This window comes from Phymastichus coffea, unplaced genomic scaffold (assembly GCF_024137745.1).
Source record: "Phymastichus coffea isolate CEN01 unplaced genomic scaffold, Cenicafe_Pcof_1.1 PCOF00040, whole genome shotgun sequence".
NCBI lineage: Eukaryota > Metazoa > Arthropoda > Insecta > Hymenoptera > Eulophidae > Phymastichus > Phymastichus coffea.
The window spans coordinates 2,382,830-2,454,918 of NW_026706851.1; the positions used below are offsets into that span (position 1 = coordinate 2,382,830).

General features: G+C 34.9%; 1 protein-coding gene and 1 pseudogene across 1 annotated transcript; both read left to right on the top strand.

Moving 5' to 3' along the window:
* Nucleotides 1-17,644: 17,644 nt before the first annotated feature.
* On the top strand, nucleotides 17,645-19,599 carry LOC131664063 (uncharacterized). The gene is made up of 6 exons (XM_058934920.1): nucleotides 17,645-17,905; nucleotides 17,971-18,089; nucleotides 18,202-18,497; nucleotides 18,585-19,171; nucleotides 19,253-19,385; nucleotides 19,460-19,599. The coding sequence occupies exons 1-6, from the start codon at nucleotides 17,836-17,838 to the stop codon at nucleotides 19,539-19,541; spliced, it is 1,287 nt and encodes a 428-aa protein (XP_058790903.1). The 5' UTR covers nucleotides 17,645-17,835; the 3' UTR covers nucleotides 19,542-19,599.
* Nucleotides 19,600-36,141: 16,542 nt separating this feature from the next.
* Nucleotides 36,142-37,704, top strand: LOC131664100 (dolichyl-diphosphooligosaccharide--protein glycosyltransferase subunit 1-like; annotated as a pseudogene).
* The last annotated feature ends 34,385 nt before the right edge of the window (nucleotides 37,705-72,089 follow it).

Genomic DNA, 72,089 nt, shown 5'->3' on the forward strand with positions numbered 1-72,089 from the left:
TTATTCAATTTCAGCAAGGCGTTCGACACTATATCACCCTCGAGACTTTTGCGCAAGCTCCGTGCTCTTGGTTTTTCTGGTTCTGCTCTCCAATGGCTGAGATCCTACCTCGGTGGTCGTTCGCAAAGGGTTACTGCTGGGGGTGGGAGCTCGGAGTGGCGGGAGACGAATCTGGGGGTTCCACAGGGCTCGGTGCTGGGACCGCTCTTGTTTTGCCTGTATGTCGGCGATCTGAAAGATGTGCTCCGTGGACATGAGGTTTCATACCTCTTCTATGCGGATGACTTGCAGATTTATCTGCATATACATAAAAATGAATTGACGAAGGGCATCCGAATGCTGACGGAGGCTGCGAAATTGGTGGCGAACTGGGCTCGGGATTCGGATCTGCGCCTGAACGCGGGCAAGACCAAAGCTATCATATTTGGAACTAACAAACATGTCAATGACATTTACGCTGAGGTCTTGCCTGGTGTTGAGGTGCAAGAGGGAGTATTGGTTCTCTTTAGTGATGAAGTGACCAGTCTCGGGGTCGTTCTCGATAGCAAGCTGTCGTGGAGATCGCACATTGACCGGGTCGCGGCGAAGGTTTGGAGAGCTCTGTACGGTCTGCTTTTTGTTAGGCCGTGTACTACGGAGCTGCTCCGGCGCAGACTAGTGGAGTCGTTGGTCCTGCCTCACCTGGACTACTGCACCGTGGTGTGTTTGGGGGCCTCGGCGGAGCAGAGGGAGCGGCTGCAGAGACTGAGCAACGCGTGCGTAAGATACATCTATGGTATCCCGCGTGATGTCTCGGTCTCTCCATATAGGTCGCGGTTGGGTTGGCTTCGCGTGGACATGCGCAGGGAATATTTTATGTCCCTGCTAATGTACAAGTGCTTGACCATGCGTGAGCCTGGCTACCTGGCTGAGCTCTTCATAGGGCACAAGTCAAGGTATCCGGGTAGGGCGGGGCAGGCTGAGCTTAGAGTTGCTAAGGTTAGAACGGAGACGGCTCGTAGGTCTTTCCAGGTGATGGGTGCCCATCTCTGGAACACTCTTCCATCTGACCTGCGGCATGCGCCGTCGCTTAGCAGCTTTAAGAGGGGGGCGCGCGGATACTTTGCGTCATTGAATGCGTAGGGTGGTACCACTGGAGTATTTTTATTTCTATTAGTTTACTGTATAAATGTTTGTACAGTTATTTATTTACGTGTTTATAGTGAATTATATTTATTTATTTATTTATTGTGCTGTTTTGTGTCTGTATGACGAAAACTAGTCTAAACTTTTGACTGCATTACTAGTTTTAAGATAAGCAAGCTAGACTGTAGTGATAAGAATTATTGTTTCCTCTGGAATATCGAACTGTGAACTAGTCAAATCCTAGTCTATTTATTTTAACGTAATGACTACCATCATAATTTTATTTATTGACTGAGGAACTACAATTGTAATCGAACTGTGATGAAATGTGATGCCTGTACGGTATAATGTAAACTGACTGAAAGCTGTGACAATTACTGTATATATTTATATATTATTGTATTTTATGTTTTGCCATCACGGTGAATAAATTCTTATCTATCTATCTATCTATCTCTCTCTCTCTCTCTCTCTCTCTCTCTCTCTCTCTCTCTCTCTCTCTCTCTCTCTCTCTCTCTAGCTACAATACTGAAAAAAATAAAGGCAGGCATCAGACACGTAAAATAACGTGTGTCCGATGCCAGCCGTGCGCCTTTGCCTAGGATGGAGAGGGAAGCAAGCACACGGTGCAGGCCATGACCAGCCTACACCGTCACACAGGTTTGAGTATATAATTATTATTTATATTTTACTTTTTAATATTTCGATTGATATATACATTTTTTATATAAAGAATTTAATAATGGGAAAGCCCAGAAAACAATTTTCTAACCTCTCTAAAAAGCAACAAAAACGGAGATTGCTACAACTGCGCGAATCGGATCAGAAAAAAATAATTAATTATTGTCGTCATTCACATTTAAATCGATCTCAAAATATTGCTTTATCTTGAAAACAATTGTAATAGCACTAATGATTTATATGTAGATAATGATCTTGCTAATTACGATACTGCTAGTTGTACAGGTAATAATAGGGATAACTTGAATAACGTTATAAAAAATTGTGATGATCAAATGCATGAAAACGAACAATTTATAGGTGATGATGAATCAATAGCTAGCATTAAAGAATCTGATTACTCTGACATGAGTTATTCTGAAAGTAGCGATGAAAATCTTAGTGAAATGGAATTAGAACAAGCTGAAGATATTCTTTATCATTTCCAAAATTTAGAAGTTTTCCTTGTACATTGGTACAGTAGTTTTAACATAACTCAATCCAGTCTTTCTTTTCTATTAAAGGGTTTGAAAATATTCGGTCATCCAGAATTGCATGTAGATGGAAGGACATTATTGACCAAATATAGTACAGAAAAATGTTTGGTATCAATTGAACCACTTGATAGTGGAACTTATGTTCACTATGGTCTGGAAAAGGCTCTGTTGAATCAATTCAATTGTATCGATAAAAAAAAGCATTCCCAAAGAGATTGTACTCAATATTCACGTCGATGGTTTATCTGTTTCGAAAAGTTCTAACAGTAAAGTCTGGCCTATTTTAGGAAAAGTTTGTAATTCGTTTACTTTATCAGAAACTTTTGTTATTGGAGCATATCATGGGATAGGAAAACCTTCCAATCCAAATACTCTTATGGAAGATTTCATCCATGAGTATATTCATTTACGTGATGAAGGATTTGTTTACAAGGATCAACTTTATACATGTCATATAAATGCTGTGATTGCAGATACCATAGCCAGAAATTTTATCTTAAATTTTCCATCACATAATAGTAGGTGTGCTAAATGTGTACAGGAGGGAAAAACTGTCGAGCAAAGGCGAATTTTTTTAGAAACCCATGCACCCCCTAGAACCGATGGATGAAAATTTTAGAATCAATGTTCCTATAAAATATATGAATTTGATTTCACCTCTTCAAGGTGTAGTTAGTTTAGCTGGTCAAGTTCCTCTGGACCCTATGCACTTGATAGGTGGAGTTACTCTGAGACACATCAAATTGTTTTTAAAAGTAATAGGTAATTTTACCAATGGTACTGTTAAAAGGGATTTGAACATGGACTATTGTAATTTAAAACAATGGATGCCAAATCATTTTGTTAGAACAACTCGAAGCTTTGACGACTTGAAAGACTTTAAATTTACAGAACTGAGAATGTTATGTTTATACACAGGTCCAGTGATTTTTTCCAAATATATAAATGAAAGAGGAATGCTTCATTTCAATTCTTTTCATCTTGCTACTAGAATTTCGAGCGACCCAGATAAATGTATAGTATATAATGAATTTTCAAAAGACTTGTATCTTTTTTATATCAATGAAATGAAAGAATTGCATGGAGAAATAAATCCAATATATAATGTGCACAATTTAGAACACATTTCTGATGATGTTCTTCGTTTTGGAAATTTAGATGAGTTTAGTGCAGTAGAATTTGAAAATTATCTTGGGTTGTTGAAAAAAATGATTAGAAATGGACAAAGTATTTTAGCACAAATAATCAACAGAATAAATGAGCGAACACAGGCTAAATTGCTGAATAAAATATTTTTATCTAAAAAATCAAACAGACTAAGATCTTTTCAATATTCTCTTCATCGTCCAGTCAATTCTGCAAATCTTCCCATAGGATACAACACCTCTCATGCAAATATTATGTTTTCAAATTTTAACATTTCAATCACAAAACCTGATAATTGATGTTACTTTAAAGATGGTAGTGTTTTTGTGATCGAGCATATCTGTAAAAATGGTAACAATGAAACTGTAGTTCTTGTACGTAAATTTATTGACTGCACTTCTGTAGAAAATTACCCAGTTGATGATTCGAGAGATTTTGAAATATATAAAGCACAGACTCTTGGCACTCCTGAAGAACATCCCGTTGAAAAGATTAAAAAAAAGGCATTCCGCATGTTTTTTCAAAATCACTTTTATATTTATCCAATTTTACATACTTAACTCAACTATTAGTACAAAATTTCAAAAATATACTTATAGTTTGAAAACTTTAACGTAAACTGTATCTGCTATATTCATATTATTTTCTATTTTACTAAGTCTGAGATCATCAACAATTACATATAATTAATAAATTTGAGCAAACAACTTTTATATGACATTCTTTTGCAGATACTTTTGAGATTCATCCATCATATCAAGTATGTCTTTAAGTGACGCAGGTTTTCTTTTAAATATGTCAGTACAAAAAGATTTTCATTTATACTTATATTATCTTTTATTGAATTGTCATTTCAGTCATGAAAGCTAGAAAACATCAGCTCAAACTTTACAGTCAGGACAAAATAAAAGTCTTACAGCAATCTAATAAATCAGCTCCAAAAATAATAAGTAATTTATCAGTGAAGCCAGGAATAAACAGTGAAAATGCAGCTCCTAAAAGTCCCAGATCGTTAATCAATACAGATCTATTGAATCGAGTAGGTCAAACAAATTTTAAGATAGCTAAACCGTTGACTTCAGGTTTTTTGTATTTGAATATTTAAAAAATTGTAATGACATGTGGGGTCAGGACAGTCGCGACCGAGCGATGCATTGCGGCAGCACCGGCGGAAGCAACAGCTAGCGCCGCGAATTTGCCCGCGAGAAGACAGAGAAGACTGGTCGGCGCAAGCTCTTGCGTACATCAGTTCGGCTCGCATCGCGTTGCCGTCAATATCGGCTGTTCAATTAATTTAACCTAATAAATATCCAGTAGATTTTATTCCGCTCAGTGTCGACTACCTCATTTTCCCTGAACACGTCCCTAAAGTGGTGACCCAGACGTGATCTGGGAGGATCTCGTAAGCAACACGCGGTCGAACAAGGTATCTCAGAGAACGGCACCGCCCGTTCTCGAGCCTCCACGAGCCTCACGTTTGCCGCTGCCTTGTGTAGCGACAGGTAGTAAGAGCAACCGAACGAGGCCTCTAACTCGCGCGTTGGCAAAACAAAGAGAGGCCAATCCGCCGTCAGACAAAGAGGTTGAAACGGAAGTGACTGATTTCGAGGTTAAGAAGATGGTGCACACTCCTATGAATATCAAGGGAGAGCCGATCAGCGTGCAAGCACTGGCGCAACAATTCCAGCAACTCCAGCTCCAACATCGGCAATTGCTGCTCACTAATCAAACGCATCAATCAAACGACATTAAAATTCCAGAATTCTGGGAATTCTCGCCGGAAGCCTGGTTCGTGCAGCTGGACTCGCTCTTCAGTTGCCACAACGTGCAAGACGACACGAGGCGCTACAACCTCGTCGTAACTTCACTCAAGCCCGCCGTGCTCAAGGAGCTGCTCGACATTACCCGAGAGCCGTCCGCTGAGGGCAAATATGCAAATCTGAGAGCGAAGATCATTGAGCGTTTTGCCAAGTCACCCAGGCAACAGATACGTCAGCTCTTCACCGGCATCATGACAGAAGGTAAGAAGCCCTCGCAGCTTTTACGTGAAATGCGTCACCTTGCAGGTAGCAACATGGCTAATGACGCTCTCAAGGTCAGGTGGTTGGACCTGCTGCCCGGACACACACGAGGCATTCTGAGTGTCCTAGGCAACACCACGTTGGACGAGTTGGCCAAGGCGGCCGACCGTATGGCTGACCTTGCCACAGCGCCCACTACAACGCCAGCTTCAGTAGCCGCACTTCACCCAGTTGGCTCGCGTGGGATTTCACCGCGCCGCCAGGACTCAGGCGTCGCCGAAGGAATCGCCAGCTTAGCGACTTCCATGACGCAGCTGCTTTCAGCAACCAAGCTGATCCTGGAAGCCGTCACTCAACGGCCAAACGGCGAAAATAATCGTGGCGAAAACCGCAGCCGCAGCCGCGCACGTAGCAACAGCCGTAGGTCATCACCAGCCCCTCATAACGGATATTGTTATTACCATCATCGCTTTGGGGCCAGTGCAGAGAGATGCCGACAGCCATGCACCTTCGGCCAAGCAAAAAACTAGCCTCGCTGCCGTCCATCCAGGCGGCCAACGGCAGCGGGCTACCATCAGAGAACCGCCTGCACATCATCGACAGGAACTCGAGCCTATCGTTCCTGATCGATTCTGGCTCTGTGGTCTCGTTATTGCCCCGCTCATCAAAGCGCATGCCCTCAGAACCCCTGATAAGACAAGACCTCTGTCTCACCGCGGCCAATATGTCACCGATTGCTACCTACGGTTGTATCATGCTGAATCTCGACTTTGGATTCTGCCGAATTTTCAGCTGGCCGTTCATAATAGCCGACGTCCAAGCCGCAATCATTGGCGCAGATTTCCTGGCGCACGCCAGACTCCTCGTCGACCTACAGCGCTACCGCCTCGTCGACACAGCCACTGCGTTCAGCGCGCGGGCGCGCGCCTGCACTGCCGTCGAACATTCTGTAGCCATCCTCGAGAGCCTAGCAGACAATCCCGAGACCACAAGGCAGTACGACGCGCTGCTCACTGAGTATGCGCACCTGACTTGGCCCAACAAACAACGAGCTAACATCAACGGTACAACCGTGAGGCATCACATACACACAACGGGACCGTCAGTGTATGAGCGCCCACGTCAGCTGCACGGTGATCGCCTCAAAGGAGCCAAGCTGGCCGTACAGGAGCTCCTGGATCGTGGGATTGTTCGCCCATCATCAAGTCAGTACGCCAGCCCCATGCATCTGTTAAAGAAGGCGGACGGCACCTACCGCGTCACAGGTGATTACCGACGCCTCAACGCGATCACCGAGCCGGACCGCTACCCCCTACCAGTGATCGAGGACATGCTGCACGAGTGCCACGGCGGCACCGTTTTCTCCGTCGTCGATTTGGAGAAAGCGTTTTACCAGGTCCCCATGGCAGTGGAGGACGGCGCCAAGACAGCCATGACAAGCTCTTTCGGATTGGTAGAGTTTCTTATTATGCCGCTCGGCCTGCGTAACTCTGCGCAAACGTTCTAACGGTTTCTCGACGCGTTGTTCCGAGATATGCCGTTTTTCCACTGGTACCTGGACGACATAATAGTATGTTCCGGCTCACATGAAGAACACCAGAAGCACCTGCGCTTGCTGTTCGAACGTCTGCATTCAGCGGGATTGTCCATCAACCTAAGTAAGTGCCAGATCGCAGTCCCAGAAGTCACATTTCTGGGCTACCGAGTGTCTCGAGAGGGATTCCGACTTCCACCGAAGAAGGTTGGTGCCATTGAGCGCATCCCGAGACCGACAACATATCAGGAGCTACGCAGTTTTCTCGATACCATTAACTATTACTGACGCTGTATCCCGAACGCTGTACAACTACAGGTCCCGCTCGACGACATCCTAGTTGGCGCTCCAAGAAGAGCGAAGAGAGCCAAGCTGCCACCATGGACTCCAACGCAGGAAAACGCTTTTCTCGCATGCAAGCGAGCCTTGCACGACGCTGTCACCAACACGTTCCTCGCTCCGAATTCGCCGCTTACCCTTTTTACGGACGCCTCCGATACAGCCATCGGTGCAGTACTGGAGCAAGCAATCGACGGAGCTCAATGACCAGTAGCATTCTTTTCTCGGAAACTAACCGCAACCGAGAAGAATTACAGTGCCTACGACAGAGAGCTGCTTGCCGACAACGCAGCTGTGAAATATTTTCAGCGCTACTTGGAGGGCCGCACCTTCGAGCTTCGAACGGACCACAAACCGCTGATTTTCGCAAGCAGGCAAGCCTCACATAAAGCGTCGCCTTGGCAGCAGAGGCACCTCGATTTTTTGTTACAGTTCAATGTAACCTTCGGTCACGTGAGAGGTGAAGACAATGTTGTAGCCGACAATCTATCACGCGCGTGCATCGTCGCCGCGCCGCCAGCCACTCCAAGGCAAGATAGTGAGCTACCGCCCCACGCCTGTGTCATCGGCATGCCATCTGGCCTTCTAGCAAAAGATATTGCAGCGGCTCAGCAGGAAGACAACGAGCTTCCGCAGCTTCTCGACAACGGCATCCTGGAGCTCTAAATGTTGCAGGTCGACGGCGTCGATTTAGCCTGCAATGTCACCGCCGGCGTAGTCAAGCCATTCCTGCCGTACCCATTGCGTCACGAAGCCTTTAACGTGCTGCACTCACCGGCACACCCGAGTGTTCGAAGTACAGTACGGCTTATCACCGACAAATTCGTTTGGCCAGGCATCCGGAAAGACACCCATCGCTGGGCTCGTGCCTGCATTGCATGTCAGCGCGCCAAAGTCGGACGACACAACCGAGCGAAGCTCGGATCTTTTGCTCTGCCAGACAACCGATTCGAGCACGTGCACTTGGATCTCATCACACAGCCGCAAGTGGGAAACCTCCGCTACTGCCTGACCATCGTCGACCGTTTCAGCCGATGGCCAGTGGCTGTCCCCCTGTCGGACATCTCTGCCGAAACAGTAACGTCAACTTTCGTCAAAGACTGGATTGCCCATTACGGCTGCCCGCTGACTATAACCTCAGATCAGGGTACCCAGTTTAAGTCGGCGCTTTTCACGGCGTTGGCTCAATTGACAGGCTCACAACACATACACACGACATCTTATCACCCGCAGGCAAGCGGCCTCGTCGAGCGATTCCATCGAACGCTCAAGGCCGCGCTTATGTGCGAGTCGCAAACTCCCTGGCCTGCTCGCCTCCCCATCGTCCTAATAGGCCTCCGCAACTGCTATAAGGAGGACCTGGAGGCTGCACCAGCAGAACTTCTTTATGGCACCACGCTTCGTCTGCCAGGAGAAATTTTTGTCTCTGATAGCGTTCCAGGTAACCAGCCGGCTTTCGTCGCAGGACTCAGAGACCTCATGCGGAACCTCCGAGCCATCCCAGCTTCTCGCCACGCGAAATATATAGCCTTCGAACACAAAGACCTGCGCTCATGTACGCACGTTTTTCAACGGATCGATTCTGTGCGCAAGCCTCTACAACCGCCGTATTCCGGCCCACACGAAGTATGCCGGCGCATAGACGATAAGATCTTTGTAATTAGAGTCAACGGTCAAGAGAAGACTGTATCTACCGACGCACTCAAGCTTGCGTTCCTCGACGTCGCTGATGAATCCACTTCTGCAGATGCAGCTACCACACCGCCACTCGTGGTCGAGACCCAGGTCGACGATGCGCCGCATCAGCAGCCCGTCCCGCAGCCGATACCACCCGCCCGCACGCCACAGCAGCAACCTGAACCGCCGCAGTCTGCTCCTCCACATGACCCAACGGAGCCCATGCAGCAAAACTCACCGCACCCGAAATACACACCAGCTATCCTAAAAAAAAGGGTATCGTTCTCTTCGTGCCCTTCGGATGCTACGAAGCTCTCTAAGGGGGGAGTACCTGTGGGTTCGAGTCGCGACCGAGCGATGCATTGCGGCAACACCAGCGGAAGCAACAGCTAGCGCCGCGAATTTGCCCGAGAGAAGACAGAGAAGACTGGTCGGCGCAAGCTCTTGCGTGCATCAGTTCGGCTCGCATCGCGTTGTCGACAATATCGGCTGTTCAATTAATTTAACCTAATAAATATCCAGTAGATTTTATTCCGCTCAGTTTCGCCTACCTCATTTCCCCTGAACACGTCCCTAAAGACATCATACTTACATTGAATGTATTTCAGGTGATCTTAAAAAATTTCAATTATCTCAAGAATCCTAGTTACTACGTCCAAGTGGTGTCTCTCAGCTTGGAAACATGTTTTTAAATAATGCTGGTGAATGCCGTAATATTGGAGTACAACCACTAAATAATAGTACATAAAACTGATATCTGTTTCTCATAGTGGGTTACGTACAATGTATGATAATGTATTGATCTTATAACTTATTCGATACTAATACTGATTTGTTTTTAAAAGCTGTAGGTGGAAGTATTATTGATACTCAGTCATTGGAAATGTTGATGCCCAATATGGAGTCTTCAACAAGCCATAGATCAACTGAGAATGATTCAATGAATAATGAAAGTGGTGACTAATACAACCTAATACTTTATAAGAAAAGTTTAACATATAATCAAAAATATGTAGTCATATTTATTGAATGTATTAGAAAATGCAAATATCTGCTTTATCGATATAAAATAATTATTTATGTGTCTGCTAAAGGGCACTGATAAGTTACGCTTTTGGACTGCGTGTCACTACTATGTCTCGAGCCGCTGATGCGTGCGCCTCGTGCTTTAGCGTTCGTCCTATACACGTGTAAATTAACTCTTTTAATTTTATTGTAACTTCCAACTCTAATAAATCATTCCACGATACGATTGACTATCTTTTATTATAACAACAGGTTATGGGCCCAGTGTATTGTTATTAATTACTATACGGTGCAGTGTAATGTGTTTTTGTAATTTGTTCTCGGTAAGCAGAGCTGCAAGAGAGGTAAAAATGGATAACGATCCTGTTAAAATTACAAAGCTGAAAAACATTGAAAACTGGGGAGTTTGGAAGTTTCAAATGCGTGTGTTATTAATTTCTCACGAAGTTTTTGGAGTAGTGGACGGAACGGAGAATAAGCCAGTTGAACCAAGAGCAGACGCTGAAGCAGCAGTAAAAGCCAAGTATGAAAATGACTTGAAAACTTTCAGGATGGTATTGCACAGAAGTTCATCGTTACGTCAATTGAACAACAACCGATGATGCATATTATGACTTGTGATAGTGCAAAATCCATGTGGGATAAACTTAGTGCAATTTACGAAAATAAAACAGACATTAGTGTGCATATGCTTCAGCAAAAATGGTTTGGTTTTAAAAAGGACTCAAGTGATGTGTAACGGTCCAGTCTGATTTGTCTCCTATTTTCTTCTGCAAAACGGCAACCCGTCACACACGAGACTATTAAAGAAAAGCGGTAATTGAGCGTAGGCGCTTTTCACACGTGTATGCAAATGTGTTAGGGCAACTCTGCGAAAACATTACCATATAAGGAGCGTGACGTCACGACCGTGGGAAAATTTATTGTTTACAACAGAAAATCGTCAATTATGAAGTTTTTAAACGAACAAAAGTATTTCTTAGTTAAATTTGATGCGCTGATCCTGAATTTCGTGTTGTTATAACTCTCAAGTCGATATTTGTTAGTCCAATCTAATCTACAAGTTAATATTGTTAGTTATTTTGCAATAAACAACAATATTGTTATTTCGAGCATGCGATTACAACCTCGACGTATTGAAACAGAAAAGCAAGAATTTGACACTTTGATAACTAATTATTCACCAAGTTATCAATAAATAAACAATTTATAATTTTTTTAAACAATTAAAATAACACTGTTAGATAGCAAATCGATCATACGTATCTGTAAAATTGATGATTATGATTGTCACTAATTTGCTGATTTTTAAACCGCTAAAAAAGAAATTTGCAAATCTGTTTTTTAATTATTATTCAAAATTAGAGAGCAACATTAATCATTTTTTATTTGAATAACATTCTTCTAACCACAACCGATTTTTTCATGTAAAAATTTTCCATAATTTTATTGTAAAAGTGGCGTAATTTGATTATTAAATTGTATAACTTATAACTTTGAAAGGCGATTTTTCCTCGAGATGGAATTTATGTTAAAAAATTCATCATTTCAAATTTAATTTTTTAAATCGTAGAATTGCAATTTCGATCGAGCCATTTTGCGATAAAACATGTACAAAATTTGCGTCAATGACAAAAATAGCGTTGTAGGGGCTATCAAGCGTAGAAAGGAGCCCATTTCGCATGTATAAATTCGCTCGTCGCTGCGGCAAGAGGACTCACTTTCCTACCTTGCTTAGCAGCGCGAGCACTGTTATAAAAATAAAGCCTCAGCTATTTCCTGAGACGAATTTCTTGTTCAGTGGTTAGCCTGTTAAACTCCCATCCTACAGATCTCTAAGCGCTCAACTCATGAGACTATCTCTCTCATGAGAAAAAAGCAGCCTTAGATATCTTCTCACCTGAAATATATTTGCTGTTGAGAGATTAAATTGAGCAGTGATCGCGGCGCTGTCGAGCCTCTCCCCGATAGATGCGATTGCTCTCATTTGCATTTCGAAACAACTCATCGAGTTGATAAGCCTCGTGGTTTGCTACTCGAAAGATTTTCTTTTATTACTTAGATTATGCGCGTGTCAACTTCTTGCTTTTCTCGGAGACGTAATTGCGAATTCAATATAAAGAGTCCGAACTATTGTTTTCATAACGCGAGATAGATTCAAACGTTACAGACGATATAGCAACACATATTTCAAAGGTTAACGATTTGTGTAATTCGTTGAAAGTTCTTCAAGAGAACATTTCAGAGAGCATGCTTATAACAAAAATTTTGATGACTCTCCCACCAAATTACAATCATTTTCGGTCGGCCTGGGACTCAACAGCAGCGGAAAATTTGACTTCTCGCCTCATAATGGAAGAAACTCGAATGACGGATCAAGAAACTAGTGAAAGTAGTGCATTTTTAGCAAAGAATTCGTAAATGCAGAATTCCAAGAGAAACACATATCGAAATTTTCAGTTCGAGAACGTTCCGGGAAGCGATCGTTCGAGGTCAAATTCGGTGAAGAATTTTGACAACAAATCAAAGCAGCTTCTTGCTGGAATTGCGGCAAAACAGGTTACATCAAGCGTGACTGTTGGCATCTTCGGAGAAATAAAGAGGAAGCAAATCCCAGCGAAGAGCAGTCGAGGGGGCAGTCCAACGTTGAGGAATCATAGGGGAGGAAGCATTGCGCGCTAGTAGGAGAACTTCATCCGTTATCAAGGGAAGGAGCTACAACGCTGCTAGAAGAGACGCTCATCGTGCCGCCGATTGAATACGAGAACCGATCGGCTTCGTGGCTTCTCGACTCCGGCGCATCAGGTCACATGTGTGACAAGCGAAAATGGTTTTCTACATATGAACCTATACCACATAAACCTATAAGAATCGGCGATGGTAAGATATTGTATGCGATAGCAGAAGGTAATATTGATGTTTTAGCGTACAACGATATTGAATGGGAAAGTAAATATTTAGAAAAAGTTTTGCATGTACTGGGTTTAAAGTATAATTTATTTTCAATGGGAAAAGTTTTGCAAAAGGGAATGAATTTTGAGTCAAACAATAATAAATGTGTTTTTTATAAAAATGGTAAAATTATGGCAATTGGTAATAAGTATGATGATGAAGCAATTTTTAAAATGAAAATTAAAGTTCAACCTGTAGAAAAAGTATTGATTGGTGAAGAAAATATTGCAAAAGATGAGATACAATTATGGCATGAACGACTAGCACATCAAAATTTTGCTCATGTGAAAAAATATTTGAAGGACCACAATATCAAAAAAAAATGAATGTAAAAATAATTTTTGCGATGGATGTGCTTTAGGTAAATTATATAAAAGTCCATTTCCACTTAGTGAATTCAAAACAAGCAGAGTAGGAGAAATCATACATGCGGATCTTTGCGGTCCGATGGAAGAAAATTCTTTAGGTGGTGCACGGTACTTTTTATTATTGAAAGATGATTTCTCACAATATGTTACTCTTTATTTTTTGAAAAGTAAAACTGAGGTTACTAAATATTTTAAATATTTTATACAAAGATTTGAAAAGGAAACAAAAATGAAAATAAATAAATTTAGAACTGACAATGGCCTTGAATTTGTAAATAAAGAAATAAAAGAAATTTTATTTGCACATGGCATCAAACATGAACGTACTATAGCGTATAGTCCTCAACAGAATGGCAAGGCAGAACGAGAAAATCGTACGTTAGTAGAGACGGCCCGCACAATGTTATGCTCAAAACTTCTCTCTAAGCGCTTATGGGCCGAAGCGGTAAACACGTCCGCGTATGTTTTGAATAGGAGCAGAAAGACTCAATTTGAAAACAAAACTCCATATGAGATTTGGCATAATCGTGCATGTAGTATTACATACTTTAAAGTTTTTGGAACAACAGTTATGCACCCATTGATAAAAGCTGTAGAAAGAAGTGGGATGCAAAGTCAAAATTAGGAATATTTGTCGGATATGATGAATGTGTAAAAGGCTACAAAATTTTAACTTTTTCTAATAGAATAGAGATGCATGGAGATGTTTTATTCAAAAATGAATTTGAAGCTTATGATGTCAATAAGGCAGAATTTGATAATTATTTTTGTGATATACTTCATAAGTCAGAACAAACAAACAAAAATGAAAATGATCAACAAGCTGATGTTAATATAAATATTGATATTGAAAATAACCATGAAAATGAGAATGTAGGTGAAAATGATTTGCAAAGAGAAATAGCTCATGAAAATGTGTTTGAAAATTTAGATTTAAGAGTTGAAAATGTTGAAATGCAAAATGAAGAAGTGCCTGTAAATCAAAATATTAATGATGTAAATGTTGATGCGAATGACATTAATGAAAACAATGCTGTTGTAAACAATGAGCCAAGGTTTAATTTAAGAAATCCTCGAAATTTGCAGCCACCAGATCGTGGTGATATAGTAAACAACTATTTATTTGATTTTGAGAGTGTAGATGAATTATTTTTAGCAAAATTCGATAATCCAAAAGACTTTAAAGAGGCGATGAATAGTGATAATGCCGAAGATTGGAAAATGGCAATGTGTAAAGAAATCGATTCTTTGAATGAAAGAGGCACATGGACTTTAGTAGAAGCTCCGCCGAATACGAAAATATTGTCAAATCGTTGAGTATATGCAACTAAAGATGAGTTGACAGGGACTAGAAAGTTTAGAGCAAGATTAGTTGTTAAAGGATATTTGCAAGTAGAGAATATAGATTACAAGGATATTTTTAGTCCTGTTGCTAGATACAATTCTATAAGAATTTTTCTTGCTATTATTATTTCTGAAAAAATGCATTCTGTAAAATTTGATGTTGCTACAGCATTTGTTTATGGAGATTTAGAAGAAAAAATTTACATGGCACAGCCGCAAGGTTTTAAAGATAAAACAAATAGAGTCTGCTTATTAAAAAAAAGCTTATATGGATTGAAACAATCTGCGAGATGCTGGAACGAAAAATTTGTAAAATGTTTGAGAAAATTTAATTTAAATCCTACTGAAGCAGATCCTTGTATTTTTATAAGCAATGATTTAGAAGATCCATTGATTTTAGTAATTTATGTAGACGATGGTGCTATTGCTTGCAAGAATCAAAATCAAATTAAAACATTTTTGATATATCTGGAAGACAATTTTGAAATTCAAACAGATAAATTAGATATATTTTTAGGTATCGAAATTAATGTGTTGTCTAAAGATTCAGTACTCATAAATCAAAAAATGTATGGAAAAAAAATTGTAAGCAGATTTAATATGTCAAATGCAAAGCCTGTACTATACCAGCTGATCCGAACAGCGTACCAAGCATTTATGAAAAAGCTGCGAAAACAAATGTAATCAATTTTCCATATAAAGAAGCCATCGGGAGCTTGATGTTTTTGGCGTACGGTACGTGTCCGGATATCACTTACGCAGTGGGAGTTTTGAGTCAATTTTGTGAAAACCCCAATCAAATACATGTAAACGGTGTAAAAAGAATTCTAAAATATGTAAAAGCAACGTATGATTATGGATTAGTTTATAAGAAAATTAATAACTGTAGAGAAATTATTGCTTTTAGTGATGCTGACTATGCTGCAGATCAAATAAGCAGAAGGTCTGTATCTGGTTTTGTTGTAAAGTTGGGTAGTAGCGTAGTTTCATGGGGATCAAAGAAGCAAAGTACAGTAGCTTTATCTACCACTGAATCAGAATTTGCACAGCGGTTCAAGAAATTGTTTGGACTGAAAGATTAGTTAAAGCTTAATGCAGTAATACAAAACAAAGACCAATGCTACACGTTGATAATCAGAGTGCAATGCAATTAATCAAAGGAAAACTTGACAAGTAATAAAATAGGTGATGATCACACCGATGAAGACAATAAAAGTCCATATTCGTTTCTTGAAGATGATGAATATTTATTCAATAAAGAAGAAGGAAAAAAGGAAGACGACCAACAGCAGCAACAAGATCAAGAACGACAGCATGAGCAACAACAACAATTGTTATTGCAGCAACAGCAGCAAGTTTTTAATGAGGATCAAGAGCTGGATGATATTTCTCATTCTGAAAATTGCTGTAGTAAGGAAAATTCTTATTTATAATTTTAATATTTATTTTTCAGATAACTATATTTTTGACATTTTCAGCTCAATATGCTGCTAAGTTAGATTTGCTTATGGACAAAGTAAATCGAATTTTGGTGCAATCCGAGAATAAAAAATTTGTTGAAAATAACTTACTGCCTAAATTTCCTCTTACAAGTGTTGAAAATTTGCGTATCTTCAGCGAGCATCTGCATACAGAGAAAATACAATCACAATTTGTAAGTGGAAATTCTCGTATAATATGTATCCTTATTAAATATTATTATATTAACATACTAGTTGCAATTTCTAGGAAACCAAATTTTCGTCCTTAAGTACCCAGCTACCAACTACTATAGGTCAAATTATGTCTCTAATTATGTCGGATGAATTAGCTAATAGTGTGGCATGGTGCCAGTTAAAGGAAACTTCTCGAAAAGAATGTACTATTTATAATTTTCATACACTGAGAAAAAATAATGGTTGGTTCAACGTATCAGCTGTTCATTCAACTAATCCGCTGTTCACTTGACTGGCCCTCTATCGGCTCAATTGCGCGAATGATGATTTTACAGACTCGTCTGTTGAATTGGTAGAATTCATTATGATAAAATAAGCCAACAGCAGAATCTGTTGTTTCGACATCAATTATGTTGTGTTAACGTCACATATGTTAGAATATCAGAACCTTGTTGAATCAACAGAAAACTTGATGTCATGGCTAAAGACCTTAGGTGGTTAAAACGAATGCTTCTCGAAAGTTGAAACAACTGCAAAAGTTTTTGTTTCAATAGCATTGATATTGATTTAACTTAATTTTTATTGAATCAACTAAATATTTTATTTAATCAACTGAAGTTTCAAAAAAATAATAATTGTACCGCTGTCGGCGTCTATCTGTCTGTCTCTCTTGTACTACAAACTTATAATTGCAGATAAATGTTGGAGCACATCATTGTAACAATCAATTATTTACAGCTGTAATTGAACAATTTTTACATGTGTTACAAGAATTAGAGAAGTTTGAAACTTGCCCAATTAAACATAGATTAAAAGAGTATATAAAATCTGTAAAAGACATGGGAGCTGCTCAAAAAATAGATTTGACAAATATTAAAGTGATATTAACATTTTCAAAAATTCAATTTTTATAACATAACTTTTTCCTCTCAATGATATTCATTTTTATTTTTCTAGGAATTAGGAATATGTATTACTGATATCGTTAAAATGCTCCTTCCTTATCAAAGGAATTTAATATCACATCTTCTATCTGAAAGACTAGCATTATATTGCAATCAACTGTATGTATCATTTAGTTTATTAGTCTTAGTGGTGAAAGAACAATATCATATTTGCAAACCTATTCATGTAAGTTTAAAGTGATTTTAAAAATTATAGTCTCCATGCTACTGACGCATAAATAACTAATATATAGCAATCTGTATCCACCTATAGGTATAGTATGTTAGTGTAGGTCAGTGTCATGCAACAGAGCATGCATAGCAGTTCACTTCCCGCCAGAATTTTCATAGCGCCACTTGTATACCTATCTATCAAAGTATCAAACCATTCGTCGGACGCCGGCCGGTTAATTGTCCTTATAAAAGTTGCAAAACTAAATGTACGCAATTAAAATTGTACTCAAATTGCACTTTACATATCAGTACCATGGCAGAAAATGGACTGTATAGTTTGTTGCTTCGTATTGGTTATGAGGAGTACACATCGTTGTTTGAGGGTATCTTTAATTAAATTAAATTTCTTGTTGTAAAACGGTAGTTTGTGCATATAAAAAATTTGTAGCGAAAGATATAACGGTGGATACTTTGAAAAGTATATCTTTTACTGATGCCAAAAACATTCTTCCATCTGATGAATTGGATAAATTTTGGACTAGACACCAAGATTATTTTTCTAATCGCGTAAGTATACATTCACATAACCAAGTATAAATAAGCTTAGTGAAATGTGACTTAGTTTTGGTTTCTCAATGTTGATGATTAAGTCACTATTTACATAATAAATCTTATTTAGGTCTTGGAGCCCAGAACGAATAATCAGCACTTAAATGAAACCAACAGTACTCTAGACAAAACTATCAGTATAATACGCACATCAATACCAAACTTACCTTTACAAGAAGTCAATGAAAATGAAAGAGTTAATCGACTCTTTGTCACAGAAAACATTGACATTCACAAGATTTTGGATCAGACTTTTGAAGGAAAACATGTATTAAAGTGGTATTATCATAATCGCAGTCTCAATGTAACAAAAAGAAAAAAACTAGTGCATCTTGTCATGTGTGCAGTCCTTAGATTATGCAACAGGTAATAAATCCAATAATTGTTCAGTTACAATATAATTTCATATTTTATAAATAAGAGCGAATAAAAGATTTATCATTTCAAATGTAGAAAATTGGAAGAGCCTGATTTTATGATTCTCAGAAGAAAAATTGTTGAAGTTTTTCCTAACGAATTGGCCACCATATACTGCACCTTCTGTTGCAAAAAAAATGCTATTAACAATAAAGGACAGAAAGCTTTAGGAAAGATTTTAAATAAATACATCAATCTCAGGAGGTTACCTATTGGAATATATCAGCCTGAAGCCAGTGTACAACAAAATTATGAAAATAGTGATGAGGATGAACCTTCTGATTATGTTCAGCACAGTTTAAACTGGCTTCGCAATTTTGAAGAGCCATGGGACGATGCAAAAGAACATTGGAGTAATACTTATAAGTATAGACATCCAACAAATGAAGAAGCACCAAAGAAACGTGTGAACAGCACTTTTGATATATATTCCATATTGAAAACTCCAAAAGGTTATGAGTTATGGGAAATTGATTTTAAACTTAGTGGTATATGCCCAATTGACAATGCAATAGAAAATTTCAGCGATTTTGTCTCAAAGATTTCACAATATAGACCTTTACCAAATGATGATATAAGTGTTATATTGAAAGAGGGGTTAGAAAAAGAAAACTTGAAACAAGGTCTGTATGTTTGTACGTAAAACTTATTGTACTTATTATATAAATTTATGCTGTATTACATTTAGTCAAATATTTTTCCAGATTCAAGAACTTTCATTCAACTTTTACAATTATCCTTAATGTTTACTCCAACTGCTAGAATATCACAAGGTAAAAGAAAATACTGGAAGCCGTCTTGCTTGGAAAGTTTCGAAGGCATTTCACCCACGTTAAGGTTTTAATATTATTGAAATTTCCCATTCAATGGTGCAACATTTTTATATTATTCAATATTTTATTCATTAACAGGGTTATGGTGATATTCAGAGAACTAAAGAAGATAGGCGTATTTTTGCTTCCAGTAAAAATATCACTTTGCAGCCTTACGTGATTGCAGTAGGTGAAAATGACTATGAAGTGGAGTCATCTTATTTAATTGTCGATGATAATGAATATATGATTCCAACATTAAGTGGAGCCATTGACTGCTGTTTCAAGTCTTTTCACGCTTTCTCTGCTTTGTATCCACCTCAAAGTGAACATCTGTGGTTACTATTACAACTTGGCATATATCGCTTCCGTACTCGGTGGGACTCACGTGCTTTGAACGTTGAGGAGATTTTGAATGACATAAATTTGTCATTACCGGTTCTAAACAAAAAAATTGCCTAAAATATATTTAGATATTTTTGTTCTGCTGCTATATCAAAGATTTGAAGTTCGTTTTAGAATAGTTAGTTCTATTTCTTTTTAATTATAAGACTTTAAAAATGGGTATCGAATGTCCAGTATGCGAAGCAATTTTTTCCGAGATGGAAACTTTTTCAAAACATTTACAAGTCATTCATAAGGGTTGCTCTAAATTCACTTGTAAAATAACGAAATGTTTAAGATCTTTCAGTAAGATATCTAGTTTTGTTAAACACGCTAAAACTCATTTCTTGACGATAAATCAATCGCTGGTCGTTGATTTAGAAACAGTTCAAAACAAACAGAATGACGTAAATGTAGAAAAGTCTCCATTACTCGTAGATGGTGAAAATATCCCGTTAGATGTAGAAGTGCTCTTAGAAACAAATCGAAACTCACCAAAGATATTAAAACCACATACTATGGTTAATGTTTTAAGCGAGCCAAAGGATTGTGGTACAAAAATTGCAAAAGAAATAGATCTGCTCATTTCTAGTTTGTATGCGAAAACAAATTTACCGATAAAAATAATACTATTTATTATAACTGCATTTCAAAACTTTTACAATACCAATTTTGCTGATTCAATTGAAGCTTTGAATAATACTGGGATGAAATGTGATAGATTGAGTAAAGTTATAAATATTATGAAAAATTGTTTCCAAAATTATTCAAATCATCATAAAACATTAGTTTCTTTAAAATTATTATTCTATATTGAACCTAAAATGGTTCATGTTGCAAACGTTTTGAAGACAAAAAAAATTAGAAAGAAAAAAGTATACACTTCAATAAAAGTGAATGTTGTTAGTATCCCTTTGAAGCAAGTACTTAAAAATTTCTTAGAGCTACCAAAGGTTTATTCTTCTATTGTAGACTATATTGAAAAAAAAGAAAAATCTAATTGTCTGTGTTCAATATTTCAAAGCCAAAGATGGAAAAACATTAAAAGTAGATTTGTAGGAAAAATAGTACTTCCATTAACTATTTTTGGCGATGACTTTGAAATAAATAACTCACTAGGATCGCGGAAAGGATGTAGTAAATTACATGGCCTTTATTGTAGTATAACAGCAATTCCACCGGAATTTGCAAGTCAATTAGAAAATATATTGTTATTACAACTTTGTAGGTCTGAATTTAAAAAATTTGTAAAGCATTCATAGTTGTTTTATCCAGTTGTAGAGCAATTAAAAGATTTACAAAAAAATGGTGTCAGTATTACGGTAGGTGGTGAATTGTTAACTATATATTTCGATATCTTTAATTTAAGCGGCGATAACTTAGAATTACATACATTACATATTACATAGGACTTCATGAGAGTTTCAATTCCAATTTTCCTTGTCAAATGTATTATATGACAAAAAAAGACTGTGCGACTTCTTTGAAAGAAAATATTGATTTGTTGCGATGTACAGAAAAACATTTATTGGACATAAAAACAAAAGAAAATGGTGTTAAAGCGGAATGCGTCTTCTCTCAAATACCAGGTTTTGATATTTTTAAATGCGTTTCTTTTGATCCCATGCACGACTTGCTTGAGGGCATATGTAGATATGAACTTGGGGATATTTTATATCATTTTCTTTTTATTGATAACCTTTTTACTTTTGCAGTACTCCAAAAACGAATAGAACATTATTGCGATAAAGTTTCATCAAACGCACCGCCTCAGCTGAATGTCGAGCAAATTAAAAAAAAATGTATTATTTTGAGCGCTGCTGAGATGAAATTTCTAGTTAGCAATTTTACGTTTATTATAGGCGATTTAGTACCAGAAAAAAACGAAATTTGGAAATTGTATTTATCGCTAAGAAAAATCACTTTGTTAGTATTTGCTCTGGTTCTCACTGACAGAAGTATCAATGACTTGGAAAAAGAAATTTATAGCCATCATTCAAAATATCGTAAAATTTTCAAAAAGTCTCTTAAACCAAAACACCATCACTTGACACATTATCCTCGAATTATTAGATTGCTTGGTCTATTGCGTCAATTCTCATGCATGCGATTTGAAGGTAAACACAAACCATTGAAAGAAATGGCTAAATCGACCACATCAAGAGTTAATTCGTCGAAAACTTTAGCTGTGAGAAATCAATTAGAACTGAATTATCGTTTTCTTATGAGTCGCGGCTTTGAACGAAGTATCGATTGTGGCAAACAATTATTTTCAAGCGTTATATTTTTAAATAACTATAATGTGTTTAAAAGAAAATTAACAAAAAACATTGAAAGCAGCTATGTCCCTATTTCATGGGTTTTAGTTAATGGCATTAAATATACCGAAAACTCGGTTTTACTTTTAAATATTGAGGAAAGAGCTGTGCAATTTACCTCAATTATTAATGTTTTGGTTAACAAGGAAACTAATGATATCATTTTTTTGTGCCGAAAAATAAAAATTGTCCGTTACTGTCAACATTTTTGTGCATATGAGATCGAACTCGAAAATAAATATCACCAGGTTGCTTATAATAACTTACCTAAACAAGCAACTTATAACTTACAGAAAATGCCCAATTCGAAATGTTACGTATTGTATGATGTTTAATTCTTAGTTGAATAAATTATTTTGACAAACATATGGAACCATAGTATTTTTTATCCGTTCACACGTCAATTTAATTATTTTCTATCCCTTCTGCTCTAGAAATTTTAGAGCAGAAAAGTTGGTAATATAAAGCGACACTAGGTGGCTAATCTTAATTTACTATCTTTTCTGCGAGTGCATAGAAATTCTTTCCATTAGTATATAAGAAGCCTTAAGACCCCCATTATACAAAAAAATGGAGAGTTGGCGAATAACTCTCCTGATCGTTGCGAGCGTATATATATGTATGCGTTAGGAATTGCGTGCGAAATAATCTGTAGTCTTCTATATGTTTAAATTTGTATTCTGTGTGTATGTGGAGTTTATAATAGTCTGATCTGACCTCTCTTCCCCCTCTACCTCTCCCTCTCTCCCATTTCGAATATAACATTTTATTCAGATTAGAAAAAAAAATTTTATAGAGAATTTAGTTCGTTAGGTTGATACAAAAAAAGTTTTAAATGAATGAACCAATAACCTTACGTTAAAGCAAGCCATGCATGACATCGACTCAACGGAGGTTCTATCAAATGAACAGAGTACATGTATCAATTCAACAGAAGGGCGTCTGTAAAACTGATATATCGGGTGTCTTGAAACAACGAAGGAGTCTTTGTTGCTCCATTTTAACAGAGCGTCTGTTGTTGATTCAACCATACTTATTTCTCAGTGTATCTTTAAAGTTATTACTGGTAAATATTAGAATAGAGTCTGTCTTCACAATTGAAATAGTTACTTATTTGTGTAAAAAATAATTAATGTTTTTCCAGAGTATTTGCAAGAGCACAGTGTCTTTAAAGATAAAGTTCAGATTCAACAATGCATGGGAACTTGGGTAAGAAGAGCGTCGGATATAATCTCCAGCGCCCGAAGGCAATTAGAAAGACAGCAGCAGAGGCAGCAGGCATGTCGTCGTGAATAAGCGGAAATCCATGTAGATCATCTTGTTCGAGTTCAAGCTTTTTTTTTTTTTTTTTTTTTTTTATTTTATTTTATTTTTTTTGAGTTCAAGCTTTAATTACATTTTGTTTGCAAATTCCTTGATATTTCTAGAATTAATAATTTATTCAGCTCTTAAAGTATAAATTTAAGTATAATTTATATATTTAATTGTTGATTGGAAGTTTTTAATTTTTATCAATATAAAATATTCATGCTATTACACTATTGGAATTTCCCACATGGGATACCACATGGGATCCCACATGGGAACCTACATGGGATCTTATGCGGGATCCCGTATTGGATCCCATGTGGGATCCTTACCGGGAATTTGATAGGATTTCCCACATTGGATCCCACATAGGATCCCAAAAAATTCAGAAAATCTTCACAATCCCACATGGGATCCCTCATGGAATCCCACATGGGATTCCACATGCGGTACCAAAAAAAATTATTGATATAAGCGTATTTTCATTGATAATATCTCGAATAAATATTTTCAACATGCAATAATACTAATAATCACAATTTTAACTCATTACATTTTATTTTCTTAATGAAAAATCGAATTACAAATTTATTATTCAATAGTATTAAGTTGGAACTTATATCACTTTTAATATTCATAAGCTTTAATGCAGATACCAAATAAATTGTTTTTCTTTTCATCTTCGTGCGTCTTGTGTGGCGTAGCCGATATGTCGCTTGTATAATCCTTTCCAAGTCGCTGCCATAGCTCTAGTAGGATCGATGGCGTTGCAGCGTTTCATTAAGAGAACTGTAAGAAGAATAATATTAATTGGAAGCAACGATTAACATAGTTAACTTTAGTAGAATAACAATATTTTTATAACCTTTGATAATGCGTAATTCTCGACGGGACATTTCTTGTCTTTCTTTGTCATTAACTACTACCGTTGTTTTTATCTCGAAAATACATTTATTTGCCAATTCATGTGGTTGAAATAAACGCTTCAACAACAACCTCAAATATTTCGACGCAGATTTTCGTTGTGTATTTCAACCACATGAATTGGCAAATAAATGTATTTTCCGTCGAGAATTACGCATTATCAAAGGTTATAAAAATATTGTTATTCTACTAAAGTTAACTGTGTTAATAGTTGCTTCCAATTAATATTATTCTTCTTACAGTTCTCTTGATGAAACGCTGCAACGCCATCGATCCTACTAGAGCTATGGCAGCGACTTGGAAAGGATTATACAAGCGACATATCGGCTACGCCATACAAGACGCACGAAGATGAAAAGAAAAACAATTTATTTGGTATCTGCATTAAAGCTTATGAATATTAAAAGTGATATAAGTTCCAACTTAATACTATTGAATAATAAATTTGTAATTCGATTTTTCATTAAGAAAATAAAATGTAATGAGTTAAAATTGTGATTATTAGTATTATTGCATGTTGAAAATATTTATTCGAGGTATTATCAATGAAAATACGCTTATATCAATAATTTTTTTTTGGTACCGCATGCGGAATCCCATGTGGGATCCTATGAGGGATTCCATGTGGGATTGCGAAGATTTTCTGAATTTTTTGGGATCCCATGTGGGATCCAATGTGGGAAATCCTATCAAATTCCCGGTAAGGATCCCACATGGGATCCAATGCGGGATCCCGCATAAGATCCCATGTAGGTTCCCATGTGGGAAATTCCAATAGGGTACAATTTACATTACAAGCGCATTTTATTAAATAATTTTATTAATGTAATTTTTTCGCTCGTATTTAGAAGGTTATGTAAATGTGATATGAGTTACTGGTCAAATAATATTGTAAACTGAAACGTATAGAAACTAGTTTATTATATATAATAATTTTATAATCTATATAGGTAAGATGGAAGCATAATTGTTGAACGTGTTCTTTATACAGTAATTAGTTTATTTGGGTTATAACATAAAACTGTAATAAGTTATATGATGTGTTTCATTTGTTATGTAATTTAATTATATGGCCTGGAAAATAATTGTTTGATTTGAGATAGGAAAACTCGGTTCGATATTTGTAATCAAAAAAATATGTAGAAGCAAATGCTATTAGATCGTTTGTATATTCTGTTTGTTTTTTTTTTTTTTTTTTTTTTATTTAACGTCGCTCTATTTATGCTTCATCAGTGCTAATCAGCGACCACTGAAAAAAGTTTCATGTGCTTTGTTCTCAAACATATTCTGTTTGTATAAGATACAAATTTATTATAATAAAGATTATTAAATTTATTTTATAGCTTTTTTTCAATTATAACTAAACCTATATACCCTGCATTAAAAACAAATAAAAAAGTAATCTTGTTGTTGACTTCATGTCACCTTTTGAAGACAGCATTAAGACATCTTACACTCAAAGGTATACCTGGTAATTTACATTAAATTTAAAAACAAATATTGTAATTTGTACCCTCCTGTGAAGATGAATAAATCCTTTTTTCGTAGTAGAGCATGAAAATTCATATAACAATACGTCTTGCGCATGCGTCGCTATAGTACGATAAGATTTTTGCAGCGAAAATATTAAAAAAATTTTCTTACGGCGCAAAAATACTTCAATTGAACGAAAAGAAAATGTTAATGAACTTGAAACTAATTGTACCATTGGAAAAAAATTATTTTGTAATTTGTATTCATCTAAAAAGCGCAGAAAAGCCAGAAAATCATATCTTTAAAAATCGATTCTCTTGACGAGAAAATGTTGCAGTTCCGGAAAAAAACCACTCAAAGGTATGCCTGGTAATTTACATTACATTTAAAAACAAATATTTTAATTTGTACCTTCATGTGATGATGAATAAATCCTTTTTTTCCGTTGTGATACGGGAATTCAAATTAGCAAAACTTTTTGGTTTTTATACTTAATAGTGTAACGGTTGTTGATTTCTTCGGAAGTAAATCGTCGTCCGTTAGCAAAATCTATATGTCACCGCTGTTTTCCTCTTTTGGCTAGCTCTGTGCTGGACGCGCAACCTGAAAACGAGCGCGAAAGCACGAAACAACAAAGAAAAGCGATGGTCGAAGGTTCTTAGAAAACGTTGCGAGGGAGAAGGGAACGTAGAGAAAATTCGGGACTATCGAATGAATTTGCCGACTTGCTTAACATATTTCCAGCGAATTTATTCACTACTTATTTTCACATTAGCGCACATTCCACATTGCCCGAGAGATTCGCGACGCACAGCTTAATTATACGTACGCGTGAGAGAGAGACGGAAAATACGATTACGAATGGCACGCAGCCGACGCTGTTTACATACGCTTGCTTCCCGGAATTCTCGCACGCAATACTGTTACAACGAAGGAGACTTACGCGGGCGAACGCTGCTGCAGACAGCTACGCCTTGGGTCTCGAACCTAGCTATTCGACCGACGTCGCCCAGGGTCATCGGGGGTGAGTGTCCTCGGCCGGTTCTTATGGGTGGTGGACGACGTGTCGAACCCCTCGGCTCATGTGATAGCCTTGAATCGGCCCCCGTTGATCCTCGCTCGTTGTCGATTTTTCCGTGCACTCACAGCACTCGCTCCACACTGTTCTCGCTGGTCAGCCCACGGGATCGATTCTCCACTCGATTTTTTTCACACACAGAAAATAGAAGAATTCCGAGCGCGTGTTATCCGTTTGCCGGTTTCACGTGTTCTCTCAAGAGCCCGCGTGTCGTAGCTATCCCTCTCTCTCTTTCTCGCTGCGCGGGTCTTTTACGCATGGCGCGCTATTTCAAATATCGCTCATTTATTTCTTAACGAGCCCGCTCGTTACAATAGACAATAAAAAAAAACGTGTTATAAACCCGGATTTATTATTAATGCTATAATTAAAATACAGATTTATTAAAACGCAGACTATGTTTAATAGAACCTTCGTTTAATTTTAATAAATAAGCTGATTTAAAAAATAAACGTGTATGAAAATCTACTATTTTACATTACATTTACTTTCAATCCTATCAATATGAAATATATATATTACATCACTATGTTTGTTGAGTCGGTGAAAAATTGTGCTGTAAGAATCAAGTAAATGCGCAGGCATTTTGATGAGTAAAGCAAGGGTCGTCATTTTTTCGAAATTACTGCCTACATTCAAAACTGTGCACGTATGAAAAATCTAAAGTATATAGCAGTAACAAATCATTAAGTTTTATCTTCATTACAGTTCATTAGTACGAAATTTTATGATAGAAACTGCATAAAAAATTGCTAATAAACCGTTCCTATTCCATCGGCTATTTTCTCCATTATCTGTAGCACTTTATTGCTGGTTGAAGTAAAGAAGAAATTCGAGTAGAATTAATCGATTTAAATTCACATACAGTGCCGGTCAGCCACTTTTACCCCCCCACGGGCAAAATCAGGCCAACTTCAAAGTTTTATATCTCTGGTAGAAATTAACGTACAGAGACGCGCGTGGGTGCGTTTGAAAGGTCTTTCGGAGAGCTTCCAAATGATATGACTCACGGTTGCCATCGATTGTTTTTTTAAATTTTGCAACAATTATGCAAAATTGAAAATTCTGAAATTTTTTTATTATTTTTGACAGTTAGCCAATTTTGGAAAAAAAATCGTACGAAAATTTGAAGTACACCATTTTTTAGCTATTACCAAGTCCTATCTGAATCACTCATCAAAAATTTATTTTCGTCAAATATGACGCGCGCACGGGCATTTTTTCCTGGAAGTGACAGTTTTTTTCAACATTTTTTATCTCCGTCAAATTGTAACAATCGAAAAAAATTTTATAGGAGAAAAAATGTTTGTTTTTTCACGTAGAATACTGCAATAATTTTTTTTTCGGTTTTTCGAAAAATTTTTTTTTTCGGTTTTTTTCAATTTTTTTTTCTCACAGTCGGTACGCTAAAAAGATGAGAAACCACAAAAAAAATTTTTTTCCAGCCATTCAATAATACTACATAACAAGTATCGTAAATTACATAAAAAAAAAAATCTTTTTTTTTTCGACCTTGAAAAATAATTTAATTAAACCGAAAAAAAAAATTTTTCGAAAAACCGAAAAAAAAAATTATTGGAGTATTTTACGTGAAAAAACAAACATTTTTTCTCCTATAAATTTTTTTCGATTGTTACAATTTGACGGAGATAAAAAATGTTGAAAAAAACTGTCACTTCCAGGAAAAAATGCCCGTGCGCGCGTCATATTTGACGAAAATAAATTTTTGATGAGTGATTCAGATAGGGCTTGGTAATAGCTAAAAAATGGTGTACTTCAAATTTTCGTACGATTTTTTTTCCAAAATTGGCTAATTGTCAAAAATAATAAAAAAATTTCAGAATTTTCAATTTTGCATAATTGTTGCAAAATTTAAAAAAACAATCGATGGCAACCGTGAGTCATATCATTTGGAAGCTCTCCGAAAGACCTTTCAAACGCACCCACGCGCGTCTCTGTACATTAATTTCTACCAGAGATATAAAACTTTGAAGTTGGCTTGATTTTGCCCGTGGGGGGGTAAAAGTGGCTGACCGGCACTGTATCTTGTTCCAAATTAAACATAGGTTTTACAGTACACATTATAAATATCATGTTTATGAAAATGATTGTGAGAATTGCCGAATTTTATTTAATGTTGAATTCTTTATTATATAAATTGTGACGGTAAACGTCAAATTAGCGCTGATTATTTAACTTAATTGCTGTCTGTGAGGGCAGCACCTGTCGGGGGGACAAAATACGTAACGAAGGAATTCGGCACGCGAGCAGACGGAACGCGCGCGATTGAAATCGAACTAGTGAAGCTTAGACCATCATAGTGTCCGCCCTCTTTCGCTATTGTTATCGCCGATTCACGTGTCCTTGACGACTACACGCCAGATCAGTGATATTCAGCTTGTGTCAGATAGCCGTGACAGCTACCCCGAGGTGCCAGACATCCACTGGCTTGATTGCAGAGGAAGGAGAGCACGAGCTGTCGGAAATGTGTGTGAGGTTTCGCCATCGAGGGCGAAACCACAACGTGCGCGAACTCGCGACTCGCGAAAGAAACAATAAAAACAGTTCCGCTCTGTGCGAGGTATTTGTGACTTCTCCGATCGCCTGCAAATATAAGGTAAGCTGGCCAGCTTAAACTCGCGATCGCGGTTATCTAATTGACGAATAAATATCATTCCCAAAGCGTGCATGTAATAGCGTCTCTATTAACGAAGAACAGCGAGCGTACCAGCAAAGCGTGTTGCCGATGAGTGAGCGTGAACGTAAACAAACGCGCGGGCCGACCTTCTGTAGAGTATGAGGGATAATAAAAGATCCAATTTATATTACTAACAAGTGTTTTCTTTGATTCTCTCATATCTTATAGCTTCCACTCACTCCCGATTGATTATAGGTTATTTACACCTTCCTCGATAAGACGAATTACTGGTTGACTGGCGACTATCTTTACATGCTCTCCGTTTCGTATACTGAGCATAATTAATTACGCGCGTCCTTTTAGAGTATTTACGCGCATAAAATAATTAAACGGTTTTACCCCGTTACAAAATATATAAATAGACAATTTTCATTCAAGAAACAATATTGGTTGTATATCATAGCCATTATAACGTGAGCTTTGTAGTAGACAATAAGAAGTAATAATTAAGCATCGATACAATATGAACATTTTTATAATCTACGACGTCGTGTAAAATAGAAAAATAAGAACATTATTCCTACTCGTGACTGTCTTATAATATGCAATCCAAGTATTACAAAAATTCGCTTGCATTAAAATATATTGATTTCCATCACAATTATTTAGAATATGAAGTTCATTTGTAAAAATTATTATGACGCAAGCTGCGTCTTTATCTTGTCAATTATCTGCTGTAACTTTGAAGACTCATATAATAACACTCGCCTGTATGGGGTCATTATTTTATAATCACCTTACTTCTATGCACGAGAAAGATCGTTATCCGAATCTTTCTCAATGGAAAATTCAAAGCTAAAAGTAGCTTTCTCTGCAAAAATCTTTTCCTCTGGATTATTATTATAATATTTGGTTCTTATGGAGTACTACATCTTTACGTTTGTTATTCTTTTTGCATTCTATTATACACTATATTATCTGCTCTCTATTAGGAACATATTCAGATTCTCCTTTAAGTTTTTCTGCTGAAATTGTTAAAAAATAATTAGACCATTTATTTTGTTAAAAGATAGATTAGAAGTAGTGTATATGAATATTCTTACCTAATTCTGCAACTACTGTAGTAGTATTTTTTTAAGCTTGATTGACATTTTTGATAGATGACAGAAAAGACTTGACATCTAATTTAATAATCTGACAGTATAATAAAGCTCTTTATTATATTTCTATCCTGAATTCTTGAACTATATACCATAGAGAATAAACAGCCTTGCATTGCATTTATAATGATAATAAATATGTTATTGATTGATAATAATGAAAATTATACATTATATAAAAATTTCCAGTTGAATTCTATTTCTGTAGCTTTTTCGAATCTAGAAACAAATGCTATTTTTTTACTCAAGATAACCATTATATTACCCTTTACGTAATAAAAAATTTTATATTTTCCAATATTCTTAGTTGTAAGAAGAGAACGATCATTATCATTATCAGATCATTTACATTGGTCCGCCTATTTTAATTTTTAAATTAAAGCCTGCTAGGAAAAATTGTAATAGCATAATCAAAATTTCCGCGTTTGAATTTTGAATTTTGGCGCGCAAATTTCAATAGTTAAATCGTATGCTTCAGCTTGTATTAAAAAATTTTTTATCACTTTTTTAACAATAACTGTATTAGTAATGAAAGTATTAATTTTTTTAACATAATAATTAATTAAATTAATATATATTATAGATATTGAAATATAATGTAATTTAATACTTCTCAGCAAAACATTTTTTAGAATCAACGTACTAAAACAATTGAAAACGAAAGAATGCGAATATTCTGTACGCAAAAGAATACGTTGTGTTGTACGAATATTATTGAAGGAGAGGCATCGTTTAGTGTAATAGTGATTTCAATTGAATATTAATGAAAGAAATTTAATATTAATGAAAGGCATGCTTTAGTGTAACAGTGATTTCAAGTAATAAATAGTTGTTATTAAGTATAGTGATAATAATATTTTAAATAGTTCAAAATTTGTGTTATAAGATTATAGTTGCATAATAAAAGTATGGTAATAAGATTATAGTTGCATAATAAACTAATTGTGGAGTTTAATTTGTTCTTAAAATACCTGTTCTTTATAAAATAACTTTAATTTCCTTATTAAAAAAATGGTTGGAAGAAAACCATCGATTTTGCCAGTAGTAATTAAAAATGAAATTATAGATCACGCTATTTATAATGAATTTAATAAATTAAAGGATAAAAATAATCAAGTGTGGAAAGATATCAGTAGTGCTTTTAAAGACGATATCAATTTTAAGAGTATTTATTTAATGGTGCTACAAAATCGTCATGGTATAAAAACGTTTTACGATGAAACAAAAGGCATAAATTTTGCAAATAATACATATGAAACTGGCAAAGAAGAATTTAATATAAGTGATAAAATTGATCTAATTGAAAACAAGTTATTGATTTGTGAATCAAGAAAAGTAATGAAAAAACTGTCGATGAAGTATTAACAATAGATAATAGTACACTCGAATTCCAGATAGTTCTTAGCGAAAACGAATGAACATCAGTTAAGCCAATTGAAAAAATATTCCAAGATGGTACTGTCAAACAAATCATGCAAGAAGGTTGGGGTGATATTTTAATGCAGAAAATTTGGAAAATAAGCATAAGCAAAAATAAAAAAATCCCTTGTGCTTTTTATTTTCACAATCACCACGTAGGTAAGAAATACTTTTTCTCCGCAAAAGGATCCTGCAATGAATGCAAAATAAGTTTAACAATAATTTTGATAAATGAGCCAACTTTGGGACCTGTTTTTTTTGAAGTTGTTGCAAATAACATGAAATTTAATATACCACATAGTAATTGTAGACGCCTAATCGGACCAAAAAGAGATGAAATAAAAAAAGAATTATTGCACCAATTACCAAGAAAATGGCAAAGAGAAAAAACCAAAACACTTATTAATAGTAATAATACCAACCCTCCACAGCTCTACAAGTTACCATCTCTTCAAAAAGCAAGAATAGATGCCAAAAATGAGGAATTGGGAATCATTAAAGGTCAGACTCTATTTGAATCATTTGCATATTTAAAAGTGAATAATCCCTATGGGCACTACATTAGGGACATTGGATACGATTCCTTTTTTGTTTTATTTTGGTCCTAACAATAAGTTGATCTTTATAATGATACTTTGAAGAATTTAGAAAATTCCATATCATCTGACTCTACAGGATCAGTTTGTAGATCAATCAAAAGACTAGGACCAAAAGATAGACATATCTTTTTAACAATCTTGACTACTCACGTAGAAAAGAAGATTGTACCACTATCTCAAATGATCTCCGAACGAAATTATGCTAACGTTATTAGTTATTGGATTCGTGAGTTTTTAAGATCAGGAGCTGAAAAACCTCGCCGAATGGTCACAGACCATGGCATGGGATTGAGAAACGATTTATGCTTAGGACTAAACAATGTTACATTTAAACAATATAATAATATATGTCTGTTGCTTTTAAAAGGTGAATTAAAGAGTCATACATTGTATACACAAATGGCAACAGATATATCTCATTTAGTCCATCTCATAGAGCGTTGGCCGAATTTCACGAAAATGCCTTCAAAAGTGCAACAATTATACAGACATTGTTTAGGTATTCTATCTACAATCGACAGTTTGCTGAACTTTGAAATATTTTTTAAAGTTGTAATCACACTTGCATATAGTAAAACATGCAACAGTGACTGTACTAAAGCTTTTGGTTTAATAATAAAATTGATCAAATCATTTGAGTTCGATGACAATATTAAATCAAGAACAACAGAAAATGAAGACTTAAATGTAGTTATAGTAACTGAAAAAAACTATAAAGAAGAAGATAACAAAAGCATAAATGGACTCATTGACAGTATAGGTTTACAAAACCTTACGGATAATGAGTTTCTTCTAGATAATGATTATTGTTATCCTTCTTTTGCGGAAAAGTTAATTGAACTTTGTCATGAATTTCCTTGCTGCACAAATACTACGCTGAAAATATTTGGAATCGAAGAGAAAGTTGCTACATCATCAAGAAGTGAAGCTACATTTAGGGATGTCAAAGACAACGTTTTGTATAACAGAGTACCAATAAGGTCAGATAAATTTGTTTTGGAATATTGCAAAAACATAGATTCAGATGTGAAAATGAGAAGAAGCGAATTGAATAATTTAATCTTGAAAAAAATAAATGAAAAAAGACAAGTAAATATACAAAAGAGTAGATGCAGCAGTTATCTTTTTGAAAGTGATAAATGGAAAAAATTTGGTCAAACAACTTATCCATTGCAACTGCAATTTGAACAGTCCATCGATGATTGTGAGGTAGATGGAATTTCATTGAATGTTAGTAACGTTGGTAGTGTTGATAGTAATCTAAAATCCGTGGATCAGCTCTCTGTTATTCCTTCTTCTCATCAACTGACAGCTACTTCTTCACCTATAGATTCAAAGATTGAATTATTTAAGAAAATCGAAATAGAAACAAATCATAATTATGTTAAAAATATGAAGCCAGTATGAATGCACCACAGAACATCAAGAGTGTAGACTGTGTGGGTATTCCAAGATGATGAAAAAACCAGTGACACCTCTTCCAAAGACATCCATTGCTAAAATAAATAATTATGAGAATTTAGAAGAACAATTGAATATCTATTTTTCACAAAAGATTTACCAGTGTCAAAATTGTATGGAAAAAGGACTGGTATGTACAAATATTTTAGGACCTTATCTATGGATAGATGTGGAGAATGCATACCAAAGTTTAAATAGAAATGAATCTACAATATCTACTTATTTATCTGATTTAATAGTACATTTGGCAATTCAAAATCAAAAATTTATTTTATGTGGTGCAATTGAATACAGACCAGGACATTTTGTGGCACATTGTTACAATGCCAAATATAAGTATTGGGAAGAAAAAAACGACCTGCATGAATGTTCCATTAAATATTATAAAAATTTTCCAAAGATAAAGATTGCCAGCATTCTTTATGTTAGATGGGAAAATGATGTGAAATACTAATTAAATTACCTTGTAAGAGAACGTTAAATATAGTAATAATTGTTTATAATAAAATAGTGTCTACCTCGAATGTTACATGAAAATAGCCAAAACTAGAGAACAGCTATACCACTTCACTGCAGATTGCTAGAAAATGGATATTACTTCATGATTTCTACAATTAGTTATATGAATTTTTCCAGCTTTAATCACAATTGCACTAGAACTGAAGTAAACCTGAAATGAAAAAACTATTCAGCAAAGCATCTAAACTTTTATCTATAATAATAGTTGTTAATTCTCTAATTCAAATTATTGAAAAAATTGTCTAAATTTGCAAATTATATTTCCACCATCTTAAGGACTTAAAATATTAATTATATATTTCACAGCTTATTCTCACTTCTATCCACATTTTATACCATAAACCACAGTACACAGTTGACAGTATACACTTCAGCGTCACAGCTTTCATATACTGATGCACTCCGATGACTCCGATATGACGCTAAGAAAGTCATTTTTATATAGTCGTAGCGCATCTATGTCATTCATACAACTACACCTAGCGACAGCGATGTGAAGAATCGTATTCATGCAGCGATGAGAATCCGATGTTTAACCCAGGAGTATGAAAAACTGAATTTTTCTAGATAGCCGTGATGCCTCTAGGTCTCTTTTATAACCATGGCCGTACTGCTGTCGGCTGTTGTTCCAGTCCATCGTTCCAACGTTTGAGTTGTTTTGAAAAAGAGGTTAATAGCAGACTATTGAACTTTGTTGTTTTTTAACATAGATTTTTATTTGTTGTACTTGATAAATACACAAGATGATAATTTTTAAGCAATCTGTAACGTTTTTTCTGTAAGTTATATGAAAGGTTAGATTTTTCCTTGCGAGTTTTTATGTTCTTATTTGAAAGTGATTATCAACAAAATTTTGTGCAGACTTTTGAAATAAGTTTTGCAAAATAAATATTACAATATTCACACCACTTGATCAAGTGAAAAATAGGCATCTTTACGGTTTGATGCTGTGAGTTGTGAAATAGCTTTTACGTGTACAAGTTCTGTGTATTATTCAGTTCAACGCTGGGACTTATTCAAAGGTGACAATGTTTATTTTGATTTTGATAATAATGCATTATGAATCCATGAATGTCATGAATTTCCTATAAGTTTTAGGCACATTATCTACCACAGTGTATTACTATATTTAACGTTCTCTTACAAGGTAATTTAATTAGTATTTCACATCATTTTCCCATCTAATATAAAGAATGCTGGCAATCTTTATCTTTGGAAAATTTTTATAATATTTAATGGAACATTCATGCAGGTCGTTTTTTTCTTCCCAATACTTATATTTAGCATTGTAACAATGTGCCACAAAATGTCCTGGTCTGTATTCAATTGCACCACATAAAATAAATTTTTTATTTTGAATTAATCAATGTTTCTCTCAATGTTTAAAAATAGGTGTTTCGGAGTAGACAGCCCGTATTTACATACCTCATTATTTACAATTTTTTATTCGTTCTTTGAATACCTTTGATGTGATGATACAAAAGTTGGAATTTGTATTTGATGCCAAGTAAAAGGACATATTTGAGTTACATATCTGCATTGCTCAGAGAGTATGACAGACCGGAGCTCAAAGTCGAAGTTAAAGATACATAAAGGAACAAAAGCCATTCTGACATTGGTCAAATATGTAGGAAACCTTTATATGTTTATGCCATACTCTGTCAACAAACAAACTACCATGGTCTTTGTACCTTTTAGAAGTATTGAAAACTACACGAATATTAAACCAATTACTCCCAATGATTCTACATTACTTATGGTCCTTATAATAAAAAAGTTTCTTTCGTACAAGAAAAATTAACAGTACATTTTGAAAACAACAATAAATTTTTAACTGTTAAGAAACTTGAAAGAAGTATTGAGATATCTCACTAGGGCAACATTGCTGTGGAAGAAACTATTGAATTACTACATACAAGAGGACTGTTAAAAGGTTTGTCAATTTAATTTTTGTCTTATTTCATTGAAATGAAATAGAAAAAAAAATTAATTGTTTAATGATAGTCTTTTGTGGTTAATTTTCTTGTGTTGTAATATAAAGTTTCTAGTTATAAAAATACCAAAAAATCTAATTTATTCATTTTAGGTTATTTTTCCTTGTATGAATATACAAGAGACTCAAACTAAAAATAAACAAATATATAAAGTTTTGACACAGTTTTACCAGGTCATGTTTCAGATATATACTATAGATATCAAATCGGTAATATTTATACTTCTCACAACCGAAATAAGAAAGATTAAGTTGAATTAAACTTGTGACTTCATTTTCCACTTTTTTGTGGATGAAAGAATTGCTACATGACTAGATGTAATGTACATAGTTATGAATATTTATACAATTATATAAATAAATACATTATTGACATGAGATTAATAGATCACATATATACTATATATGATGATTGGTTATCAACGATATGGTTATTATGATCATCCTGCCAAAAGGATTTCATAGTATTATTTTAGAATTGCAATATGAAAGCTAATTGGTTAACTGATTCAATTCATTATACCTACCTAAATACCAACAGAAACAAAAAATAATTTAGTTGGAAGTCCTATTCAAAACTTTAGATTAGAATATACATTTTCTAGAACAGTAGCTAGAACAGCATTACGAAAGCTATCGATGTTACAAGAGCCTTTTTTAGTAGCTGTAAACCCGCTGTCTTTCATTCATACTTGTGATTATTTAAATGTGTTTAGATTTTTCTATAGATAAAAATTTGATTTGGGAAAGTAAACTGCAAGTTGCTGATCAACGTGAAAAAATTTTAGCTGTACAAAATAGAAGAATTGTATTTTATAACGATTTAGACGATCGATTGAATTACTTGAAAACATAAAGATGTTTAATCTTTTCTGTCAACAATCGAAAATGTCCATTAAGCTTATAAAAATACTACTACAGTAGTTGCAGAATTAGGTAAGAATATTCATATACACTACTTCTAATCTATCTTTTAACAAAATAAATGGTCTAATTATTTCTTAACAATTTCAGCAGAAAAACTTAAAGGAGAATCTGAATATGTTCCTAATAGAGAGCAGATAATATAGTGTATAATAGAATGCAAAAAGAATAACAAACGTAAAGATGTAGTACTCCATAAGAACCAAATATTATAATAACAATCCAGAGGAAAAGATTTTTGCAGAGAAAGCTACTTTCAGGTTTGAATTTTCCATTGAGAAAGATTCGGATAACGATCTTTCTCGTGCATAGGAGTAAGGTGATTATAAAATAATGACCCCATACAGGCGAGTGTTATTATATGAGTCTTCAAAGTTACAGCAGATAATTGATAAGATAAAGTCGCAGCTTGCGTCCTAATAATTTTTACAAACGAACTTCATATTCTAAATAATTGTGAAGGAAATCAATATATTTTAATGCAAGCGAATTTTTGTAATTCTTGGATTGCATATTATAAGACAGTCGCGAGTAGGAATAATGTTCGTATTTTTCTATTTTACACGACGTGGTAGATTATAAAAATGTTCATATTGTATCGATACTTAATTATTACTTCTTATTGTCTACTACAAAGCTCACGTTATAACGGCTATGATATACAACCAATGTTGTTTCTTGAATGAAAATTGTCTATTTATATATTTATATAATAAAGAATTCAACATTAAATAAAATTCGGCAATTCTCACAATCATTTTCATAAACATGATATTTATAATGTGTACTGTAAAACCTATGTTTAATTTGGAACAAGATATGTGAATTTAAATCGATTAATTCTACTCGAATTTCTTCTTTACTTCAACCAGCAATAAAGTGCTACAGATACATGGAGAAAATAGCCGATGGAATAGGAACGGTTTATTAGCAATTTTTTATGCAGTTTCTATCATAAAATTTCGTACTAATGAACTGTAATGAAGATAAAACTTAATGATTTGTTACTGCTATATACTTTAGATACTTCAAAGATTTTTCATACATGCACAGTTTTGAATGTAGGCAGTAATTTCGAAAAAATGACGACCCTTGGTTTACTCACCAAAATGCCTGCGCATTTACTTGATTCTTACAGCATAATTTCTCACCGACTCAACAAACATAGTGATGTAATATATATATTTCATATTGATAGGATTGAAAGTAAATGCAATTTAAAATAGTAGATTTTCATACACGTTTATTTTTCAAATCAGCTTATTTATTAAAATTAAACGAATGTTCTATTAAACATAGTGAAAGGGACGGGAGTGAGCAGAAAGGGGTTTGTAGGTTGATTGATCCAAAGAACTTCTTTTTGTTTTAATGATATTTTATTAACAACACTCTGAACAAAATCTGCCTATATTGTACGCGTGATAAACAAAAATTGAAGATCGGTCTGAGTCGAGTCGCTTCTTTATTCCATCCTCCCCAGAGCCGAGTTTAGACCTTTTCCGACCCCTGGGCCAAAAAGACGGCGGGGCCTACTTAAGGCGGATGATTTGCCAAGAAATTTTCGAAATGATTTTCTTAAACTATTTAGGTGAAAAAAAAAACAACATTTATATCCAATCTTATTTATTATTTTAGAACATTCTTTTTCTCTCGCTTTTATTTAAAAACATTTCTTTCTAATTTTTTTATTGACAAATTCTTCTATAATTTCTTTAAAATCTATTGTCTCTAATAATTCATTCTCAATACATAGAAGACTGTACTCATTCAAACGTTTTTGAGACATGGTAGTGCGGTGCTCGTCTTTAATTAATTTGAGTCTTGAAAAAGATCTTTCTCCACTAGCGCTGGTTGGCATAATACTCAACAAAATTCTTAGTGAAATTTCAACATTCGTAAAAACCTTAAAGAGATTCTGGTCATACATAAATTTGTAAATTTCACCGATGCACACTTTTCCTTTGAATTCAGCTTTGATTGACAGATAACTCTTGAAGTGAACAAACTCTGAAGCTATATTTGCGCTGTCCAAATCCTTTGGATAGTATTCACATAATTTCTCAGCTGATTTTTCAATCCCATTGTCATCTAAATCCAAAATATCTATAATGAAAGAAAATCTTTCCAACAAAATTTTGTATTGCTCACTTCTGCGAGATAATTCAGCTGACAGCCTATCGATTGCTACGAAGAAAACTTCGACTTTGAATTTTTCTTTCCCCTGCAAAACTGTATTTTCTGACGAGTTACTTGGATGCTCAATTCTGGTACTTATTCTTTTAGCGCGTTTATTCATGGTTTTATAGGTTTCAGTGCTTACTAATTTTTTAGCTTCAGCTTCGTAGTGGTCAAATTTCGTTCGCAAGCTTTTTACAAAAACTTCCAACGACGTAAGTAATTCTACAGTAACAGCCAGATGCGCACTCTCTTTTTGTAAGACTGTGGATGTTTTATTCATACGAGCTAATACTTCATTCCAGAAAATCGTGAGAAAAGCTGTTTCTATTTCATTCATTTTGCTGAGTAAACAGGAAGCTTGGTGCTGAGCATCTTTGTCCAACCTATCATCGTCTTTTAAGAATGTCAAGGTTTCTATAACTTTAGGATAACCTTCTTTCAATGCATGAACAGCGTCTGCTCTTTCAGACCAACGCGTACCACACAATGCCTTCAATACTAAAGTTATATTTTGACAATTCAAAACATTCCATCGATACGGCGAAGCCGAGAGAAAAACGTACAGACCCTGTACATGGTTGAAAAATGATATCAGTTCAACGTGGCAAGAACATGAATGTACGCCAACTAAATTCAACGAATGGCAAGAACAACCAACAAAAACGGCTTCGGGACAGAGTACTTTAAACCTTGCTTGTAAGCCACTGTAGCAGCCAGACATATTAGGTGCATTATCGTACCCCTGTCCTCGACAATCAGCAATAGCGATGCCATAGTGATTTAAAAATCCGACTACAACATTAAATAAGTATTCGCCGTCGTGCTTTGTAATTTGTATGAATTGTAGAAATCGTTCGACTGCTTTTCCGTTTATAACGTACCGGACGACGAACGTTAGTTGATCAGTGTGACTTCTATCAACGGTAGAATCTACTGAGATAGAATAATACTTGGCAATTTTTAATTCCGTTATAATAAGATTTAGCAACTTCATTGCTAAAATTTCTGATAGTTCAGTAGCAATTGAATGAGACAAATAACTAGTCACTCCACTCCCTGCGTTTCCATACTTTTTTATGTGTTCCCTTAGTAGAGGGTTGTGTTTACTAATCAACTCTAACATTCCCAAGTAATTGCCATTGCTTTTGTCTCTGAATTTCTCACTACTGCCTCAAAGAGGGAGGCCTCTCGATGTTAAAAAAACGATTACGTCAACTGAAAATTCTAGAATACTTCTCCAATACAATTGTTAATTTGCAAATTGTTTTGCCAACTGAGAGTCAATACAATTGATTGCTTTTTTCCGTTCTAAGTAAGTCAGCATACTTTTTCTGTGGTCTATGCTGTTTTCGTGCTCTTTCAAAGCTTCATGAGCGTGTTTCCAGTCATTAAACCCTGTTTTTGCGAAGGGTGAATTGCTGTCAGAAAAAAGACGACAAGAAAAACAATACACTCTACCGGAACTTGGAGAATATATAAGCCATTCGCGATCAACCAGTTCGCCGTTAGGAAGCTCTCTCTTAAAAGCACTCTTCGTGAGATAACGATTTTTTATTTTTTCGCCTTCTTGATTTACGCGCAAGGATTTTCGAAAATCGTTCTCAATATTTTTATGAGGCCCCTGTCTAATCCAATAATCAAATATATTTTTCTCAATTTTCCACAGCTCTGGATCAAGCTCATAACTAGAAATCTCACTGTTACCACTACTTAGAGTACTTAATACACAGTCAACGATTGCCACTCGTTCACCTTGTTGCATAGCATACTCATCGACAACTTCAATAGAGTTTTTTGTGCCTTCCGCAACATTTTCGATTTTATTAATATTACTTACAGCCTTATTTTTATCATTTCCATTTTGAGCATTTTCCAAATTACCTTGTTCATTTTCAATGTTTCCTCCTTCGGGAGCAGGTATTGTTTTTGCAAGAAACGCATCAATTTTCGGTAACTTGTCCCTTGCAGCTGAAGCTTGTTTGGCTTTCTTTCGTTTCGCAGCTCCACTTTCGTAGACTCTGTTATTCATTCTAGCTAAGTTCAAGATACCTTTAAAAAATAACATAATGTATCAACGAGATTGCACAGGAATTCCTTTCGGAATTCAATTTATTAAATAACTGAAACAAACAAGAGACAATATGATTTGCATACTTACAATCTCGTACAAGTCCAACAAAATAACAATAGAAATAGAGTGCGATTTGATCCTATTTGTATTTTATATGTATGTCACTTTTATTTTTTAAATAGGTTTGTGCATCACTACAGTTTGAGCAGTCAAAAATGAGATGGAAAAACGTTTATACGGCTCAGTATTTTGCTAATACCGTGTATGTACATACGTTGAAAGCACGCACGACTAAACAAACTCTGTTGTTTTTGCAATATGGTCGACGCCACTGTTCTCTCGACTCCCTAGAAAAAAAAATGACACGCGACGCTCGGCGACACTGTTTCCGAAAACTCGCGAGGTTTCAAGTTCGCGGATCCCTCCGACCATACCGTAAAAAATATCGTATACAATCTTCTTTCAAAATTAAATGATATCAATTTATCATGTTATATTGATAGAATTTACATACAATAAGAAAATAACTAGAGCAACAAGTGATCAGCAATCTTTGGGAATATTATTGTAATTATTGTATCTTTTATATAAATAATCAGGTCTGTACACTATGAATTAAATTTTCAAGCCTGATAAATCTTATAAAATGAGTACGAAAAATGCCTAACCATGCGTGATACTTTCAAATTTATCAATATTTTATATAATATTTAATATGTTACAAAGTCGAACTGAGATTTCGAACAGTGATATTTTTCGTTTGGTTGCTCAGTCAGTAACTCGCGAGTCGAATTCTTTCTACGTTTCTTCAAAGAAAAACCTACGTATTACCTTCACTCTATTTATTTTGGGTTCAAATTTTAAATTCGAATCTGATTTTGAATACTATTCAGTTAGAATGATTACCAATTCCTTTCAAAAATATTTACATTAATTTTATCTAGTATTGCGCAAATTTATTGGCAATTTTAAAATTTTTCTGAAGTGTTTCTTCATTACGTAGCTGATATTTTTCATGTTCGCGCGGCCTGGTTTCCACGGCGGGGCCCCGGCCTGGGCCCAGGTAGGCCCATGCCTAAACTCGGCGGTGATCCTCCCTACTCTCGCCCCCGCCGGGGCTGCATTGAATCGTTGGCCTCATTGGGCCTGATCCATCGCACCCGCATTAGCCACACCCTCCTTACGCTCGTTCTGTCTCGCTCACTCTTTCGCTTGGTAGCCTACCGGTCCACGGGTCGGCCTAATCGCCTTCCCTTTCCGTCATAGTGACCTGTATTTTGAAACCCGAAGTTTTCTTGGAAAGGTCTACAGCCTTCGCGAGCGAACTCTGCGAATCTGTCAGGGCTTTACGGCCACAGAAACGCTTAGGCGCCTGTGCACGTCAATGGAGCGTAGAGCTATGAGAGAGGCTCGCATTCGGATTTGGCAAATTAATCAATTCGCGAGTTAGAAATACCGCATTACAATCTTAAAATTAAACGCATCGTACAAAATAACCGAGAGCCAAACGCGTGTTTCTATTTTTGGGCCTGCATTTTTCCTTTCGACTGCAAGGGAAACGGGTTTTTCCCTGAACGTGCGAACCCTTATTAGGTTTTCCCCGTCGCCGTCTGTTGCTAACGAGCAACACATGCGGGGCAAGTGTCCCGATTCGAAAGGGAATGATCGAGTTTCCGTTCCCGTTTGTTTCCTATGTGTGATGTTCGTATCACTTATAAATAAAATAATTCGAACTCTCGTAATCTAGCTAATGAGTAAGAATTTGTTTCCAATGATTTTACTCTAATTGTCAAGAAAATAGATAAATAAATCAAATGTAATAAGTAAATCAAATATACATAAATAAGTACAATGTTTCGAGGAAAGTCAGACAATGCCCTAGTTTCTTATGGTGCGAATTGTCCCATAAGCAGAGCTAAAGTCTTTCTTTGATAGGATATAATTCGGCCCAAGTTTCTTATAGCGCGAGATTTTCTATAAGTCGAGCTCAAATTATAAGGAAAGGATAGTTTTGCTTAGTTAATCACAATGAGAGAAAGAACTTAGGTATAATCCAAGTTTATTCAGACTCATGCGCTCACTTTGCAAGGCTAGAAGTGAATGCTAGCCTGTGCAAAGGTGGGTCTATTTATACATAGATTTTCCCGCTTATTTTTGCAGGAGAGATTTCATCGAAAATTCGAGAGACATTCGCGAATTTTGAGAAATGAGTTTTCTTAATTTACCAGTAAATAACCATTAATATTAAGTTTTTAACACATGTAAACTTCACAGAATTTATTATTTGTTGATTTTATACAATATACAATTATCGCCAATAGTGTCGTCAAAAGTTATTAACTAATAAAGTTAATTAACGTGATATTACAATATTTACAATAGAAAATTATTAAATTTTCATATAACTTTATAGTTGATTAATTTTGGAAGTATTCTCCAAAATTAATTATTTAAATTAATTAATAACATTTGAATTATGACTAATTTTTCATATTTGTAACGGTTTTTTCTAATCTTATTATGCAATTATTAGATTAATTATCTAAGATTTCTAAATCATAAAGTTATCATTATCAAGTATAAACTTAATATTTTCGTTCTATATATAACTTATTGTTTAAATAAATTATTAATTGTTTATTTACTAATAACAGTTATTATTCATCTGTTATTAATGAAACTAATTCTTACTCATGTTTTATACTTATTCATTTTGCATATGACTTATTTACATTTTTCTAATATTTCATATGTTAACGTAATAAATAAATCAACTTTGCATATTGATATTCATTATTATTTCATAATTGAATGTGATTTTTGTTATGATATTATGAATCTACATGCTTTTACTGGTAAATTAAGAAAACTCATTTCTCAAAATTCGCGAATGTCTCTCGAATTTTCGATGAAATCTCTCCTGCAAAAATAAGCGGGAAAATCTGTGTATAAATAGGCCCACCTTTGCACAGGCTAGCATTCACTTCTAGCCTTGCAAGGTGAGCGCATGAGTCTGAATAAACTTGGATTATACCTAAGTTCTTTCTCTCATTGTGATTAACTGAGCAAGACTATCCTTTCCTTATAATTTGAGCTCGACTTATAGAACATCTCGCGCTATAAGAAACTTGGGCCGAATTATATCCTATCAAAGAAAGACTTTAGCTTTGCTTATGGGACAATTCGCACCATAAGAAACTAAGGCATTGTCTGACTTTCCTCGAAACATTATACCTATTTATGTATATTCGAATTACTTATATTTGATTTATTTATCTATTTTCTTGACAATTAGAGTAAAATCATTGGAAACAAATTCTTACTCATTAGCTAGACTACGAGAGTTCGAATTATTTTATTTATAAGTGATACGAACATCACATTTGGCTTATTTGTTATATGTTTCTACAACCCGGGACGCGTACCTACTATCTTAAATGTTTTTAACAACCTCCCCCCAGTATAAGAATTTACGCAATTTTATACTTTCATGGACTAAATATTTTTACGAGTTTATGCACAGGTCGCATGAACTCTTTTTGCTTCGAACGTACTTTAACAATTCGTACTATCCCATCTGAAATGTTCGGATAGGTCTCGGTGACCTTTCCCTTTCGCCACGAATTACGAGGTCCTTGCAAATCAACTATTAAAACTATGTCTCCTATATTTATCGGTTCCGTCGGCGTTACCCATTTTGAGCGCGGAAGTAGGGTTGGCAAATACTCGCGCAGCCACCGTTTCCAAAAACCGTTCGCCATGTTCTGTATAGTCTCGAAATTTTTGCGCGGGCTTTCTATTTCTTTCTCGTACTTCTCCAGGTGCAAATGACCGGACGACGAACCTATTGAAAAATGATTTGGCGTTAGGGCCTCTTCGTCTTCGGGATCGACCGATACATGAGTGAGAGGGCGCGAATTCACCATGTGTTCGATTTCGTTAAGAAGTGTCAAAAGAGCTTCTTTCGTTGGAGCTTGATCGTTGAGCACATGGTATAGCGCGATCTTAACCGAACGAATTAATCGCTCCCACGCTCCCCCCATATGAGGAGCGTCTGGGGGATTGAAGTTCCATTTAAAGTTGTTCGTCGCCGAGAAACGCGTTTGCTCTTCTACTGTTTCCGACATTTTTACGATCGCTTCGCGTAATTCTTTCTCTGCCTTAACGAAATTAGTCCCATTGTCACTGAATATTTCGCGTGGAAAACCCCTACGACTAGCTAACCTCTGGATGGCCATAATGGCTGAGCTCGCGTTCAGAGTCTGTGCTAACTCCACGTCTATCGATCGCGTCGTCATACACATGAAGAGCACACCCCATCATTTCTCCCTTCGGCGACCAATCTTCATGAACATTGGGCCGAAATAATCGATCCCGCAAGAACGTAAAGGGCCGTTGACCGTACGCAACGCGGCACGCGGGTAAGTTTGCCATTGGCGGATTTGACGGCACGGCTCTGCGCAATCGACACGTTATACAATTCTTTGCCAGCCATTTCAGACGCGTACGTAGTCCCACGATGTGGAAGCGCTGGCGTAGTTCATTAATCACCGTTTGATTGTTCGCGTGGTCGTAACGTCGATGATACTCGGCAATTAATGATTTAGTCGCGTAGTGATTTGCGTCTAAAATAATCGGTCGGTGTCTCAACCAATCAGTTGCAATTTTAGTATCGATGCGCCCCCTTGCTCGTAGCAAATCACCGTTGTCGATAAACGCACCTAGCCTATACAATTTACTTCCTCGAGCTATTTCCTTTCCCCGTTTTAACGCGCGGATTTCATTCGAAAAGTACGCCGCTTGAATTATCCGGAACCACGTCTCCTCTCCCTTTATTGCGATATCTGACGCGGTCTCGCTCTTTTGGCTAATGAGTCCCGGTGATGTCGAGGGCTTTTGAGTGCGCGCGAGCCTTGTAATGCCAATACTGAAAATATTTTCTCGCGTATTCCATCGTTCGTCTCATTCTCCGCCAACCAAGTAGTCTAACCACTAACGAAACTTCGCCTATTTTCGGAGGATCGGCCAGCATGGTACCGACAAATAGTCTGCGAGACTCGAGTTTATTAATTTCGCGCTTTTCGGACTCCGGAAGGGCCTTTTGTTTTGGCCATGATTCGGGGCTTTTACGTAAGAAGTCGGGCCCGGTTAGCCACCTATCGCTTGACTTCATTGGTTTATCAGTTGAGCGCGTCGCCTCGTCTGCGGGATTCAGACTCGTTGGAACCCATCGCCATTCAGATAGCTTTGTTTCCTCCCCGATATAACCTAGTCTATTTGCGACGAAAGGTTGTTTTTCCCTCGGTTCTCCGCGAATCCAGTGAAGCACCGTCGTTGAGTCGGACCAAAAGATGCGTTCCGAGATTTTGATTTCGAGTTCTCGCTGAATCATGGCCGCGATTTTTGCCCCCAGAACTGCCGCTTGCAGTTCTAGTCGCGGTATCGTCATTGGTTTTTTCTGCGTGACGCGAGCTTTCTCGAAAACGAGAGAAACATGAACTTCCCCGTCATGGGTTTCGGATCTAAGATACGCGGCCGTCGTGTAAGCTTTCGTGCTTGCATCACAAAATGTATGCAGCGTTGTGTTCGCGTAATCGGTTTCCCTGGCAATATAACAACGCGGGATCTTGCATGTCTCCATTTTCGCGAGATTCATTAACCATTTTAACCACGTTTTGAATTCCTCTTGCCGGATTCGCGAGTCCCAACCGATCCCACTATGCCAAATGTCTTGTAAAATTAACTTCGCTTGAATCGTGAACGGCGCGATTATACCGAGCGGGTCATAAACAGACATCGCGATGCTTAAAAATTCCCGTTTCGTCGGTTTATCTTCGTCTCGCAATAAATTCGCACGAATTTTATTTAAGCCTACATTAAAACTAAAGGAATCGTTTTCTCTATCTCAAAACACGCCCAGAGTCCATTCTTCCTTATTACAGAGGTTCGCCTTCTCTGCGGTATCTAATCTATTTTCTCTGTTTACATCTTCAACGACACGCGAGTCGTTCGAGGCCCAACCGTGCATGAGAAAATTCGCGGTCCTATTAATTTGGCTCACATCGTTAACACGCGACCTCATTTGGGAGATGGATTTTCCCGACGAAAGGTAATCATCCATGTAGCTATTTTTTATGATGCTACGAACCGCTTCCAGCTTGATGTGAGCGAATCTTTCTGCATTCTTATTTTTTATGTAGATCGCGCTACACGGAGAAGATTTTGACCCGAAAATCAAGCTAGTGTTCTCGTAGATGTTCGGCTCCTCAGTTCGATTCGCGCCTCGCCACAGAAATCTTTGCGCACCCCGATCGCGTTCTACTAGCTTTACTCGCAAGTACATATCTTTAATGTCTGCTTTAACCGCGATAGGATATTGACGGAAACGCATTAGTACCCCAAGTAAGGACTCAAGTAAATCGGGGCCGGTCTTGAGTAAGTCATTCAACGAGACTCCTCCCGTTTTTGCTGCGGCGTCGAAAACGAGTCTTACATTGCCGGGTTTATTAATGTTTTGCACCCCAAAGTGCGGCACGTAGAATTCGCGTGGCCTCATCACATCTTTCGAAATCTTTTTTACGTACCCGTTTTCTTTTAACCTATCCATCTCTTTGTAATACCGTTCCGCGAAATCGGGATTCCTGTCCAACTTTCTCTCTAACGCGAAAAGTCTCTTCAACGCTGTCGCCCTACTGTTTATTTTCGGCATTACTCCTGGCTTCCAAAGTAACCCCGTTTTCCACTCGTTGTTCTTTAAACGCGAAGTTGCTTCTAAAATCGCCCGTGCCCTGTCATGTTTAGTATCATTCGTCTCTTGTGATGAAAAACCTAGATTTTCGAGTTCTAAATATTCGTAAATCGTGCGCTCTAATTTTTCAATTTTCAACTGCTCTTCGTGAGTCGAGGTTTCTTCGGAAAGGCTTGAAAAATATACGTTGAGTTCTTTGTTTAATCGTTCCCCTTCTCGAGTAAAACCGTGTACCGTCCAACCCAAAAGCGTGCGCGAAATTACAAGTCCACCATTTCCGAGTCGACGCGATTCTTTGCTCATAATTAAAGGCCAATTGTCTTGCCCAATAAGAATATTTACCGGTGCATTCTCATACGGATGTAAAACGATGCTCTCGCGTTCTTTAATATGTGCCGCGAAATCGACTGATAAAGTTTGACGCGACAGATTTAATCGCGGAACAATTAACGCGTGCTCAATCTGTTGTTTCCCGAACGGACCGTCAACAACGAACGCCACCTTCTCGCAACATATCCGCTTCTCAAATTCGTGCAAACCCGTTAATCTAATTTCTATTTGCTGTCCTTGTAAGCCTAAATTTCGCGCAAATTGCAAGTCTATTAACGTTGTTGTTGCCCCTCCATCTAACAACGCGCACGTCGCGGCTTCCCCGTTCGGACCTTGAACTCTTAGTGGCACAATGCGCAAAAAACCTACCCTCCAATCTAGTCAATCTTTTCGACCCGGCGAATCACACATATTTCTATTATTGTCTCTATCGTCACGGCGTTGGCTCTCTCTGCGATCATCGCGTCTTTGATCGTTACAATTTTCTTCCCTATTCTTGTCACGATTCGACGCGTTACGGTTATTATTTTTTACGGCATGCAGAAAGGTATGGTGGTTATATCTGCAAACTGTGTAAGCGTTTTTCTTGTCGCACTGATGACGCACATGACCCTGACGCAAACAAATGTAGCACAATCCCATCTTTTTTACTAAAAACCACCTGCGATTGACGTTCTCTCTGGCGAAATCGCGGTAATTGGGTACATTATGATTTTGCCGATGGCAATGTAAACATTCGCGTCGCGGTTCACTTTCTTTCTCGCGGGTTTCCTCCGCGGGTTGCCTTATCACCGTATACGTTGCGGCCGTTCTTGTGATTCCCTCCCGCCTACCTGACGATCCCGAGGAGGTTTTGTTGCTACTATTCGCTGGTTTAACTGTGTCTATATGAAAGACGCCCGCGCGGATTGCCATTTCGGCCTCATCGCTGATAAAAAGTGCAAGTTTTTCTAATCGGGGCGTATCCTCCAACTTATCTGAAAGAGCGCTACCCGCGTATCGGTTGTATGAAAGCTTTATCTCCTCTGGTATCTTTTTTTTGGTGCTCTCAAGAATGTCCATACTGTATAAGTACTCGTTTAATTTTAACGATTTTAAGGCTTCGACCCCACTTCTAAGTTTAGTCGCGAACAAAACTAAGTTACATTTTCCATCTTTCAAGTTCGGCAAATTTTGCAAGTCGTCTACAATTGATTTCGCGATTGAAAATCGATTTCCATAATGCAAATTGAGTTCTTTTATTATCTTATCGGGATCATCTGTCGTAGTTAGCAAGGTCTCTACCAGGTCATACGCGTCACTCTTCAAAGCCCGCGCTAAACGCCCGATATTTCTACGATCGCTGAAGTTTTCCGCGGAATCGAAATACGTTTTTTTAAATGTATCTAACGCAACGGTTTCCCTGAAAATTCGGGCAGTTTCGCATTTACATTATTAACGCCGCTAATCGTACGCATTGTATTTGCTATTGTATCCGATAATAAGATAAGAGCGTTTTCAGTATCGTACCTGACTCGCGAGTCATTCGATCGCCGAAATCGCTTTCTGCATCCCCGTTCGCTGTTGTTCCCGCTGCGAGAATGATTTCTGGCTCGATGGGCGGGTTGTACCTTGCTGCTGTCTGATGCGCTGGGGGCTGTTGTTGGTCGAGGGTCGCTAGGCCGGCTCTTTGTTGTATGTTGTTTGTGGCGGCGGGCACGTTGTTCCGGCTTTCTTCCCCTGGATTTCTCTGTTGTTGCGCATCTCGCGGCAGATTGATTAATGGCGGTGGTGATGCATTTCTTTGCTGTTGCCGTTGTTGCGTCTCTTTCGTTTTGCGCGCTAGTTGCTTGCGCATTTTCTTTGGCGGTGGGTCTTTTCGGGTTGAATTGTCTGAAGGTAGTGGCTTCTCTCATCTTTTGGCTCGTGTTGCTGGGGGCTATCCTCCTTGAGGAACCTGGGCCTGTTTTCTGTTTAAGGGAGCCATTTAAGACGACAGAAATCACTGACGCGCACAAAACTATTCACTTTAACCTTTTTTGACACTTTATGCTCAATGTTTCGTATGTCTCACCAGGGGTACTAATTGAAAGGGACGGGAGTGAGCAGAAAGGGGTTTGTAGGTTGATTGATCCAAAGAACTTCTTTTTGTTTTAATGATATTTTATTAACAACACTCTGAACAAAATCTGCCTATTTTCTACGCGTGATAAACAAAAATTGAAGATCGGTCTGAGTCGAGTAACTTCTTTATTCCATCCTCCCTACTCTCGCCCCCGTCGGGGCTGCATCGAGTCGTTGGCCTCATTGGGCCTGATCCATCGCACCCGCATTAGCCACACCCTCCTTACGCTCGCTCTGTCTCGCTCACTCTTCCGCTTAGTATCCTACCGGTCCACGGGTCGGCCTAATAGCCTTCCCTTTCCGTCATAGTGACCTGTATTTTGAAACCCGAAGTTTTCTTGGAAAGGTCTACAGCCTTCGCGAGCGAACTCTGCGAATCTGTCAGGGCTTTACGGCCACAGAAACGCTTAGGCGCCTGTGCACGTCAATGGAGCGTAGAGCTATGAGGGAGGCTCGCATTCGGCTTTGGCAAATTAATCAATTCGCGAGTTAGAAATACCGCATTACAATCTTAAAAGTAAACGCATCGTACAAAATAACCGAGAGCCAAACGCGTGTTTCTATTTTTGGGCCTAGATTTTTCCTTTCGACTGCAAGGGAAATGGGTTTTTCCCCGAACGTGCGAACCCTCATTAGGTTTTCCCCGTCGCCGTCTGTTGCTAACGAGCAACACATGCGGGGCATGTGTCCCGATTCGAAAGGGAATGATCGAGTTTCCGTTCCCGTTTGTTTCCTATATTTCTACGACCCGGGACGCGTATCTACTATCTTAAATGTTTTTAACACATAGTCTGCGTTTTAATAAATCTGTATTTTAATTATAGCATTAATAATAAATCCGGGTTTATAACGTTTTTTTATTGTCTATTAAGTATAAAAACCAAAAAGTTTTGCTAATTTGAATTCCCGTATTGCAACGGAAAAAAAGGATTTATTCATCATCACATGAAGGTACAAATTAAAATATTTGTTTTTAAATGTAATGTAAATTACCAGGTATACCTTTGAGTGGTTTTTTCTCCGGAACTGCAACATTTTCTCGCCAAGAGAATCGATTTTTAAAGATATGATTTTCTGGCTTTTCTGCGCTTTTTAGATGAATACAAATTACAAAATAATTTTTTTCCAATGGTACAATTAGTTTCAAGTTCATTAACATTTTCTTTTCGTTCAATTTCTAGTATTTTTGCGCCGTGATAAAAATTTTTAAATACATTTATTCCAAAATCATAATTTTGTACCACTCTATGCTAATGACAGCACTTACATGTGTAAGACTGCTGTACGAATATGTTATTTTTCTTGATAAATAGGAGGGGTACAAAAAGTAAATTTAGATAATTTTTATAGTATAAATAGACATAAAGCTATTTACTTTAATTTTCTTAAGATAATTCACCATTTATCTGTCAGGATCATAAATTTTATTAAAATTTTGCATTTTACTGTGTTTCTAAGAAAAACGCTGTATAATTCAAATTCTACAGGGGTATAAATTATATTTTTGGTTTTCGTAGATGGTACAAATTAAGAAGAAGACATTCATAATCTTTTACGTTAAAATTTCACAATTTTTCCGCCAAGAAAAGAAATTTTCCGCAGCGCGGAAGACACGAAATTAGAATCGTCGAATTAGACTATGAATTAATTTTTTTCTCAATATTTTCGAGGGGTTCAAATACCAAAATAACTATTTTTTAAATGGTACTGATTTAGGCAAGTCTGGTGGTGTATTTTGTTGTAGGAAATAAATATTTTTCCTATCAGAGTTTCCTACTTTATCATCCGAGTAATTAGCTGTTTTTGGATATAGGAGTTTAAGAACACACGTTAACTTAGGACTATGTATATTAACATGTCTAATTAAATTTTAGAGTGTAAAAATTACAATAAAACTATTTTCAGTGGGTAAAATTTAAGGTAAAGCTAGAAATATATTTTTTTCTTAAGAAATAAAAGATTTTCCTGTAAAATTTACAGTATTTCAGTCGCACAAAAAACATTGTATTATTCAAATTCTACAAGGATACAAATTAGTTTTATGTATTTTTTAGATGGTACAAATTAAGAAGAAGGCATTCATATATTTTTTTTTAAATCGCATATTTTTCTGCTGCAAGATAGATTTTCCGCCACGCATGCGCAGTAATACGTTAATTTGAATTGCTAATCTACCCTACGAAAATCTTTTTTTTCTCTATTTTTAGAGAGGGTACAAATTCTAAAAGAGCATTTTTCTAATGGTACAAATTAAAATGAAACTAGTAGTATTTTTTTCTTTTATGATATCAATCATTTTTCTGCCAGGAGTATAAGTTTTCCGCAATATCGTTTTTTTCACTTTTTTTAAAAATTTTGGGGGGGTACAAATTCCAAAAAATGAATTTTCGGGTGGTACAAATTAAGACGAAGCTAATGGTAAATTTTTTTTTTTTTAATCAATTACTTTTCTGCCAGGGTCGTTTCGATTTCTTTTTGTTTCAATCTCTTGCGGGTACTACTATACCAGCGATAACGTCGACCAGTTACCATGCGTTAGCGCGCGTCGATAACTCGACGGGCCGGCTGTCACCACTAGATGGCGGTAGCCCTCTAAAGCACCTTGGGGGACTTGGAGCTAAGTCTAAAAAGTTAGCATCCCAGAATTCTTTTTTTTTAAGATAATCGATAAACTAATCATACCGTTAGATATTTCGTCAAGATAGCAACAACTTTTCTCTTTGCCGTTTGTTAGTTCGTCCACTGGAAATCCTTTAAAATTAATAAAATAAGTCTTGGGTGCTGGCCTTAGCATCCAAACCAAACTTGCGGTAAAACCTAGAAAAAGTTGGTTAAAAAAATTCATAAGTAATCCGATCGTTAGTTCGTCTTACGAACTAACGGCACCCATAATAAAATCATGAATAATTTGATTATTTAAGCAACTAAAAATAAAAAACTGTTTCGACCTTTGACTACTGGCTATATACTGGCTATTATTATACAGTATATAATATTATTATATACTATAGTAATATATTAGTGGTATATAGTAATATACTATAGTATTATGGTTATATATACTCTGCTATATTACTGGCTCCCGTTCAAACGCCAAAGCGGTGCGCATGCTTCCCGAATTATCCCCGCCGGTACCCGAACCTCCGCTCTTATTGTTTACTACACCTGTTTGACTTTAATACATCAGATCAGATCAAACTTTATAGTATCAATATCAAACATTAGTAAATATTAGTAACGAGTACCTATTGTCCAATCAATGGGTAAATGGAATTTAAAAAAGTTACGCTTCGCGTATTAATTTATCAAGTATGTAAGGAATTGTTCAACAGTGGCACTGGTAACTAAATAGCATACGAGCACACCAGTTTTCGTTTGAACACTTTTTAAAATTCCAAATTTAAAAACTTCCAAATTTAAAACCTCTTGGAGCTCCTAAACTCTAACACAGGCAGGGATAGGCCACTTCGTCTCCTATATGTAGTCTCCATGACCGACTGTGAATCTTGATCATAGTTCTATAAACAATATAGATACGATACAACTTCATGAATATAAAATTTTTTATAGAGTCATTGGATTCTCATCACTGCCTTATTTTCTTATTTTACAAGAATCTTTTTTACAGTATTACAGTGTACAAGATAATTTCATTTTTTATTATTTTTAACATATTTAATAATTTTGAGAAAGTAGAGGAAATACATTTTTCATCTCCCAAGGTTCAATTTTTTTCATTCAATTACTTTCTAAATATATTTAGTATTTAAAAAGTTATTGCTATTCAAAAAGTCAACAATTATCCATTGAGTTTTTATTTTTTTAAGCACCTGGAGAGATGCAATTTAAATAAAAGCATTTTTAGAGAGTTCAAATAGAACTACGTCAGCAGTTATTTTTTTCGTTTTTTTTATAATCTGGAGGCTAGGGAGATTTGTGAAGCTGACGCCCAACAAATTTTTTTTTTAATATTTTGAGTTTTCATGAGCTAAAACATTTTCTCCCTATTTTCGGATTAAGTCTCCGCTTGAAATTTTATTTCCGGATTTTCCGTTTTTATGAGAATTGCGAAAAGAAATCGGGCATTCGGACAGCGCGCAATACTCGTATGCATTGAACATTTTTCTCACGTTTAAAACGAAATAATATCGATAGCGGGTGATAGTTCCTTATTCCCGGATTACGAAACAATTTTCCTTTTGTCGATTTTCTATTCAAAATTGAGGAAAATGTAAATGATTAGTAATATGATTAGTAATATGCGGCAGTTAGTCGATAAAACAGGTCAAACATTTGCTAATCACCAAATATCCCTATATGAGTTCTACGGTGCGTACAGTGCTATCTGTGTCGTCTAGCAGTGTGGCTGTAGTAGTTTTGTATACATGTAAATCATTATGCAGAATGCAGTATCTTTACAAGTAAGGCTGCGTCTGTTATCATGTAATTTTATCTAATATTAAGCAAAAATAATTAATCTAAATCTGATTTATCGGCATATTACTAATCTTTACATTTTCCTCAATTTTGGATAGAAAATCGAGAAAAGGAAAATTGTTTCGTAATCCGGGAATAAGAAGCTATCACCCGCTTTTTAAACAGGAGAAAAATGTTCAATGCATATTGCGCGCTGTCTGAACGCCCGATTTTTTTTGGCAATTCTTTTAAAAACGGAAAATCCGGAAATAAAATTTCAAGCGGAGACTTAATCCGGAAATAGGGAGAAAACTTTTTAGCTCATGAAAACTCAAAAATATTTAAAAAAATTTTTTTGGGCGTCAGCTTCACAAGTCTAGGCTAGGGTATATATGGTAAAATACTCAGCTCCCGAACTACATGCCAATACAAACAAATAAATTGAGTGCTGTGAAATGAGACTCTGAGCTGCACATGCCGAATCACAGTGGCGTAGCCTCTCAAAATTTTCATAATATTTATTTCTCGTTGTAAGTGACATTTACAATAATGAGATGGCGAAATACATCATATTTAATGTATAATTTTACGCTGAACATATGGGTATACTTTTTACTTCCGTAAATACTATCGTTTTCGAAGAAAACGCGGAAAACGATAACATCGTACTTACCACCGATTTAGGATAAAAATTGCAGATTCGTGTTCCTGACGGTTGAAAACCCCTTGGCAACATGTTAACGCTATTTTCACGACATTTTTTAATCAGACCTCTATTTGATTGGGCTATAAAATTTACGTGTAAGTAGGCTGCCAAATATCTATTTTCAAATCAATTATATAGTTGCAAGCAAGTTAAGATTTTTATTTAACAATTTTTATTGTAAATACGAATTGGCAATTTTGGCATATTGTCCGATCAATAGTTCAAAATTACTGTTTCTTGATTATAATAAAAATTGTTAAATTACTATTTTTACATTCGTGCAACCACAAAATTGATTTTAAAATGATCTCTATAATCTCTAGTATTAACGGCAGTCTACCTTTATGTAAATTTCACTTTTTAAGAAAAGTGTACTGAGCAAGTGGAAAAGGGAGATACTCAAAATTTAGATGAAATGCAAGAACCGTTATCAAAACAAATCAAGAGTATGCAAATTGGTGATTATAAGCAGAATCAAAAAAGGAATCTCATAGAAATAGAAGGTACTGTCATAACTGAAGGACCGTTAACCAAAAAAATTAAAAAAGAATTCATGGAAGATCAAGGGAGAAAACATACTAGAGCGAATTCAAAAACTTTGCGTTATTTGAATGAATAGTATAAGTTGTTATTTTGCTTCAATAATTACAAATGTTTAAATAATATGTTATAACATTTAATAGATTTATTAGTGGAGCTGAAAAATTAAATGAGTATCAGAAGAAAAATTATTAGAACAAAACTAAAAAGTTCGAGTTACTTGAATTAATATTATGTATCATTATTTTGATTTAATTACTTCAAATTTTTTAATAATTATATTTTTACATTCAGTAGATTTATCTATAGAGTCAAAAGATTAAATATAACTAAATAGTATTTTTCTATGAGTAATAGTGTGTAGTCAGGCAATAGAACAAAGTGTGGTCGGATACTGAATCTAGTGGTCGGATACAAACGGATTGAACGTTTCATTTAACTAGAATTATTTATTATTTTATTGAGTAAGTAAATAAATAAATGTAATGTGATTGTTTTACTAAATTTTTGTAATTGGTGCAACAATGTAAATTTAAATGGTATAGATATTCTATATATTTGTTATAACCAGCTAAAGTCAATATCGGCTTAATGTGACGGTAACCGCTGCACTTACCGTACTAATATAACACTTAATAGGAAATCACTGTTATTGAGTAAATTTATTATTACATCGTACAAATAATGTTATAAATAACTGAAAAACAAAAAGAGCCCGCGAAGCGCGCTAAGGAACACTAGTATTATATTTTACATTCTATTGTCATTATCATATTGATAATATATCACTTTATGGTCACTAGTAACTTTAACAGATTTATATAATGTAAAATTCATAAATAAAATTAAATAAAATATAAAGATATTCCAGAAATTTAAAACAAACTTGCTACGCAGTGCACATAACATGTAAATACTATAATTATAAAGTTGGTAACATCTCGCACCAAATTATTTTTAATTTTATAATTTAATATTATAGTTTTTTTTTCGTTTACAATATTATTGTATTTTGCTAAAATATTCGGGTCTTATATTTATTCGCATGGTTAGAAATACTGTTTTTATCAAAGGACTTCTAGGAACTTGGCGATAAGACGTGTAGTGTATATATTAACTTAAATCATGTTATTTTATTGTGATATAATGATATTATTATTAAATTATGCAGAATCTACATTAATGAAATATTTTGAGGTCAAAATATTTTTTATAGAATAAAAAATCCCGTAGTATAAATACTCTCTACGGATATGTAGCATTCAACGAAATACAATACCTATTGTGTTGACCATATAATTGAATCAAATTATAGATTGTTGTATTGTTATCATCAACGTTTTTTTTAAATAAAATGTGTGCAATATGGTAACGAAAATTCTGCAGTGGAAACTGTGTCGGTTTCGCGCCGCGCGCTCATTACTCAACCACCTCGTGGCAGTACGTAATAAGCACTAAATAAATTCTATCGGTATGAGTAGGTACATAGGTAATGACTTTAACTTGTAGGTCAATGACTTAATTTTGACTTATATCATGTCGCACGATAAGTTTTAAAGAATTTCCTTTATTTTTCAAAAAAGTATTCAATGTATTAACACCTAAATTTACCAAAAAAACATCAAATTGGAATAAATTTTCGAAAAAATATCGAGATTTTTATTTCTTAAAATGAGAAATATTATCTAAAAATAAGTTTATTCGAATCGAGAAAATGATTCACTATATTACTTTAAACGGGGATCTATCCAGCTCTAAGATTATTAATTAATAGCCATTAGTAACCTTGTTAATAACTTCGTTAGTAATCTAAACGTGATTGGAATTTCTGGTTAAGATATAGAACGTAGGATTTGAAGATTGGTCTAGGAAAGAAAAGTAGTTGAAAGAAGAGAAAAACTAACATAATTATGTACTGGCAATTTTGTAGAAAATGTCAAGACTCCATAAGCTTGCACTTAGCTGAGACTTGGCTATTTAACATTTATGGGTTTCTGTAAAGTTTAGGCTAATACTACTTAAGGGTAGTTGAGATACACATCAACTCTATACACAAAAATATATATCCATGTGAAATGGCTATCGCTACTTGTTCGGAGACTGGCAAGAAAAATTAGGTAAATTAGAGATACAGATATAAAGTTGAAATATCATTTAGAAAAGTCCGAGAGTAATGTGCACCGGCTAAATCCAGGTACCGGCGGATCTAATCTTCTCCACTACATTTTTAGTCTTTTTTTAACGAGGCATGTACAACTGCGTCGTTAGGGTCTTATTGAACGGGCTCCCTTAAGCGCTTCCGTCTCTGTCTCTCTATCTCTCTATCTATTTCTCTATCTCTCTCTTTCTTTCTTTCTTTCTTTGTTGCTCTTGCAGACGACTGAGAGAAAGAGTGGAGCGATATGAGATCGCAATTTATAGTCATTGCTTTCGGCTTTCACCAAAAATAACGGCAACTGATTTCGTTTAATTGTTTTGTAAATGCTTATTGGCTCTTGAGTACATTAAGCGTTTATTTTATGCTATTTTTGCTTTTGAGATCTTGATGCTTGAGATAAATGTCATTGCTCGTTACGGGTGCTTACGTAGATAACGATTCGCTATTGCTTGGTTTCGTCGCCGACTCGAATCAACAAAGTGCAATAAGAGAAGTGCTTAAAATAAAACACAAAATTTCATATAGAGACGTAGCTTTGGTAAACAGTCTGCTTTAAGATTTTGTTTTTCAAAGGGGGGATACGCGTTTACTGCTGGCGGATACGTCAGCGACCGGTGATCTGTAAGGGTTGCCACTACGTGCAAAATGGATTTGGTCTGCAGCTGTGTACACTGCTTAATGGAGAAAATACAGACACTACGAGGGATTCATTCACTACTGGTTGAGGTGTCTTTAAATGTAAAGCTAACTTGTCTTTCATTTGATCAGTGTGCTCTGATGGATGAGCAAATACTTGCCATACAGTAGTGCATGTTCTGGGATTAACACTTCACCATACCAAGTATCATACATTCCAACAATTAATTCAACTTTCAGTTTGTGCCTACATGATAAAACTTGAATCGTACACTCTCTTGTTTTAAAAATAAAGAAAAAGTTACAGTAGCGGGACTGTTAGCAAGAATGAACATACTCAAGAAAGAAAGGAGCGAACATTAATTGATTTCTAATATATTCTATAATTAAATACTTAATATTGTATGAAGTCGAAATCGTTTTTATTAGAAGCATCGGCCCACAAAGAAAAAAATGATCTACACTTTTGATAAGATTTATATATTTATGGATGATTCGTAGGAATTTCGATAGGTCTGAAGACCCTGGGTAACGGATTTTTTTTCAAAATTTGCATAATGTTTATACATATAGAAGTTATTATTTTCTAAAATGTTCATACCGAAATATTAATTTAATCAAAAGTTATTAATTTTTTTCAAACAATAGAAAATAACTTAAAAAGTGGTTTTTCTTATTCTTGCTTATTTGTATTTCTGAGTTTTTTTAATATAAAAAAACTGTTGTTATATTAACGTGTCTGATATAAGGAAATTCATAGCACCGATAAAAAGAAAACGCTCTACGATTGTGAGAGTGGTTTAAGTGATGTTGACTACGTGGGTGGAAGGTACTATGGGGCGGTCACTATAAATGATCTTATACCGCCTGTTACAAATTATCTTTGGTTTGTACTTAATTTTACAAAAATATGCCACTTTCAAATATGATAATAAATGATAATAAAATTTTTTTCACTGCGTTCAATCGGGCTTAAGACTGACTTTATTAAATTTTCGGCAGTATTTAAAATTTTTTATTATTTGAATAAATAAAAATTAATAAATAAATGTAATTAATCATATTTATTACTTTTAATTTATTTATAAATTATTCTCCATCCATATTGAATGACTTTGCAAGCTTATTAAATTTGTATCTTAAATTAACTATCACTAATAGAAATGAAGACGTGAAATATTTGTATGTTTGATATAATCTCAAATTTTTTAATTATATTTTTCAATTAATTTCAATTACTTTGTGGTTTTTATTGCTATAGTATATGCTATCAATGTTGAGCATTGCTTGCAGAGCTTATTAGATATTTAATAACTTTTCTTCGAAACAAGATAACATAATTCTTATAATAATAACAGATAAACAATTACTGAATCATTTTAATAATTGATTACCTGTATCATGTCTAGGAATTTTGTCACATAATTTTCTGAAAAGATTTTCTTCATTATTTTACAAATTTATTTTCATTGGTGGCAATATCATAATTCATTTCATGGTAATACATTATCAATGCAATGTTATTTTGATTCTTTTTTTCCTTAATGACTACCTTACCCTAATTTTTAAATGTAATCTGAATAATTGAATTATCTATAAAGTAGCTAAGCAATTTTCAATCAAAAATATTGATACTACGATATTCCTAACATGCATTTGGTAACGTTGTTGCATCATAGTTGTTCGAAAATAATGTTTTATATTTATAAGATTCAAATTGAAATAACTATTCCCACTACCATATTATAGTGACAAATATTAGTCTCTATTTCTCTAGAGATTTAAAGCATCAATAAAATTTTAGTCATAAATTATTTTTCAATAAATATTTTATATACAGTTTAAAACGAAAACGTAAATTTCACGTATTATAATCATAATTTCTGCAGGAATAATTGGTATTCCAATGAAAATATATATAAATTTGAAACAATGTGATTTGTTTGACATTATTTATAAATTGTTGATTTCTTATATTAAAAATGTCAATTAGTGTATCATGATCATCCTTAAAACATATCAAGTATTGATTATAATTATTATCATCACGTAAATTTTCGTTTATTTTGTGTTTTACATTTATATGAAGATTTAATACATCTTCATTACTTATGTGTGCCATCAACTCTTACATGATTCGTATAAAATTTTGAACGACATCGAATTTTAAAGAATTGAAAAATTCATACTTTATATACGAAGAATCGATTTTTTTCCTCTTTAAATTTTCTTCCAATGTATATAGAATAGAATTTTTGTAGGTTTTGGAAAATATAAATACATTTTTTTCAGTCTACCTTATTCGCTATGATTATACTCGCATATTCCGACTTACTTTTAAGGAAACTACCGACAAAACATAAGTTTTTTCCAATCTTATTTTTAATTAGTATAAGCTTTTTAGTCACCGAAATTATCACAAAATATAGCAGCTTGCTCATTATGTTTGAATACTTATGTTTAAAACGATTAGTAGATGAGGTTTACTACTACTTCGTACGATCGCTTTTAATTTGCCGTTCAAATCCTTTAAAGGAAGGCACGAAGTAGTGAACAGTGGACGAAATTTACGAACCTATAAAGGCAAATGTTTTAGTTGATGTAAAATGCTGGTCATGAATTTCTTATCGTACAAGCTCGGGAATTTTTCAATGAATTTATCGAAATATTTGTCTGCTAGTTCTATCATTTCCGCCGTAATTTTTTCTTGGCATAATAAATGAATTTCGAACTAATAGTACATATAATGATTGAGATATTCTTTACGTATTATACCTTTCATAGCTGGTATTATGTAACAAAGCCCCTAGTTCTTAAGTTCAGATGTTTTTCAGTAAGAAAAACAAGTTTTTATTAGTCTTGGTCGACGAGCAACTAAGCAAGGCGGCCAGATTGAACATAATCTGTAATCAACTACTTCGACAAAGTGATGAAAAGAAAATTTTTGACCAATGAATTTCGAATCAAACCATAATTGACTAATTGTTTTAACAAATCCTTTAAAACCATAGTGCATAATATCTACATTAAGAAAAATGTAATTAGAAAATTTACTAGGAATATAGTAAAAATTATTATATAATATAGTAGTGGAAGGAACATTCTCAAAATGTGAGAAGTTTTACCACATATTTAATAAATTTTACAAAAATATCATAGTAAAATTATTATATTATATAGTAAAAATTAATCACTACGAAATTTACTAAAAAAACGTATAATTTTTACTATATCTGTTACAACTTTTAATATATAAAATAGTAAAAATTACGAGAAGAAAAGTTGCAGTTATTTAACATGTAAATGGCGTCGAGTGTTGCACGAGTGGCCAAAAATACTTATGATTACTATGTAACAGCGCCAACTAGCTTATTATTAATGGCGACGTTATCTAATGTAGCTTTAAGTAAATTACGGTATACATATGTAAATATAAGTCAATGTATGTAACGAAAGCCTAGCGTTAAAGTATAATAACTTGTATTGTTCTACCATATAGATAATAAATGAATCTTCTGAACGAGGAATAAGGAAATGACTGTAGTTGAAAGAATAATGGATTTTGGCCCATATACAAGTTAATTTTAATTCTATACAATAAAATTTACGATTTAAAATAGTAATTTTTTCGAATGCACTTCAGGATATCACATAAAAATTACTTTTTTTTGTAGTAAAATTTAATTAGTAGAGAGAAAACTCTGTAAATTTTACTATATAAAATAGTAATTTTTACTACATTTTTAATAAATTTTCCTATATCATTTTTCAGTGTATGCTTGTAGTGTACACTTAAATGAATGTCGACGACCCGGTGTCGGGAAAATCTTAATTTGTACTGATTTTCCGGAAGTGTGGATCAAAATGTGGGATTTGACATGCTTATATAGGTGGTAAAATAAACCTGAGGAGATGGCAAGACTCTTTTTATTGGAGATAAGATCTTGAAGAATATGTACGCTCGAGGCCACTCTTCTAAATATGTTGCAATTCCGAAGGATATTGCAGGCTACGTCGAATGTAAAGCCTTTGCAATTAATTTTCATATCTACTTTCAAATGATTTTAGTTTTAACTCATGTACTCGTATGGTTCAAATTAAAAAATGCTTTCTTTTTTCATTTTCAGACTGTGTGAACAAAAAATGCGAAAAAGGCCTCTTGCCCTGTAAAACGATGATTGTGAATTTAATGTGTGGTTCGATTCATCATTCAAAATAAAACTGATTTTTTTTACTTTGATTAGCCTTAAATAAGTTCTAATGTGCTGTTTAATTATATATTTTAAATTTATTTTGTATTATGTGAAAAAGTGTGAATAATGTAAAAATTTTTTTTTAATATATTGGTAAATTATTTATGACAATTTTTTTAGCACCTATTGCAAATATATTATTCAAGTATTGATAAATTATTTATGCAAATTTTTTTGGAACTATTGCGAATATCTCGTATTAGCAATAGGTGCCAAAAATCGGATTTATTTAGCCACTATTGGCAACATGTTGCTAATAGCACCCAAGGCAGCTATTATCAATTGTATTTCCATTGTAATTGCCAATATATTCGCAATACTTTTTACTATTATATCCGCAAGATATTGCCATTACTTTCGATTTTTACGTGGGACAATGGTAGTAGTGAAGCAAAACAAGCTGTTTGGTATAATAAAATGAAATTAAAATATTCAATAATATCTTAATAAATTATTATAAAAGTACTAAACTTTAAGCAGTAGCAGTTTTTAATAAAAATGTTTAATTGTAGAACAAATATCAAAAATAATTAAAATATCGACTGACGGCTTTGAGTTTTAAGAAACTTCGATCTTTTTCAACTTTCTTCTGCAGTTTCTAATCCTTCACTTATTCATCTTTCAAATTCTATAACTCTGGTTCACGTTCTAAATTAAAACATACATATATTATTTCAACTATTATGCAGTCTAATAAAGTTTATAAAGGACATTTATAAAGTTTTTAACTAAACGCAACTCTAACTCTATTACTCTATAGAAATAAATGATAGCGCGAGTATATTTACCTTCTTTTGCAATGATAGTTCCAAAAAAATGTTTCTGATTCTTGACGTTCTCCAATCACATGAACTTGGCAACATCACCGACGGCAAGCGGCACATCTACTTTTTTCACAACGATCGATTTCTTATAAATGAAACTGAAAGACGTATCCACGACTTTCGTATAGGACCTGCATTTTTTTAATATTGCGTTTTTATTAATTACTTATGGATTAATAAGAAATCCTTTATTTGGCTGCGCAACGGAAACTTCATTCGAAATAACATTCCACTGAAAAAATTCAATTTTGAAAGGTTAACGTTTGGTTGCATGTAAAATAACAAGAAAAATACGACTTGATTGTTACAAAAGTGATTTTGGAAATGGCATAAGTATTTTTTTCGTCTCATCATAAATCGATGTACGTAAAAATTATTGTGATTTCGGATTAATTTTTGTTTTACTGTAAACTGGACATATTCCTCGTACAACACGGAACAAATGGAACCATCAGAGAAGTTTACTTCAAAACGGAAATAATAATGAAATAATCAATTTCAAGCTGAAAATAGCCAAGAAGTTGAATTGATGAATTGTACAGAAAATAAAATGAGTTTTTATGTTTTGTCTGCGTTATTTTTTAAAAATTTATAAAAATTTTTGAAAATTTTGAATTTATGCTTTGCCGCGTAGATTAAATTGTATTGCTCATAGCGTATCTCTAAAAAAATCAAATCATAGCGACATACAAGGTTTCCGAAATTATTTTTAGTTAAATACATTTTAGTATATCATTATTACCAATTTTTATCGTTTATTACTTGTGGACAGGAAAGACTTACAGGTAAGCAGTTACGTTACGAACTGAATGTAGTTATGCGCACACTTACCTGCGTGTCGATGGAGGCACTTGCAAAACTCGCGAGAGCAATTGATACGAGAGAACGCTTGTGTAGGCAATCTAGATTCGTACAATGTTACGTATTTTCAGACAAATGTCCGTCCAGAGTCAATTTTATTTCATGAAACGGTTCCAATATTGATGCTCAACAGATTATCAATTTATCCTCGATCGCAGAGGCGTGGAAGTTTGTTTAAACAATGCGTTTTGATTGAAAAATTGGTTTTTTAGCAACATCTCAACCGGTTATGAATTTAGATAAAAATAATTCAAACCCTTTTTTTCTACTAAAAATCCACATCGAATGAGAGATCACTCATCAAAATCGGTAATTAAGATAATAAGCTATTAACAAAAAACCATCAAAAATAACATGTTTTTCAATAATTTTTTTCATTTGCATTAAAAAAGATAATTAAACTCAAACAAATTCAAACATTGCGCTCTTGTCATAGAAGTAAGTGTAATTTTTTTATTTTTCGAAATTTTGAATATTGAATAAACTATGACATTATCTACATAAAAAAGGCTTAATTGTAAATTGTCATAACTTTCTCGATAAATATCGTATAATACTCATCGACATCTCGATTGATTCCTTTTAAGTTATAGTTCTTGAATCCTATAAAACACATTGTGATTTCTATCTATTTTTTTATTGCAAAATTGATGTCAATTAGGCAATAATTTTAAACGACGTATAAAACCTCCTATCTTTGCTGGATTTTTTCACAGCAATTTGCAATAATATTTTTTCACTTATAGATCATTCATTTTATAGTTTAAGCCAACAATGGACTTTCTAGCTTTATTAGAAACGAAGTTACTATTTTTTGTTAAAAAAATCGCAGCTCGCTTAATTATTGAGATTAAGAAACGAAAATACTTGTAACCTACAATCCTAATGTTAAACTTACATATCCTTTACTTGAAACTTATTCATTTGTTTATTTTTATGAAAAAATCATTGCAATGCCATGACGCGGCTTCCACGCGGCTTTAACGCCCAGTGGTGGGGGGAATATGCTCGAAAACTGAACGGGCCACTTCAAATCGGTCGCGCGAAAAAAAATTGCTCTACTTGTTGGATACAGTAAACAACGACGTTGATCTTCTGTATAACAGTGTATGGTCCATCCTAGTTACACTGAAGTTTGGGTGCATTTCGTTTAGTTTTTCGGAGATTAAAAAACCAAACTTTTTGTCCATCCGAAAAATGAATATACCTAGTTTTCTACTCGTAGTAGTTTTTGTTCTGTTGATAAGATAATTTAACGTTATGTTGTGCAAAATTGTGAATCTTATTTAATGTAGTTTTTAATTTGAGGATGTAGTTGATAGATGTGGTCGATTTAGTTGGAGTAGGAGGTGATCCACGTATCAGATCTAAAGGCAATCTTAAATCGGCACCAGTGTATATCTTAGCTGAAGTAACTCCTGTTGTCGAATGTACGACAAATCCGTAAGCTAATAAGTAAAAGGGGATCTAATAATCCCAATCTATTTGATTATCTTATATGAAATTAGATAAATATTCCAATAGTGTTCTATTTTGTTTCTTAATTTGATTGTTTGATCGTGGATGTAAAGGTCTTGCTCTAGTTTTCTGAATTCCTAATAAATGTGCTAATTCTTTAATTAATTTAGAATCAAAATTACGACTTTGATCAGTATGGATTTCGAGAGTGAGTCCATATCTACACACAATTTCTCGAACAAATAAATCAGCGATAGTTTTTGTTTTTATAGAAGTAAGGGGAAAAGCTTCTACCCACTTAGTAAAACGATTTGTCACTATTAAAATCCATTTATTTCCTGATGAAGAAATAGGAAAAGGACCTAGAATATCTATCTCAACTCTATATAAAGATGACCCCACATTATAGATTTGCATCGGATTGTGACCCTTGTCCGAAGGACCTTTTTTTACAATATATGTTAAACAAGATTTCTACCAGTGTTCAACATCTTTCTTACAACATGCCCAATAGAATCGTTTCCGAATTTTTTCTAGTGTTTTATTCACATCAAAATGTCCACCAAGAGGAGAACCATGAGCTTCTTTTAGAATAGTATCGATGTAAATTCGGGGTACAATTAACTGAAGAATCTTATTTTTTAGATTAAGTGAAATCCATTCTCTGTATAAAAGTTCATCATAAACAACAAGTTAATCCCATTGAGATAGATATACTTTTGTATATTCATCTTTAGAAGAGATATCTTGCCATGATAATTTAATCTCACTTTTCTTAATAGTTAAAATAACGCGGAGAATTTCGTCTTGTCGTTGTCAATTTTGCCATATAATTTTGGATATTTGGTCAAAAACAATACGTCCGACAGAGGCATTTGGAATATACTTAGATTCTACTCGTATATTAAAGCAATACTTACAAGAAGAATTTTTGCAAGGGCGTCGAGAAAGGCTATCTACATTTCCATGAGAAGTACCTTTACGATATAAAATTTTAAAGTCATTTTCATTTAATTTTGTTATCTATCTAGCTTATTGACCGTCTAAGTTCTTAAATAAAAGGAGCCACATTCATGCTAAATGATCAGTACGAATGAAAAATGGTTTACCATATAGATAATTGTGAAAATGTTGTATTGAATCTACAACAGTTAACAACTCTCTGCGAGTAACATAGTAATTTCTCTTAGCTTTTATCGAAACTCTGCTATAACAGGCAATCACTTTTTCTTCTCTATCCTATATCTAAGATACGAGGGGGGGGGGGGTCAATAAGTCTTTACAAAATCTAAGAGATGGCGCTCGTCACACTTAAATTATGATGTTTTTGGCAAGCAATACTACTAATTAGATATCGTACAAAGTTTAAGCTCGATTCATTAAGTCGTTTTTTGTGAGCATTAGTTGAACAAAAAGTTATTGGTTTATTTGAAAAATAGAAAAAAACAGAGTTTCGAGCGGTGATCAAACATTTTCATTTAAAAGGCCTTACACCAAAAGAAATCATAGTTGAGTTGAACGCCGTTCATGGCAAGACTGCCCCTGTGTTTAAGACTGTTTATAACTGGGTAAATGAATTTAAACGCGGCCGTACAACAAAAAAAAGATGAACCTCGTTCAGGACGCCCCGTAGAAGTGAGTACACTCGAAATGGTCAACAAAATCCACGATATGGTGTTGAGTGATAGAAGATTAAAATTGCGAGAATTAGTTGAGGCCACAGGGGTATCAAAGGGTACAATCATTTCAATTTTGCATGAAAAATTGGGGATGAAAAAAATATCAGCAAGATAGGTGCCGCGTTTGCTCACTGTTGAAAACAAACGAACCCACGTGGTCACCTCTGAGGCTCTTTTGGCACGTATACGTCGTAATCCGGAAGACTTTTGGCGTCGACTCGTAACTGTAGACGAAACATGGGTACACCACTACACTCCTGAAACCAAAGAACAGTCTAAACAATGGATTACCGCAGGAGAACCAGCCCCAAAGAAGGCAGACAGTAAAGTCAGCTGGCAAGATTATGGCCACGGTTTTCTGGGATACGTATGAAATCATCTACATCGACTACTTGGAAAAGGGCCAGACGATCACTGGACAATATTATGCGTCATTATTAGGTTAACTGAAAGAAAAAATCAGAGTAAAATGTCCTCACTTGAACAAAAAAAAATGTCTCTTTCTTCAAAACAATGCTCGAGTTCACACGTGTGCACTTTCGATGGCAAAAATTAACGATTTAAAGTTCGAATTAATTGACCATCCACCATATTCGCCTGATTTGGCTCCCAGTGACTTTTTCTTATTTCTTAACCTCAAAAAATGGCTTGCCGGACAACGATTTACGTCGAATGAAGAAGTCATCGCCGAAATAAATGCCTATTTTGAGGGTTTTCAGAAATCATATTTTTCTGATGGCTTAAAAAAATGGAAGGCCGTTTAATAAAATGTATCAACCTTTAAGGAGATTGCGTTGAAAAATAAAAAAAAATTACATACGCAAAACTTTTTTTCCTTCTCTTTGTAAAGACTTATTGACCCCCCCCCCTCCGTAGTATAGCTTCTATCCCATGATCAGATGCATCTGTATCTATTGTGAAAGGAAAATTTCCTAATGAAAAAGCTAAAATGGGTAGTGTTGAGAGAACCTCTTTCAAACGTGAAAAAGAAATTTGACATTCTGGAGTCCATTGAAATTTATGTTTTTTTTCAGTTAATTTATAGAGTGGTTTGGCGATAGAAGAGAAATTTCTAATGAATCTTCTATAATAAGAACATAAACCAATGAAACTTTTTATATGTTTTTTAGTTAAAGAAACAAGTCAAGAAATTACAGTTTCTATCTTTTTAGGATCTGTTTTCTTTCCGAATTCTGAAACAATACTCATCTTCGCGTTGGAAGATAACACATTTCTTTTGATTTAGTTTTAAGTTAGCATTTCGAATCCTTGTAAAAACTATTTCTAAATTTGTCGGCATTTCATTAAATGATTTAGCCATAATTGTAAAATCGTCAAGATAAATTAAACAAATATTGTCTAAGAGATCACGAAACAATTTTTCCATAAGGCGTTCGAAAGTAGCTGGGGCGTTGCGTAGTCCAAAAGCTATGACAATAAATTGCCATAATCCGTTTGCAATAGGAAAAGCTGTTTTTTCTCGATCTTCTGGGCGAATTTTTACTTGCCAATACCCACATTTAAGATCTAAAGTTGAGAGCCAGGATTTATTAGCTAATTTAAGTCTAATCAATTCTAGGTAATGGATAAGAATCTTTAATAGTTTTATCATTAAGTTTACAAAAATCGACGTAGAATCTTAAAGTACCATCCTTTTTTTGTTTTAACACTATTAGAGAACACCAAGAACTAGAAAATTCTTCTATTACACCCTGATTCGGCATATTCTTAATCATTTTATTAACCTCTTCCTACAAATGAAAAGGAAAGGGACGGGGAGGTTGTTTAACGGGACGGGTATCATTCAACTCAATTTCGTGTTCAACTAAATTACAACTTCCTGCAACGTTATCGTCATAAAAAATTTCTTCGAAATCTATTAAGAGTTTTGAAAATTTCTTTTTTTGTGAAGAGTCTAAATTGGGAGTTGTTATTAAAAATATCTGTTAATAAACTAGGTATTTCCTGAGTGTATTCTAAAACTCTACAACATTGTTGTTTATCGGAGTTACTGGTATTATATATATGGAGTATTCATAAAAAATTGGTTTATTAAATCGGAAATGCCTGTTTTGTTTAAGAAATTACAACCTAATATGTAATCATCAATAATATCAGTTATGAAAACAATAATTTTAGCTGAATGTTGACCTAAATTCATCCAAATATTATTAGATTTAATCGGAACAATTTCTCCAGTAAGATATTTCAATGTATTCCCATTAAGAGGTAGTAAATTGATAAGTTAATCCATAAACCTTGAATTCAAAATAGTCACATCTGAGCCTGAGTCAATTTTAAAAACACAAGACGTCCCATTAACAAGTCCTTCAAATTGAAAAGATTTCAAATTACTATGAATGCTACAAATATGTTATTATTATAAAGAAGTATTAACATAAGGAGCTTGTTTATTTGATATTAAATCCTGAAGGTTTAACATAACCTAGTTTTCCTGTTCTGGACATCGGTCACAAGTGTAACCATTCTTGTGACATTTCCAACATTCAAGATTTTTTAACCATTCTTGAAAGTCTTGATTTTCTGCAATTTTGTCATTTGATTATGTGTTATAGAAGAAATTGAATTATTTTGAGAAATTCTATCACTTCGTGAAGTTCAATTCCTATATTGATCTTTAATCGATTTAACTGCCAAAGCACGAGTTAAAACTATTTTTAAAGAAGTAATTCTTTCTAATTGAAGTAATTTTTTCTAATTGAAGAGTTTTCCTAATCCCTAAATGATAAATATCCATGATGAATTAAGCACATGCTATCTTATCCCGAATTTCTGTTGAGCATTTAGGGTAAGCTAAAGCTGCTAATTGTTCTATTGCATCTGCTAAAGTTGGGAGATCCTCACCTGATCATTGTTGTCTCGTTTGGAATAATGAGTAGCTATTAGATTTAAAATGTACTATATACCGAAACGTTTATCTAATAAGTCAATTTTATCTAATAAAGCTCTAAGATCCAAAGTTTCTGTGCCGGTGAAACTGTTTAACACACTTGTAGTCTTGCCTCTCAATGAAGCAGCTAATGCTATAATTTTCTTATTATCTAATCAAGCATTTGCTTTCGCGATCAAATTAAATTGATTTAGATATTCTGTAACCCCAAATCTATATGAGTAACCGCGGTAAATATAGCAGTTGGTGTGGTGCGCTCTCTTAAGACATTATTATTTTGAATTTGGTTTGTATTTGGTGTATGTGTATATATTATAGGTATTGTGGGTGGTTGAGAAACAGAAATCAAACTTATCTGTAATATTTGTTGTCGAAGATGATCCAGTTCCTGTTGAAGAATACGTTGTTGTGAACATAGATCTTCGATGATGTGTTGGCTTTCAATGGCCGCAAAATTATGATATTATAGTGTGGATTTTAATTGATCTCGATATCTTCGTTCGGTTGCGCATGTAGCTCGAAGAACTTCTAATTCGTTTCTGGCTTCGTTCAGTGATAATAAAGTCTCGTGTAGTACAGGTTGGGGTACAGAAGCTGCTTGAAATGACGTTTCTGGTGGGCCAGGTAGTATCGGTATGACATGATGTACCGCAGACGTG

Coding starts and splice junctions, on each gene's coding strand:
- LOC131664063 (XM_058934920.1), top strand. CDS start 17,836: ATGGCAGAAAATGGACTGTATAGTTTGTTGCTTCGTATTGGTTATGAG. Junction 18,090..18,201: donor AAGATTATTTTTCTAATCGC/GTAAGTATACAT, acceptor AATCTTATTTAG/GTCTTGGAGCCCAGAACGAA. Junction 19,386..19,459: donor GGCATTTCACCCACGTTAAG/GTTTTAATATTA, acceptor ATTCATTAACAG/GGTTATGGTGATATTCAGAG.